Source organism: Camelus bactrianus, chromosome 3, assembly GCF_048773025.1.
Source record: "Camelus bactrianus isolate YW-2024 breed Bactrian camel chromosome 3, ASM4877302v1, whole genome shotgun sequence".
Taxonomy (NCBI): Eukaryota; Metazoa; Chordata; class Mammalia; order Artiodactyla; family Camelidae; genus Camelus; species Camelus bactrianus.
Genome location: NC_133541.1, coordinates 139,830,295 through 139,891,242, shown reverse-complemented (window position 1 = coordinate 139,891,242; position 60,948 = coordinate 139,830,295). Strand labels below are relative to the sequence as shown.

General features: G+C 39.2%; 1 long non-coding RNA gene across 1 annotated transcript; it reads left to right on the top strand.

Annotated features, from left to right (window-relative positions):
- The first annotated feature begins 289 nt into the window (after positions 1-289).
- LOC141575454 (uncharacterized) lies at positions 290-38,179 on the top strand. Its single transcript, XR_012503048.1, has 6 exons — positions 290-383; positions 4,122-4,194; positions 5,567-6,212; positions 9,412-9,483; positions 21,399-22,045; positions 37,271-38,179. It is a non-coding gene; the product is annotated as an uncharacterized LOC141575454 (long non-coding RNA).
- The last annotated feature ends 22,769 nt before the right edge of the window (positions 38,180-60,948 follow it).

The window sequence follows — 60,948 nt, the reverse complement described above, 5'->3', positions numbered from 1 at the left end:
GTGCACAGAATGTGAAGGAGGAGGAACTCTGATACTAGGAGGGGCTTGCTCAGCTCCTACTGGCTTCATTGCAACTCAAGTGCTGATTCTTTGAAATGGATACATGAGGGGAGGGGAGGGAAGAGCAAGTGCTTGGTACCAAGGGCCAACCCTGGGAAAAGGCATACCTGTGCTTCGTGCTTGGTCGTCTGAGTGGTTTATAAATGCCCCTTGGGACGTGTGGATTCTCACGACCTCTTCCAACAACATGAGCGCTTTTATCATCTCTGCCATCTCTTCTCTTTTAGATGTCAGGAATCTTGGACCCGTTCTTGGAGCAGAGAATTGAATAACTTTCTCAAGTGCACGTTGACACTCCATATGTTTCTGCCAGTTTCAGCGAGGTACAGTATGTCTCATGAATGTCTTTCGAGCCTGGTATTCTCAACAGAAGTCTCCATGCCAGTATTCTCCATTGTAGCAGAACAACTCTCATCAATGTGTTCGCATCTCACCTCAATTCATGCACCCAGCTATTCTGCCAGCTTCCTACATGTCTCCTATAAAGTCAAATTCTAAAGGACAGGGCAAGTCTGAAAGTACCTCGGAGCCTCACCAGTAAGCTGACGACAGGCAGATCTTCCACTCTCTGCCCTTTCAGTTTCTGGAAACTTACCCGTGAACTTAGGTCTTTGGGCAGCAGCAGTATCTCGAACTTACACAGCTTCCCGAACAAAAGACCTAAGCCAATCTCCACAAAGGGCGGCAGCCCCTCCATCACACTGATCCACCCACAGAATTCTGCCCAGTTACCTTGGATCCACCAGCCACAAGAATCCTGGTGGAACACACCGAGATTCCACCTGGAATCCAACCGGTAACTGCCATCCCCAATGGTTGCTGCATCTTGTCAGTGTTGAAGGAGGGGCTGCATCAGACGAGAGGTTCCAAAGGTAAATGTGATTCTCTCCATTAGCGTTCCATGATCCGTTTTTTCTTCCCTTTATCCTTTTGTACAGATCTGTATACACAGTACAAACGGAGGGAAGTGTGTCCATTTTTAGTTTATGGTTTCACACGTCTTTAAACTTTCTAACAGTTAACATTACACAAAGACCCACTATAAGAATCTTTGTTTGTGTAATATCCATTCACCCAGAATACATATCCGTCTGTTGCTTTTCTGCTGAAATACACACACTCTCAGAAAATGGATCCATTTGTTTCATGGGGGCTGAAATTCCTAGAAGTGAAACCAATCCCAATGTGAACTTTTCTGTCTGTCTCTTTTGCTCTTAGTACAGTTTTGCAGAGCTACTTGTCTTTGTTATAAGTGTATGCAATTTATTTTCTACGTAGGTTTGAATATGCCATTCATTGATCCTGTTGGAAGACCTGTAATACTATATCACGGACTATGACTGCATCTTATTCAAAATCGGCATTTGGGCTAGGTCACGATATGCTCTTTTGAATCAATATTTATGAATATTAATGCACGCATCTGTGTTCTGAATACAAGCGTGTTGAGTACATTTAAGCTGCGATACTGGGTCAATGCAGGCTGAATGATCCTTGACATGACGTTGAGTAATTTATTTTGAATTATCATGTTTCCTTTGGATAGATGTCAGCCAACCGTACACTTTTAGTCTTTATTTGTTTGATTGTTTGTTTGCTTGTTGTTGGTTTTGCAAACAACTTATGCCATGCATCTCTCCGTTTGCTTCAGAGAGTCATGTAAGATGATTTACTTAGTATAGTGTTGAAAATCACCTATGATTTCCTGCTCCCCACTCCCATCTTCAGGATTTTGATTTCCTAATTGCCTTCTTGTTTATTCTTTGCAACTCACTGCTCTTCTTGCATTTCCAAAAATGTCTTTCTTATTTACATTTCTACGTGCTACTTTTCGATTCAGGGTGGAATTCTCAATCTTTCTTTTAGGATAAGTTCCTAACTGCTGAATTCTTTTAGGATTTGCTGGTCTGTGAAATTATCTAGCTCGGCCTTTAATAGGAATAGCAGTCTTGTAGAATAGGCTACCCATAGATTGCAGCTTTTTCTCATTCGGGATATGGCCTATGTCCTGGCACTCCTCCCTGTTCTGCAATATTTCTGCCGAGATATGAGCTGAAACCCCTCTGGAGGTTCTTTTGTGACTAAATTGCTTTCCTGTACATGCATTTTAAATCACTGGGATGATCATGATCTTTGTTGATTTGAATTATACAGCTGCAAGTAGGTGTATTGGGATTCCACCTCCTTTGGACGCTTTGTAGTTCCTGAATTCGTATAGAAGATTCTTTCTTGTCTTTCAGCAAGATTCAGTCTGATTTTTCTACAAATATCTTTTCAGACTTTTTTTGTTAATCTTGCTTTTCCATCTGGGATTCTTACGAATCATACTCTTTCATGCTTTGTCTTACCCCAGGCTTCAACAGCAGTGTTTGCATTGGTTTGCACTTCTTTTTGTATGTCTTCTTCTGATCGAGGGATTTCTGTTCCCCTGTCTTCACAGTCTTTCACGAGTCCGTCTGCATTATCAAGTCTGCTTTGGACTGACTTTAGCCCTGGTATTATCTCATCCTTGAGTTTTCTGATATTATTTGCCTCGTTTTTAGAGTTTCTCTTCCCCTTTCCTGGTATATTGACTTTTGTGATTCTGAGACACTTTTGTACATCATGTTTTCCTCACCTCAGTTTTCAATACTAGCTCTGGTAGCATTTTGCAGTCTAGAGGGTTGAAAGCTTATTTTTTGGGCCTTCAAAGTCTTTGGAACTGAAAATGGTACTTCCTGTTCCTTTTTACTATACTTCTTTAACTCTACTGGTCAAGTAATATCAGGTATCTAATATAGATTTATAGGTCTTTGTTAAGTGAAAATTTTAGACCATTGGGTGTACAAAGTTCCATGATATTTCTGTGAGGACAATTTTCCCAAGGCATTGATGCCATGTCCTGTTCCTGTGTGTGTTGTCTGGTATATCTCTAATTGCTGGTGTTGCCTTTGTTGTGATGAACACACCATATTATTTCAATTAGTAAAACTTCGTTTTATTGCACTTACCTCACAATTCTGAAAGTGCAGAGTACACTTCCTCTTCTGGAAATGAAGCTTAAAGATTTTCAGCTCGGCATTCTGCTTTATGTCATATTGGAGTCTTTCCAAAACAGCAAACTGAGAGTGCACTTGTGCTTTCTATTGCCATGGGAATGTCCGAATGTTACCAGTTTTTCCCAGAGCTTCTCTGTCTACAGAAACACCAGTGGAAACATATGTATGGATGTCAAACATCAGGGCCTGCTGGAATGATCCCGCAGACTGATCTTTGTGTCCTCTGAGCAGTACCATTTCAGTGCCATCCAAAATGTAGCATCTGCATTTGGGAGATAATGCTGAAGGAAATGCTTCAGCTTCTCACGTTGTGGACTTTGACCACTCTTCCTTGATCACTCATCCTTGGGTCATGGGTGCACGAATGCAACCACAAAGCTGTACCGAATTCTCTTCCTCAAACCAATCCGTAATCCCTGTCCAGGTTATGACTGTAGCAAATCCTAAAGCTTTTAATACTGATTTCAAGCCCAAGGGACACTGAATCCCTCAGACCAGATGCACGACATCTCTGATTGAGCCCCACACGTGCTCTATTGGCAAAATGCCAAATTGATCCTGGGCCTGCAAGATGCAATGGATGTGGCCATGGCACATATCGAAAAACTCAACCTCACACGCCAATGTGGTTGCTTTCTTACTGGGGTAACAGGTCGGTTTGCTCTCTTGATAGAACCCACCACAACTCACAACACACTCCAGATCCCTGAGACTCAGCGTGTGCCATTATCTGTAGCTCTATACCTCATTTTCCGCTGCCTCTGCTAGCTCAAATTTGGCAGATCGGATCTTGGTCTCAGAATCAATTGTGGGGATATGTTGTGCTGATTTCTATGAGTTATGTCAGCCAAGCATCTGCTGTGCACTCTTCTAACACTCAGCGCATTACCTACAGTCCCATGTGCGCTGTCCACTTGAGAGTGTGCGTCCAAATAAAACAGAGTTTCACCTTTGCTGCTCCATCAGCAGAGGTCAGATCCTGCACAGATTTCCATTCTCTACTTTGCCTTCTCCTGCTTCCAGGTTTTCTGAGGCTGCATCCTGTCTTTGGAAGTAACACACCACTCTTCGGAATGTGTCCTGTGCCAAGGGCTGGGTGAGTGGAAGTTTACATTGCTGTGTACATGGGAGGGAGTGAGCGCAAGTTGCACTGGTTCTCTGCCAACTGGGCATCGATAAATCAACACTTTCCAGATATAATTCACAGAAATGTGATGTTTGTTTAGCTCTGTTTCCTATAAAGGCATGGTTGGAGGGATTGTCCGAAGACTCCAATTTTGACATTGTGTTGATAACACAGTTGCAGTTTTTAAGAAGGTTAATAGAATTGATTTACATGTTTTGGGATTTATATGAAAGTGAAGTTAGTGTTTGAAACATACTAAATTTACCTAGAAGTCAGACTTGTCAATTTTTGTAACATTATGTCAGCTCCAAGAAAAATATAGACAGATAGAAACTAAAATCACAGTCCAAAATGTTGAAGGAGACATGTCAACCCTTTACTGTTGAAGCCTCCAACACCAACAGGAACAATGAAGAAACTATTGAAACAATGAAATAACTGAGAATCTGGGTTTCCCTTGTGCATGAGTTGCCCTATAGTCCCGATGACACATACTGGCCAATGTTGGCATTTCAAGGGGTAACATTCCTCTCTAGGAAAGTACAAGAAAAACCAAAGAAAATATATACATTTAGGCTTGATTCCAAAAGCACATACAGGCATTTTAGTTATGAGAACCCTGATGCAGCTATGCTAGGCTATTGAAAAGCAGGTGTTCTTCTATCAGTGATGATAACGCTTAATCATCTGATCATGTTCAGTAAAGCAATTTAACACAACCAAGTCTGCACCCGCTATATATCGTGCACCCGGTGCTTGACTGAAGAGAAAGACGGTCCACAAAACCTGTGTCTTTAAATTCTTTCACGACTTTTACAGTTCAGGTCGCTTTCTGACATAATATTTACCTATATTGTCTTGAAAAACTGAGGCCTAGTACATATTCAAGTTCAGTCAAAGATTCCTCTCACTTACCACACTCCCTTCACCCCAGACAAGACATAAAGCCAGCATTTGTTGAATCTAGGGGAAGGTCATCATTTCTTTGTGTGAGCTAAGTATTCAATTCCTAACTATTTTAGTCGAGAGTATTTGACCTTTAAGGAGTTCACTGTTGTTCACAGAGTGTGAAGACGGAGGAACTCTGATTCTAGGAGGGGCTTGCTCTTCTCCTACTGGCTTCATTGCAGCTCAGTTTCTGATCCTTTAAAATGGATGCCTGAGTGGAGGGGAGGGAAGAGCAAGTGCTTGAAAGCAAGGCCCAAACCTGGGAAAAGGCTTACCTGGGCTTGGTGCATTTTGGTCTGAATGGATGTAAATGCCCCCTGGGGCCTGTGGATTCTCATGACCTCTTCCAAGAACATGAGCGCTTTTATCATCTCTGCCATCTCTTCTCTTTTAGACGTCAGGAATCTTGGACCCGTTCTTGGAGCAGAGAATTGAGTAACTTTCTCAAGTGCACGTTGACACTCCGAATGTTTCTGCCAGTATCAGCGAAGCTCAATATGTCTCATGAATGTCTTTCGAGCCTGGTATTCTCTAGAGATGTCTCCATGCCGGTATTCTCCATTGTAGCGGAACAACTCTCATCAATATGTTCGCATCTCTCCTCAATCCGTGCAGCCAGCTTTTCTGCCAGCTTCTCTTCGTGTCTCCCATAAGGTCGACTTCAACATGACTGGGCAAGTTGGAAAGTACCTCGGAGCCTCACCAGTAAGCTGACGACAGGCAGATCTTCCACTCTCTGCCCTTTCAGTTTCTGGAAACTTACCCGTGAACTTAGGTCTTTGGGCAGCAGCAGTATCTCGAACTTACACAGCTTCCCGGACAAAAGACCTAAGCCAATCTCCACAAAGGGCGGCAGCCCCTCCATCACACTGATCCACCCACAGAATTCTGCCCAGTTACCTTGGATCCACCAGCCACAAGAATCCTGGTGGAACACACCGAGATTCCACCTGGAATCCAACCGGTAACTGCCATCCCCAATGGTTGCTGCATCTTGTCAGTGTTGGAGGAGGGGCTGCATCAAACGAGAGGTTCCTAAGGTAAATGTGATTCTATCCACTAGCGTGCCATGGTCCTTTTTTCTTCCCTCTTTCCTTTGGTTCAGATCTGTATATACAGTACAAACGGAGGGAAGTGTGTCCATTTTTAGTTTATGGTTTCACACGTCTTGAAACTTTCTAACAGTTCATAGTGCACAGAGACCCACTAAAGGAAACTCATGTTTGTTTAATATCCATTCTCCCAGAATACATATCCGTCTGTTGCTTTCTGCTGAAACACCCACGCTCTCAGAAAATGGATCCATTTGTTTCATGGGGGCTGAAATTCCTAGAAATGAAACCAATCCCAACGTGCACTTTCGTGTCTGTGTCGTTTGCTCTTAATACAGTTTTGCAGAGCTACTTTTCTTTGTTGTAGGCTTATGCCATTTCTTCTCTACGTAGGGTAGAATATGGCATTCATTCTTGCTGTTGGAAGAATTGTAAGTCTTTATCACGGACTATGACCAAATCTTATTCAAAATCGGCATTTGGGTTAGGTCACGATATGCTCTTTTGAATCAATATTTATGAATATTAATGCACGCGTCTGTGTTCTGAATACAAGTGTGTTGAGTACATTTAAGCCGCGATACTGGGTTGATGCGTGCTGAATTATCCTTGACATCAATTTGAGTATTTTGTTTTGAATACTCATGGTTTCTTTGGTATATGTCAGCCAACCGTACCCTTTTGGTGTCTGTTTGTTTGTTTGATTGTTTGTTTGTTTGCTTGTTGTTGGTTGTGCAAACACATTAGGACATGCATCACTCCGTTTGCTTCAATCAGAGAGTCATATAAGTGAATCACTTAAGATAGTGCTTAGAATCACCTATGATTTCCTGCTACCCTCTCCCATCTTATGGCTTGGATGCCCTCCTTGCCTGCTTCTTGTTTCTTGTTTGCAACTCACGCTCTTCTTGCATTTCCAATAATGGTTTTTCTTATTTCTGTTTCATCTTGCTACTTTCCTATTCAGGGTAGAATTCTCAATCTTTCTTTTAGGATAAGTTTCGAACTGCTGAATTCTTTTAGGCTTTGCTGGTCTGTGAATATCCCTAGCTCTGCCGTTATTATAAATGGCAGTCATGTGGCATAGGCTACCCATGATCACAGCTTTTTCTCATTCAGGATATGGCCTATGTCCTTGCACTCCTCCCTGTTCTGCAGTATTTCTGCCGAGATATGAGCTGAAACCCCTCTGCAGGTTCTGTTGTGACTAAATTGTTTTCCTCTACATGCATTTTAAATCACTGGGATGATCATGATCTTTGTTGATTTGAATTATACAGCTGCAAGTAGGTCTATTGGGATTCCACCTACTTTGGACACTGTGTACTGCCTGAATTCGTATAGATGATACTTTCTTAGCTTTCAGCATGTTTCTTTGTGATTTTTCTTCAAATAGCTTTTCAGAATTTTTTATTTTATCTCTTGCTTTTCCATTTGGGACTCTTATGAATCCTATTCTTTCATGCTTTGTCTTACCCCAAGATTCAACAGCGATGTTTACGTTGGTTTGCACTTGCTTTTCTATGTCTTCTTCTGATCGAGGGATTTGTGTTCACCTGTCTTCACGGTCATTCACGAGTCCCTCTGCATTATCTAGTCTGCTTAGGACTGACTTTAGCCCAGTTATTATCTCATCCATTGAGTTTCCTGATATTATTTGTTCTTCTTTATAGTTTCTCTTCCCCTTTTCTGGTATTCTGCCTTTTGTGATTCTGAGACACTTTTGTTCTACAGTGGTTTCCTCACCTCCGATTTCAATGCTTGCTCTGGTAGCATTTTTCCGTCTAGTTGCTAAAAGCTTATTGTGTGGGCCTTCAATCTCTTTGGAACTTAAATGGTACTTCCTGTTTCTTTTACTATACTTCTTTTCCTCTGAGGGTCAAGTACTATCAGGTATCTAATATAGATTTATAAGGCTTGGTTAAGTGAAAACTTTAGACTCTTTGGTGTATGCAATTCCATGATATTTCTGTGAGGACAACTTTCCCTAGACATTGATGCCATGTCCTGTTCCTGCGTGTATTGTCTGTTATATCTCTAATTGCTGGTGTTGCATTTGTTGTGATGAAACCACCATACTATTTGAATTAGTATAACCTCACTTTTATTATGCTAATCTCACAATTCTGAAAGTGCACAGGGCCCTTCTCCTATTGGAAATGAAGCTTCTAAAGGTTTTCAGCTCTGCATTTTTCTGTATGTCATTTTGGACTGTTTCCAACACAGCCAACAGACAGTGCGCTTGTACTTTCTTTTGCCATGGGAATATCCCAATGTTACCAGTTCTTCTCAGAGCTTCTCTGTCTACAGAAACACCAGTGGAAACATATGTATGGATGTCATACTTCAGGGCCTGCTGGAATGATCCCGCAGACCGACCTATGTGTCCTCGGTGCATTACCATGTCAATGCCATCCAAAATGCAGCGTCTGCATTTGGGAGATAATGCTGAAGGAAATGCTTCAACTTCTCAAGCTGTGGACTTTGACCACTCTTCCTTGTTCTCTCATCCTTGTGTCATGTGTTCACAAAGGCAACCACAGAGCTGTTCTGCATCCTCTGCCTCAAAGCAGACCATAATTCCAGTCCAGGTTACGAATGTAGCATATCCAAAACTTTTAATACTGATTTCAAACCTGATGCACCCTGGAACGCTCAGACAAGGTGCATGATATCTCTGATTTAGCCCCACATGTGCTCTGCTGGCAAAATGCCAAACTGGTCCCTGGTACTGCAGATGCAGTGGATGTGGCCATAGGACATATCGATAAACTCAACCACACACGCCAGTGTGGTTGCTTTCTCACTGAGGTCACAGTTCTGTTTGCTCTCTTTATAAGACTCAACATATCTTACAACGCACTCTAGATCCCTGAGATCTGCGTGTGCCATCATCCGTAGCCCTATCCCTCTTTTTCCGCTGCCTCTGCTAGCTCAAATTTGGCAGCTTGGATCTTAGTCTCAGATTAAATTGTTGGGATATTTTCTGTGGTTTCTTTTAGTTCTGTCAGCCAAGCATCTGCTGTGCACTCTTCTAACACTCAGCACATCAACTTCAATCCCATGTGTGCTCCCCGCTTGAGAGTGTGCATCCAAGTTAGACCGAGTTTCACCTTTGATGCTCCATTACCAGAGGTCAGATCCTGCACTGGTTTCCATTCTCTACTTTGTCTTCTTCTACTTCCAGATATTCTGAGGCCTCGTCCTGTCTTTGGAATAACAGACCACTCTTCGGCATGTTTCCTGTGCCAAGGGCTGGGTGAGTGGATGTATACATTGCTATGTACATGGGAGGGAGGGAGCACAGGTTACACTGGTTCTCTGCCAACTGAGCATTGATAAATCAACACTTTCCAGATATAATTCACAGAAATATGAAGATTGTTTTGATTTATTTTCTATACAGCCATGGTGGGAGGGTTTGCCGTAGACTCCAGTTTTGACATTGTGTTGATAACTCAGTTGCAGTTTTTAAGAAGGTTAACAGAATTGATTTACATTTTTTGGTATTTATACGAAAATGAATTTAGTTTTTGAAACATACTAAATCCACCGAAATGCCAGCCTTGCCAATTTTGTAACATTATGTCACCTCTAAGAAAAATACATACAGTTAGAAAGTAAAATCGCTGTCCAATATTTTGAAGGGAATATGTCAACTCTTTACTGTTGAATCCTCCAACACCAACATGAACCATGAAACACCTATTGGAACCATGAAATAACCGAGAACCTGGGTTTCCATTGTGCATGTTGTTCCCTATACTCACAATGACACATACTGGCCAATGTTGGCATTTCAAGGTGTAACATTTCTCTTTAGGAACATACAAGAAAAACCAAACAAAATATATACATTTATGCTTGATTCCAAAAGCACGTAGAGGAATTTTTCTATGAGAAACCTGATGCAGCGATGCTAGGCAATTGTGAACTAGGTGTTCTCCTATCATTGATGAGAATGCTTAATCATCCTAACATATTGGGTAAAGCAATTTCACACAACCAAGTGTGCACCCCCATGATACCGTGCACCCGAGGCTTGACTGAAGGGAAAGTCGCTCCACATAACCAGTATCTTTAATGTCTTTCATGACTTTTAGAGTTAAGTTCACTATCTGACTTATAATATTTGACAATACTATCTTGAAAAACTGAGGCCTAATACATATTCAAGTTCAGTCAAAGATTCCCCTCACTTACCACACTCCCTTCACCCCAAAGAAGACATAATCCCAGCATTTGCTGAATCCAGGGGAAGGTCATCATTTCTTTGTGTGAGCTGAGTATTCAATTCCTATCTATTATAGTCGAGAGATTTTGACCTTTAAGGAGTTCACAGTTGTTCACAGAGTGTGAAGTTGGGGAAACTCTTATTCTTGGAGGGGATTTCTCTTCTCCTACTGGCTTCATTTCACTTCAGGTGCTGATCTTTAAAATGGATGCATGAGTGGAGTGGAGGGTAGAGCAGGGTCTTGATAGCTAGGGCGATAATGGGAAAAGCCTTACCTGGTCTTGGTGCACTTTGGTCTGAATTGTTTGTAAATGCCCAATTGGACGTGTGGATTCTAACGACCTCTTCCGAGAACACGAGCGCTTTTTTCATCTCTGCCATCTCTTCTCTTTTAGACGTCAGGAATCTTGGACCTGTTCTTGGAGCAGGGAATTGAGTAACTTTCTCTAGTGCACATTGAAACTCCGTATATTTCTACCAGCATCACCGATGTCCAGTAGGCCTCATGAAAGACTTTCGAGCCTGCTATTCTCTAGAGATGTCTCCATGCCAGTATTCTCCATTGTAGCAGAACAACTCTCATCCATATGTTCGCATCTCTGCTCAAACTGTGCAGCCAGCTTTTATGCCAGGTTCTCTTCTTGTCTCCCATAAAGTCGACTTCAACAGGACTGGGCAAATCTGAATGTACCTCGGAGCTTCACCAGTAAGCTGATGACAGGCAGATATTCCAGTGTCTGCCCTTTCAGATTTTGGAAACTTACCCATGAACTCAGGTCATTGGGTAGCAGCAGTAACTCGAACTTACACAGATTCCTCAGCAAAAGACAAAAGCCAATTTCCACAGAGGGCGACAGCCCTTCCATCACACTGATCCACCCTCAGAATTCTGCCCAGTTACCTTGGATGCACCAGCCACAACAAGCCTCGCGGTACACACCAACATTCCTTCTGGAATTCCATCCGGTAACAGCCATCCCCAATGTTTGCTGCATTTTCTCAACGTTGGGGTAGGAGCTGCATTATACTAGAGGTTCCTTAGTTAAATGTGATTCAATCCACTAGCGTCCCATGGTCCTTTTATCTTCCCTCTTTCCTTTGTTCCAGATCTGAATACACTGTAGAAACGGATGGAAGTGTGTCCATTTTTAGTTTATGGTTTCTCACGTCTTGAAATTTTCTAACACTTCGCAGTACACAGAGAGCCACTAAAGGAAACTCATGTTTGTGTAATATCCATTCACCCAGAATACATATCCGTCTGTTGCTTTCTGCTGAAACACCCACACTCTCAGAATAAGGATCCATTTGTTTCATGGGGGTGAAATTCCTAGAAGTGAATCCAATCCCTATGTGCTGATTCCTGTCTGTCTCTTTTGCTCTTAGTATAGTTTTGCAGAGCTGCTTGTCTTTGCTATAGTCTTATGCCGTTTCTTCACTACATCTGGTAGAATATGGCATTCGTACATCCTGTTGGAAGACTTGTAAGTCTATATCACGTTGTATGACCGAATATTTTTCAAAACCGTCATTTGGTTTGGGTCACGATATGCACTTATGAATCAATATTTATGAATATTAATGCACGCATCTGTTTTCTGAATACAAGTGTGTTGAGTACATGCTAGCCTCCATACTGGGTTGATGCGTGCTGAATGATCCTTGACATTACTTTGAGTATTTTGTATTGAATAAACATGTTTCTTTTTTATATGTCATCCAAGTTTAACCTTTTGGTGTTTGTTTGTTTGTTTGATTGTTTGTTTGTTTTGCAAACACATTAGGCCATGCATCTCTCCTTTTGCTTCAGACAGTCATATAAGCTGATTCACTTAAGATAGTGCTTAAAATCACCTATGATTTCCTGCTACCCACTCCCATCTTTAGGATTTTGAAGTCCTCCTTGCCTTCTTCTTGTTTCTTCTTTGCAACTCATGCTCTTCTTGCATTTCCAATAATGGTTTTCTTATTTCCATTTCATCTTGCTACTTTTCTCTTCAGGGAAGGATTCTCAACTTGTGTTTTAGGATCAGTTTCAAACTGCTGAATTCTTTTAAGATTTGCCGGTCAGTGAAATTCCCCAGCTCTTCCATTCTTAGAAATGGCGGTCATTTGGCATTGGCTACCCTAGATTGCAGCTTTTTCTCATTCAGGGTATGGTCTATGTCCTGACACTCCTCCCTGTCCTGCAATATTTCTGCAGAGATATGAGCTGAAACCCCTCTGGAGGTTCTGTTGTGACTAAGTTGTTTTCCTCGAGGTGCATTTTAGATCCCTGGGATGATCATGAACTTTGTTTATTTGAATTCTACAGCTGCTTGTAGGTCTATTGGGATTCCACCTCTTTGGACCCTGTGTACTCCTGAAATCGTATAGATGATTCTTTCTTGGATTTCAGAAAGTTTCACTCTGATTTTTCTAAAAATAATTTTTCAGACTTTTTTTTTTTTATCTCTTGCATTCCCATCTGGGACTCTTTTGAACCATAAACTTTCATGCTTTTTCTTACCCCGGGATTCAACAGCAATGTTTGCATTGGTTTACACTTGCTTTTCTATGTCTTCCTCTGATCGGGGGATTTCAGTTCCCCTGTTTACACAATAATTCAAGAGTCCCTCTGCATTATCTAGTCTGCTTAGGACTGACTTTAGCCCTGTTATTATCACATCCATTGAGTTTACTGATAGTATTTGTCTTGTCTTTAGAGTTTCTCTTCACCTTTTCTGGCATTCTGTCTTATGTGATTCTGAGACACTGTTGTTACTCAGTGTTTTCCTCACCTCCGTTTTGAATACTTGCTCTGGTTGCATTTTGCATTCTAGTTGTTTGGAAGCTTATTTTTTGGGCCTTCAATCACTTTGGAACTGAAAATGGTACTTCCTGTTTCTTTTCCTATGCTTCTTTATCTCTACTTTTCAAGTACTATCAGGTATCTATTTTAGACTTATAGGGCTTTGTTAAGTGAATATTATAGACTCTTGTGTGTACACAATTCCATGATATTTCTGTGAGGACAATTTTTCCTAGACATTGATGCCAAGTCCTGTTCCTGTGTGTGTTGTCTGGTATATCTCTAATTGCTGGTGTTTCCTTTGTTGTGATGAACACACTATAATATTTCGATTATTATATCCTCAGTTTTATTACGCTTATCTCAGAATTCTGGTAGTGCACAGGATACTTCCTCTTGTGGAAATGAAGCTTCTAAAGATTTTCAGCTCTGCATTTTGCTGTATGTCATTTTGGAGTGTTTCCAAAACAGGAAACTGACAGTGAGCTTGTGCTTTCTATTGCCATGGGAATGTCCCAATATTACCAGTTCTTCCCAGATCTTCTCTGTCTACAGAAACAACAGTGGAAACATATCTATGGATGTCATACAACATGGCCTGCTGAAATGATCCCACAGACTGACGTATGTGTTCTCGGTGCAGTAACATTTCAGTGCCATCGAAAATGTAGCATCTGCATTTGGGAAAATGCTCAATGAAATTCTTCATCTTCTCACCCTGTGGACTTTGACCACTCTTCCTTGTTCTCTCATCTTTGTGTCATGTGTGCACGAAGGGAAGAACTGAGCTGTTCTGCATCCTCTGCCTCAAACCAAACCGTAATCCCACTCCAGGTTATGAATGTAGCAGATCCTAATGCTTTTAATTCTGATTTCAAACCCGAGGCCCCCTGGATCCCTCTGGCCTGATGCACAGTATCTCTGATTGAGCCCCACATGTGCTCTCTTGGCAAATTCCAAATTGGTCCCTCGTCCTGCAGATGCAGTGGATGTTGCCATGGGACATATCGATAAACTCAAACTCGCACGCTAGTGTGGTTGCTTTCTCACTGGGGTCACAGGTCAGTTTGCTCTCTTGATAGGACCCACCACAACCCACAACGCAATCCAGATCCCTGAGACTCAGTGTGTGACATCATCCGTAGCCTTATCCCTCATTTTCTGCTGCCTCTGCTAGCTCAAATTTGGCAGCTCGGGTCTTGGTCTCAGAATCAATTGTGGGATATTTTGTGCTGATTTCTTTGAGTCCTGTCAGCCAAGCATCTGCTGTGCACTCTTCTAACACTCCACGCATCACCCTCAATCCCATGTGTGCTGTCTGCTAGAGAGTGTGCATCCAAGTAAAGCAGAGTTTCACCTTTGCTGCTCCTTTACCGGAGGTCAGATCCTGTAGTGGTTTCCATTCTCTACACTGCCTTCTCCTCCTTCCAGGTTTCTGAGGCCTCATCCTGTCTTTGGAATTAACAGACCACTCTTCTGCAAGTGTCCTTTGCCAAGGGTTTGTTGAGTGGATGTTTACATTGCTGTGTACATAGGAGCGAGTGAGCACATGTTACACTTGTTCTCTGCCAACTGGGCAGTGATAAATCAACACTTTCCAGATATAATTCACAGAAATATGATATTTACTTAGCTCTATTTTCTATACAGCCATGGTGGGAGGGTTTGTCCAAATACACCAGTTTTGACATTGTGTTGATAACTCAGTTGCAGTCTTTAAAAAGGTTAGAAGAATTGATTTACATGTTTGGAATTTATATGAATATGAAGTTAGTTTTCAAAACATACTAAATCTGCCTAGAAACCAGACTTGTCAATTTTTGTTACATTTTGTCAGCTCTAAGGAAAAAAGACAGATAGAATGTAAAATAGCAGTCCAAAATATTGAAGGGGCATGTCATCCCTTTAATGTTGAATCTTCCAACACTGACAGAAATAATGAAATGACTATTGAACCAAGAAATAACCCCCAACCTGGGATTCCTTTGTGCATGTGGTGCCCTTTCTTCCCAATGGCACATACTGGCCAATGTTTTCATTTCAAGGGGTATCATTCTTCTTGAGGAAAACACAAGAAAAACCAAACAAAATATGTACAATTGGGCTTCATTTCAAAAGTACCTAGAGGCATTATATCTATGAGATTCCTGCTGTAGCTATGCCAGGCTATTGAGAACCAGTTGTTCTTCTATCAGTGATGACAAAGATTAATCGTCTGATTATGTTGGGTAATGCAATTTAACATAACATTGTCTGCATCCCATGATATAGTGCACCCGGAGCTTGGCTGAAAGGAAAAGACGGTACACATAAATTTTGTCCTTTAATGTTCTTGGCGACTTTTACAGTTCAGTTCACTAACTGACATAATATTTACCTATACTGTCTGGAAAACCTGAGGCATAATACCTATTCAAGTTCAGTCAAAGATTCCCCTCACTTACCACACTCCCTTCACCCCAAAAAGACATAACCAGAGCATTTGCTGAATCTAGGGGAAGGTCATCATTTCTTTGAGTTAGCTAAATATTCAAATCCTAGCTATTTTAGATGAGAGTAGTTGACCTTTGAGAATTTCACTGTTGTTCACAGAGTGTGAAGTTGTAGGAACTCTGATTCTAGGAGGGGCTTGCTCTTCTCATACGGGTTCATTTCAGCTCAGGTGCTGATCCTTTAAAATGGATTACTGAGTGGAGGGGAGGGTAGAGCAACTGCTTGATAACTAGGCCCATACCTGGGAAAATTCTTACCTGGGCTTGGTGCATTTTGGCCTGAATGGTTTGTAAATGCCCCTTGGGACATGGGGATTCTCACAAATTATTCCACCAACATGAGCGATTTTATCATCTCTGCCATCTCTTCTCTTTAGACGTCAGGAATCTTTTATCCATTCCTGGAGCAGAGAACTAAGTAACTTCCTCAAGTGCATGTTGATCCTCCATAAGTTCTGCCAGTATCAACGAGGCTCAGTATGTCTCATGAATGTCTTTTGAGCCTGGTATTCTCTACAGAAGTATCCATGCCTGTGTCCTTCATTGTAGCAGAACAACTCTCATCAATGTGTTCACATCTCTCCTCAATCCGTGCAGCCAGCTTTTCTGCATGCTTCTCTTGGTGTCTCCCATAAAGTCGAATTCTACAGGACTGGGCAAGTCTGAAAGTTCCTTGGAACCTAACCAGTATGCTGATGACTGGCAGATGTTCCACTGTCAGCCCTTTCAGTTTCTGGAAACTGACCCGTGAACTCAGGCCTTTGGGCAGCAGCAGTATCTTGAACTTACCCAGCTTCCCGAACTAAAGACCTAAGACAACCTCCACAGAGGGCGGCAGCCCCTACATCACTCTGATCCACCCACAGAATTCTGCCCAGTTACCTTGGGCCCACCAGCCACAACAAGCTGCACGGTACACACCAACATTCCACCTGGATTCCAACAGGTACCTGCCATCCCCAATGGTTGCTGCAACTTGTCAGTGTTTGGGAGGGGCTGCATCAGACGAGAGGTTCCTAAGGTAAATGTGAATCTCTCCAGTAGCATCCCATGGTCCTTTTTTCTTCCTTCTTTCCTTTTGTTGTCATCCCTATACACAGTACAAATGGATGGAAGTGTGTCCATTTGTAGTTTATGGTTTCACACGTCTTTAAACTTTCTAACTGTTAACAGTACAAAAATACCCACTAAAGGAATCTTATGTTTTTGTAATATCCATTCACCCAGAATACATATTCATCTGTTGCTTTTCTGCTGAAACTCCCACACTCTCAGAACATGTATCCATTTGTTTCATGGGGGCTGAAATTCCTAGCAATGAAACAATCCCAATGTGCACTTTACTGTCTGACTCTTTTGCTCTTAGTACAGTTCTGCAGAGCTATTTTCCTTTGTTTTATGCTTATGCCATTTCTTCTGTATGTAGGGTAGTATATGCCATTCATTCATCATGTTGAAAGACTTCTAAATCTATACCATGGACTAGGAATCCACTTTAATCAAAATATAGATTTGGGTTAGGTCACAATGTGCTATTATGAATAAAAATTTATAAATATTAATGCACTCATCTGTTTTCTGAATACAAGTCTTTTGAGTACATTCATGCCACAACACTTGTTCGATGCGTACTGAATGATCCTTGACATTACTTTGAGTATTTTGATTTGATTTATCATGGTTCCTTTGGATAGATGTCTGCCAACCGTACTCTTTTGATGTTTGTTTCCTTGTTTGATTGTTTGTTTGCTTGTTCTTTGTTTTGCAAACTCATTAGGCCATGCATGTCTCCGTTTGCTTCAAATAGAGTCATATATGCTGATTAACTTAGTATAGTGCTGAAAATCACCTATGTTTTCCTGCTTCTCTCTCCCATCTTTAGGATTTTGATGTCCTCCTTGCCTTCTTCTTGTTTATTCTTTGAAATTCATTGCTCTAATTGCATTTCCAATAATGATATTCTTATATCCAATTCATCTTGCTACTTTTCTCTTCTGTTTAGAATTCTCATTCCTTATTTTAATATAAGTTTTGAACTGCTGTAGTCTTTTAAGTTTTGCTGGTCTGTGAAATTCTCTAGCTCTGCAGTTATTAGAAATGGTAGTCTTGTGGCATAGGCTACCCTAGATTGCAGTTTTTACTCATTCAGGATTTGGTCTAAGTCCTGGCACTCCTTCCTGTCCTGCAATATTTCTGTCCAGATATCAGCTAAAACCCATCTGGAATTTCTGTTGTGATTAAGTTGCTTTCCTCTAGGTGCATTTTAAATCAGTGGGTTGATCATGAACTTTGTTGATTTGAATTATACAGCTGCTTGTAGGTGTATTGGGATTCCACCTCCTTTGGATGCTTTTTAAAACGTGAATCTTATAGATGAATGTTTCTTGGCTTTCAGCAAGGTTCTGTCTAATTTTTCTACAAATAAGTTTTGAGACTTTTTTTTTTTAACACTTGTTTTTACATCTGGGACTCTCATGAATCCTACTCTTTCATGTTTGGCTTACCACGGGATTCACCATCAATGTTTGCATTTGTTTTCACTTGCATCTCTTTGTCATTCTCTGATTGAGGGATTTCAGTTTCCCTGTCTTCACAGTCATTCAGGAGTCCCTATGCAGTATCTAGTCTGTTTAGGACTGAGTTTAGCCCTGGTTCTATATCATCAATTGAGTTTTCTGATATTATTTGGCTAGTTTTGAGAGTTTCTCTTCCCCTTTTCTGGTATTTTGCCTTTTGTGATTCTGAGACACTGTTTTTCTTCAGTGTTTTCCTCACCTCAGTTTCCAACACCTACTCTGGTGGCGTTTTGCAGTCTAGTTCTCTGAAAGCTTATTTTTTGGGCCTTCAATCTCTTTGAAACTGAAAATTGTACTTCCTGTTTCTTTTACTCTACTTCTTTATCTCTATTGGACAGGTACTCTCAGGTATCAAATGTAGACTTATTGGGCTTTATTAAGTGAAATGTTTAGACACTTCTATGTACAAAACCATGATAATTCTGTGAGAACAATTTTTTATAGACTTTGATGCCATGTCCTTTTGCTGTGTGTGTTGTCTGGTATATCTCTAATTGCTGGTGTTGCCTTTGATGTTTTGAACACCACTTATTTTTTTCCATCAGTATAACCTCAGTTTTATTATGCTTAAATCAAAGTTCTGAAAGTGTACGGGTCACTTCCTCTTGTGGAAACGAGGCTTCTAAAGGTTTTCAGCTTTGCAGGCTGCTCTATGTCATTTTGGAGTGTTTCCAAAACAGCATAACGACAGTGTGCTTATGCTTTATATTGCCATGGGAATGTCCCAATATTACTAGTTCTTCCCAGAGCTTCTCTGTCTACAGAAACACATTGGAAAGATATCTAAGGATGTCATGCATCAGGGTCTGCTGTAATGATCCCACAGCCCCACCTATGTGTCCTCAGTGCCGTATCATGTCAGTGACTTCTAAAATGTAGCATCTGCATTTGGGAGATAATGAGGAAGGAAATGCTTCATCTTCTCATGCTGTAGGCTTTGATCAGTCTTCTTTGTTCTCTCATCCTTGTGGCAAGGGACCATGAAGGCAACGTCAGGGCTGTTTCACCTCCTCTGCCTCAAACCAAACCATAATCCCAGTGCAGTCTATCAATGTAGCAGATCTTAAAGCTTTTGATACTTATTTCAAACCCCAGACCCCCTGGATCACTCAGACCAGATGCATGATATTTCTGATTGAGCCCCACACGTGCTCTATTGGCAATATGCCAAATTGGTCCCTGGTCCTGCAGCTGCAGTGGATGTGGCCATGGGACATTTTGATAAACTAAACCTCGTGCGCCAGTCTGGTTGCATTCTCATTGGTGTCACAGGTCAGTTTGCTCTCTTGATAGGACCCAACAAAATCCACAGTGCACTCCAGATCCCTGAGACTCAGCGTGTGCCATCATCCATAGCCCTATCCCTCATATTCTGCAGCCTCTGCCAGCTCAAATTTGGCAGCTCAGGTCTTGGTCTCAGAATCAATTCTGGGAACATTTTGTGCTGATTTATTTGAGTTCTGTCAGCTAAGCATCTGCTGTGCACTCTTCTAACACTCAGCACATCACTTTCAATCCCATGTATCCTGTCCACTTGAGAGTGTGCATCCAAGGAAAACAGAATTTCACCTTTGCTGCTCCATTACCAGAGGTCAGGTCCTGCACTGATTTCCATTCTCTACTTTGCCTTCTCCTCCTTCCAGGTTTTCTGAGGCCTCAATCTGTCTTTGGAAGTAAGAGACCAAGCTTTGGCTTGTGTCCTGAGCCAAGGGCTTTGTGAGTGGATGTTTACCTTGCTGTGTACATGGGAGCGAACGAGCGTAGTTTGCACTGGTACCCTGCCAACTGGGCATCGATAAATCAAAATTTTCCAGAGATAACTCACAGAAATGTGATCCTTGTTTAGCTCTTTTTTCTATGCAGACATGGTGGGAGGGTATGTCCGAAGACTCCAATTTTGACATTGTGTTGATAACTCAGTGGCAGTCTTTCAAAGGTTAATAGAATTGATTTACATATTTTGGGATTTATGTGAAAATGAAGTTAGTTTTTGAAACATACAAAATCTACCTTGAAGCCAGACTTGTGAAATTCTTGTAACATTTTGTCATCCCTAAGGAAAAAATATACAGATAGAATGTAAAATAGCAGTCCAAAATGATTAAGGGGACATGTCAACTCTTTACTGTTGATGCCTCCAACACTAGGAGGAAACATGAAATAACTATTGAAAAAATGAAATAACCCCAAACCTGGGTTTCCCTGTTGCATGTGGTGCCCTTTCCTCCCAATGACACATACTGCCCAAAGTTGGCATTTCAAGGGGTAACATTCCTCTCTAGTAAAACACAAGACAAACCAAACAAAATATATACATGCATGCTTGGTTCCAAAAGAACCTAGAGGCATTATAGCTATGAGAAAACTGTTGCAGCTTTGCTAGGCTATTGGGAACTAGGTGTTCTTCTATCAGTGGTGAGAATGCTTAATTGTCCGATCATGTTGGGTAAAGCAATTATCAAAACCAAGTCTGCACCCCCATGATATAGTGCTTGACTGATGGGAAAAAACCGTTCACATAACGTCTGTCCTTTAATGTCTATGGCGAATTTTACAGTTCAGTTCACTAAATGACTTATAATATTTACCTATACGGTCTTGAAAATCTGAGGCCTAATACATTTCAAGTTCAGTCAAAGATTCCCCTCACTTACCACACTCCATCACCCCAAAGAAGACATAACCCAAGCATTTGCTGAATGTAGGGGAAGGTCATCATTCCTTCCTGTGAGCTAATTATTCAATTCCTACCTATTTTAGTCGAGAGTATTTGACCTTTGAGGAGTTCACTGTTGTGCACAGAGTGTGAATGTAGAGGAACTCTGATTCTGGGAGGGGCTTGCTCTTCTCCTACTGGCTTCATTGCAGCTCATGTGGTGATCCTTTGAAATGGATGCCTGAGTGGAGGGGAGGGAAGAGAAAGTGCTTCATAGCTAGGCCCAACCCTGGGAAAAGGCTTACCTGGGCTTGGTGCATTGTGGTCTGAATGGTTTGTAAATTCCCCTTGGGACATGTGGATTCTCACGACTTATTCCACCAACATGAGCGATTTTACCATCTCTGCCTTCTCTTCTCTTTTAGACGTCAGGAATCTTGGACCCGTTCTTGGAGCAGAGAATTGAGTACCTTCCTCAAGTGCACGTAAGTGTTCCACAGGTTTCTGCCATTATCAGCGAGGCTCAATATATCTCGTGATTGTCTTTCTTGCCTGGGATTCTCTGCAGAAGTCTCCATGCCAGTATTCTCCATTGTAGGAGAACAACCATCATCAATGTGTTCGCATCTCTCTTCAATCCGTGCAGCCAAATTTTCTGCCAGCTTCTCTTCATGTCTCCCATAAAGTCGACTTCTACAGGACTGGGCATGTCTAAAAGTACCTCGGAGCCTCACCAGTAAGCTGATGACAGGCAGATCTTCCACTGTCTGACTTTTCAATTTCTAGAAACTGACCCATGATCTCAGGCCACTGGGCAGCAACAGTATCTCGAACTTACAATGCTTCCTAAACAATAGACTTAAGCCAAGCTCCACAGAGTGTGGCAACCCCACCATGACACTGATCCACCTACCGAGCTCTGCCAAGTTACCTTGGATCCACCAGCTCATAACAAGCCTCATAGAACAAACCAACATTCCACCTGGAATCTAACCAGTAACTGTCATCCTCAATTGTTGCTGCATTTTTACAGTGTTGGTGAAGGGGCTGCATCAGACGACAGGTACTTAAGGTAAAAGTGATTCTCTCCATTAGCGTCCCATGATCCTTTTTTTCCTACCCTCTTTCCTTTAGTTCAGTTCTCTAAACACAGTACAAATGGAGGGAAGGGTGTCCATGATAAGTTTATGGTTTCATCCATCTTAAAACTTTCTAACAGTTAACAGTTCAAAAAGACCTACTAAAGGAAACATATGTTTGTGTAATATCCATTCACCCATAATATATATCCGTCTGTTGATTTTCTGCTGAAAGACCCACAGTCTCAGAACATGGATCCATTTATTTCATGGGGGCTGAATATCCAAGAAATGAAACCATTCCCAAAGTACATTTCACTGTCTGTCTGTCTTACTCTTAGAACAGTTTTGTAGAGCTGATTTTCTTTGTTATAGACGTATGCCATTTAATCTCTTCATAGTGTGGAATATGCCATTCATTCTTCATCTTGGAAGACTTTTAAGAATATATCACGGAGTATGAATCCATTATATTCAAAATAGGCATTTGGGTTAGGTCACTATGTGCTCTTATGAATCAATATTTATGAATATTAATGCACGCATCTGTTTTCTGAATACGGGTATGTTGAGTACATGCACGCACTGATACTGGGTCGATGCGTGCTGAATGATACTTGATATCACTTTGCATATTTTCTTTTGAATTATCACGGTTCCTGTGGATATTATCAGCCAACCATACTCTTTTGGTGTTTGTTTGTTTGTTTGATTGCTTGTTCTTAGATTTGCAAACACATTCTGCCTTGCATCTCTCTGTTTGCTTTAAACAGAGAGTCATATAAGATGATTCACTTATTATAGGGCTGAAAATCCCCTATGTTTTCCTGCTTCCCTCTCCCATCTTTAGGGTTTTGATATCCTCCTTGCCTTCTTCTTGTTAATTGTCTGCAACTCATGGCTCTTCTTGCATTTCCAATGATGGTTTTCTTATTTCCATTTCGTCTAGCTTCTTTTCTATTCAGGGTAGTATTCTGAATCTTTCTTTTAGGAAAAGTTTCAAACTGCCGAATTCTTTAAAGTTTCCAGGTATCTGAAATTCTCTAGCTCTGCCATTATTAGAAATGGCCGTCTTGTTGCATAAGCTACCCTAGATTGCAGCTGTTTCTCATTCACGATTTCATCTAAGTCCTGGCACTCCTTCTTATCCTGCAATATTTCTCCCGAGATATAAGCGGAAACCCCTCTGGAGGTTCTGTTGTGACTTAGTTGCTTCCTTCTAGGTGCATTGGTAATCACTGTGTTGATCATGAACTTTGTTGATTTGAATGATAATACAGCTGCTTGTAGGTCTATTGGGATTCCACATAATTTGGATGCTGTTTGCTTACTTTTTTTGTATAGATGATTGCTTCTTCATTTTCAGCAATTTTCTGTCTGATTTTTTTCCAAATATCTTTTCAGACTGAATAATCTTTTCTTGCTTTTAACTCTGGAACTCTTATGAATCCTATTCTTTCATGCTTTGTCTTAACCCAGGATTCAACAGCAATATTTGCGTTGGTTTTCCTTTGCTTTTCTATGTCATTTTCTGATCGAGGGATTTCAGTTCCCCTGTGTTCACAGTCATTCACGAGTCCCTCTGTATTATCTAGTCTGCTTAGGACTGACTTTAGCCCTGCTATTATCTCATCCATTGAGTTTGCTGATTTTATTTTGCTCGTCTTTAGAGGGTCTCTTCCCCTTTTCTGGAATTCTGACTTTTGTGATTCTGAGACACTGTTGTTCTTCAGTGTTTCTATCACCTCCATTTTAAATAAATGTCTGATAGTGTTTCACAGTCTAGTTGTTTGAAAGCTTTTTTTTGAGCCTTCAACCTCTTTGGAACTAAAAATGTTACTTCCTGTTTCTTTTACTATACTTCTTTATCTCTACTGGTCAGTTAATTTCAAGTATCTAATGTAGACTTGTAGGGTTTTTTAAGTGAAAGTTTAAGTCTCTTGTGTGTACAAAGTTCCATGATATTTGTGTGAGGACAATTTTTCCTACACATTGATGCCATGTCATTTTCCTATGTGTGTTGTCTTGTATATATCTAAATGCTGGTGATGCCTTTGCTGTGATGAACACAGCATACCCTTTTCGTTTCGTATAACCTCAATTTACTACGCTTATGTCACTGTACTGAAAGTTCACAGGAGTGTTTCTCTTGTGGAAATGAAGCATGTAAGGCTTTTCAGCTCTGCAAGCTGTTGAATGTCATTTTGGAGTGTTTCAAAAACAGCATCATGACTGTGAGCTTGTCCTTTCTATTTCTATGGGAATGTACCAATGTTATGAGTTCGTTCCAGAGCTTCTCTGTCTACAGAAAAACCTGTGGAAACATATCTAAAGATGTCATGCATCAGGACCTGCAGTCATTATCACAGTGCCCCAGCTAGGTATCATCCCTGAAGTACACTGTCAGTACCATTCAAAATGTAGCATTAACATTTGGTAGATAATGGTGAATGAAATGCTTCATCTTCTCACGTTGTGAACCTAGACCACTGTTCTTTGTTCTCTCATCCTTGTGGCTTTGGACCATGAAGGCAACCACAGTGCTGTCCCGCATCCTTTGCCTCATAACAAACCGTAATCCCAGTCCAGTCTATCAATGTAGCAGATCCTGAGGCTTTGGAAACTGATTTCTACACCAAGGCCCCCTGGATCCCTCAGACCTGATGCTTGATGTCTCTAATTAGACACCACACATGCTCTATTGGCAAAATTCCAAATTGGACCCTGGGCCTGCAGATGCAGTGGATGTGGCCATGGGACCTTTCGAGAAATTCAACCTCATGCACCTGGTTTGTTGCTTTTTCATTGAGGTCCCAGGTCTGTTTCCTCTCTGGATAAGGCCAACCACAATCCACAACACACTCCAGTTCCCTGATACTCAGCGTGTGCCATCACCCATAGCCCTATCCCTCATTGTTCGTAGCCAAACCGAGCCCAAATTTGGCAGCACTGATGTTGGTCTCAGAATCAATTGTGGGGATATTTTGTGCTGATTTCTTTGAGTTCTGTCAGCCAAGCATCTGCTGTGCACTCTACTAACACTCAGCGCATCTCTTTCAATCCCATGCATCCTGTCTGCTTGAGAGTGTGGGTCCAACTACAACAGGGTTTCACCTTTGCTGCTCCATCAGCAGAGGTCAGGTCCTGCACTGATTTCCATTCTCTACAAAGCCTTTTTCTCTTTCCAGGTTTTCTGAGGCCTCATTCTGTCTTTGGAAGTAAGAGACCACTCTTTGTCAAGTGTCCTGGACCACGGGGTGTGTGAGTGGATGTTTATCTTGCTGTGTACATGGGAGCGAGTGGGCGTTGTTTGCACAGGTACTCTGCCAATTGGCTATGAATAAATCAACACTTTCCATATATAACACACAGAAATGTGATTCTTGTTTATCTCTTTTTCTATAAAGCCATGGTGGGAGGGATTCTCCAAAGAATCCAGTTTTGACATTGTGTTGATACCTCAGTTGCGGTCTTTCAAAATGTTAATAGAATTGATGTACAAATTGGGGATTTATATGAAAATGAAGTTAGTTTTTGAAACATACTAAATCTACCTACAAGCCAGACTTGTCAAATTCAGGTAACATTTTGTCAACTCTAAGGGAAACATAGACAGATAGAATGTAAAATAGCAGTCCAAAATGATGAAGGTGTCATGTCAACTGTTTACTGTTGATGTCAGCAATACAAACAGGAACAATGAAATAAATATTGGAACCATGAAATAACCCCAACCCAGTGTTTCCATTTTGCATGTGGTGCCCTTTCTCCCAGTGACTCATACTGGCCCATGTTGTCATTTCAATGGGTAACATTTCTCTCTAGGAAGACACAAGGCAACCCAAACCACTTATTTAAATATAGGCTTAGTTCCAAAACACCTAGAGGCATTATAGCTATGAGAAAACTGCTGCAGCTTTGCTAGACTATTGAGAAACAGGTTCTCTTTTATCAACGATGAGAAAGGTAAATCATCTGATCGTGTTGGGTAAAGCAATTTAAGCCAACTAAGTGGGCACCCCCTGATATACTGCACCCGGGACTTGAACGAAGGGAAAAGATGGTCCACATAACTTCTGTCCTTATATGTATATGGCGACTTTTACACTTCTGTTCACTAACTGACTTATAATACTTACCTATACTGTCTTGAAAAGCTGAGGAGAAATACTTATTCAAGTTCGGTCAAATAATCCCCTTGCTTACCAAACTCTCTTCACCCAAATAAGACGTAACCCCAGCACTTGCTAAATCAAGGGGTAGATAATCATTTCTTTGTGTGAGCTATATATTGAAACCCTATCTATTTTGTTAGAGAGTATTTGACCTTTGAGGAGTTCAGTGTTGTGCACAGAGTGTGAAGTTGGAGGAACTCTGGTTCTAGGAGGGGCTTGCTATTCTCCTTCTGGCTGCATTGCAGCTCAGGGTCTGATCCTTTGAAATGGATGCCTGAGTGGAGGGGAGGGAAGAGCAATTGCTTGATAGCTAAGCCCAAACTTGGGGAAAGGTTTATCAGGGCTTCATGCTCTGTGGTCTATGAGATTTGTAAATGCCCCTTGGGATGTGTGGATTCTCATGACCTCTTCCAGGAACATGAACAGTTTTATCATCTTTGCCATCTCTTCTCTTTTAGACGTCAGGAGCCTTGGGCCACTTCTTAGAGCAGAGAATTTAGTACATTCCTCAAATACACGTTGACTCTCCACAGTTTTATGCTAGTATCAGCGAGTCTCAATATGTCTCATGAATGACTTTCGAGCCTGGTATTCTCTAAAGTAGTCTCCATGAGAGTATACTCAATTGTAGCAGAACAACTCTCATCAATGTGTTCGCATCTCTCCTCAATCCGTGCAGCCAGCCTTTCTGCCAGCTTCTCTTCGTGTCTCCCATAAAGTCGACTTCTACAGGACTGGGTAAGTCTGAAAGTACATCAGAGCCTCACCAGTAAGCTGATGACAAGCAGATCTTCCACTGCCTGCCTTTTAGTTTCTAGAAAATGACCCGTGATCTCAGGCCATTGGGCAGCATCAGTATCTCGAAATAACACATCTTCCTGAAGAATACACCTAAGCCAAGCTCCACAGAGGGTGGCAGCCCCTCCATGACACTGATTCACCCACAGAGCTCTGAACAGTTACCTTGGATCCACCAGCCTCAACAAGCCTTGTGGAACACACAACAATTCCACCTGGATTCAAACCGGTAACTGCCATCCACAATGGTTGCTGCATCTTATCAGTGTTGGTGGAGGGGCTGCATCAGATGAGAGGTTCCTAAAGTAAATGTGATTCTCTACATTAGCGTCCCATTGTCCTTTATTTCCTACCCTGTTTCCTTTAGTTCAGAACTCTAAACACAATACAAACGAAGGGAAGTTTGTCCATGATAAGTTTATGGTTTCACCCGTCTTTAAACTTTCTAACAGTTAACAGTACAAAAAGGCCCACTATAGGAAAAATATGTTTGTGTAATATCCATTCACCCATAATACATATCTGTCTGTTGATTTTCCGCTGAAAGACCCACAATCTCAGAACATGGATCCATTTGTTTCATGGGGGCTGAAATTCCTAGAAATGAAACCAATCCCAAACTGCACTTTACTGTCTGTCTCTCTTACTGTTACTACAGTTTTGTAGAGCTACTTTTCTTTGTTATAAGTGTATGCCATTTATTCTCTTCGTAGGGTTGAATATGCCATTCATTCATCCTTTTGGAAGACTTGTATGGCTGTATCACGGACTATGAATCAATTTTATTCAAAATATGCATTTGGGTTAGGTCACGATGTGCTCTTATGAATCAATATTTATGAATATTAATCCACGCATCTGTTTTCTGAATACAAGTGTGTTGAGTACATGCAAGCAGCGATATTTCGTCGATGCGTGCTGAATGAACCTTGACATCACTTTGCATATTTTCTTTTGAATTTTCATGACCCTGTGGATATATATCAGCCAACCGTACTCTTTTGGTGTTTGTTGTTTGTTTGATTATTTGTTTGTTTGCTTTTTCTTTGCTTTGCAAACACATTCGGTCATGCATCTCTCTGTTTGCTTCAAACAGAGAGTCATATAAGTTGATTTACTTAGTATTTTGCTGAAAATCCCCTATGTTTCCAGCTTCCCTCTCCCATCTTTAGGTTATTGATGTCCTCCTTGCCTTCTTCTAGTTAATTCTCTGCAACTTATTGCTCTTCTTGCATTTCCAATGATGGTTTTCTTATTTCCATTTATTCTTGCTTCTTTCCTCTACAGGGTAGAATTCACAATATTTCTTTAAGATAAGTATCGAAATGCTGAATTCTTTTAAGTTTTTCCGGTCTGTGAAATTCTCTAGTTCTGCCGTTATTAGAAATGGTGGTCTTGTGGCATAGGCTACCCTAGATTGCAGATTTTTATCTTTCAGGATTTCGTCCAAGTCCTGGCAGTCGTTCATGTCCTGCAAAATTTCTGCCGAGATATAAGCTGGAACCACTCTTACGGTTCTGCTGTGACTTAGTTGCTTTCCTCTAGGTGCAATGAAAATCACTGGGTTGATCATGAACTTTGATGATTAGAATGATAATACAGCTGCTTGTAAGTCTATGGGGATTCCACATAATTTGGACACTATTTGCTTCCTTTTTCTGTATGGATGATTGTTTCTTAGCTTTCAGCAAATTTCAGTCTGATTATTCTCCAAATATCTTTTCTGTCTTTTGTTTTATATGATGCTGTTCCCTCTGGGACTCTTATGAAACTTATTTTTTCATGCTTTGTCTTACCCCAGGATTCAACAGCAGTATATGCATTGGTTATGCCTTGCATTTCTATGTCATCTTCTGATAGAGGGATTTCAGTTCCCCTGTTTTCACAGTCATCCACGAGTCCCTCTGCATTATCTAGTCTGATTAGGACAGAATTTAGCCCTGGTAATATCTCATCCATTGAGATTTCTGATTTTATTTTCTTGTCCTTAGTGGTTCTCTTCCCCTTTTCTAGAGATCTGCCTTTTGTGATTCTGAGACACTCTTCTTCTTCAGTGTTTCTCTCCCCTCCATTTTCAATACCTGCTCTGATAGTGTTTCATGGTCTAGTTGTTTGAAAGCTTTTCTTTGGGCCTTCAGTCCCTTTGGAACTGAAAATGGTACTTCCTGTTTCTTTTACTATACTACTTTATCCCTATTGGTCAAGTAATATCAGATATATAATGTAGAATAATAGGGCTTTTTAAGTGTAAGTTTAGTCTGTTCTGTACGCAATTCCATGATATTTGTGTGAGGACAATTTTTCCTACACATTGATGCCATGTCGTGTTCCTGTGTGTGTTGTCATGTATATCTCTATTTCCTGGTGATGCCTTTGTTGTGATGAACAAAACATACTCTTCTCGTTTAGTATAACGTCATTTTTACTACACTTATGTCACTGATCTGAAAGTGCACAGGACCCTTCCTCCTGTGGAAATGAAGCATGTAAAGATTTTGAGCTTTGCAGGCTTTTTAATGTCATTTTTTTTGTGTTTCAAAAACAACGTCGTGAGAGTGAGCTTGTCCTTTCTATTTCCATGGGAATTTCCCAATGTAACGAGTTCTTTCCAGAGATTCTCTATCTTCAGAAAAAACTGTGGAAACATATCTAAGGATGTCATGCATCAGGGCCTGATGCCATTTTCACGCAGCCCCAGCTAGGTGTCCTCGGTGCCGTAACCTTTCAGTGCCATTCAAAATGTAGCATCTGCTTTTGGGAGATAATGATGAAGGAAATTCTTCATCTTCTCATGCTGTGTACCTAGACCAGTGTTCTTTGTTCTCTCATCCTTGTGGCTAGGGACCACGAAGGCAAACACAGAGCTTTCCTGCATAATCTGCCTCATACCAAACATAATCCCAGTCCAGGCTATAAATGTAGCAGATCCTAAGCCTTTGGAAAATGATTTCAACCACAAGGCCCCCTGGATCACTCAGACCATATGCATGATACCTCTGATTAAGCCCCACATGTGCTCTATTGGCAAAACACCAAATTGGTACCTAGGCTTGCAGATGCAGTGTATGTGGCCATGGGACTTTTCGAGAAACTCAACCTCATGCACCAGGATTGTAGCATTTTCATTGGGGTCCCAAGTTAGTTTCCATTCTGGATAGGGCCAACCACAATCCACAACACACTCTCAGATCCCTGAGTTTCAGCGTGTGCCATCATCCATTTCCCTATTCCTCATTGTTCGCAGCCACTGTGAACCCACATTTGGCAGCACCGATCTTGGTCTCAGAATCAATTGTGGCGATGTTTTTTGCTGATTTCTTTGAGTTCTGTCAGCCAAGCATCTGCTGTGCACTCTTCTAGCACTCAGCACATCACTTTCAATCCCATGCATTCTGTTCGCTTGAGAGTGTGCTTCCAAGTAAAACAGGGTTTCACCTTTGCTTCTCCATCAACAGAGATCAGGTCCTGCACTGATTTCCATTGTCTAATTTGACTTCTCCCACTTCCATGTATTCTGAGGCCTCATTCTGTCTTTGGATGTAAGAGATCACTCTTTGGCAAGTGTCCTGGACCATGGACTGGGTGAGTGGATGTTTATCTTGCTGTGTAGATGGGAGCAAGTGAGCGTATGTTGCACTGGTACCCTGACAACTGGGCATCGATAAATCAACACTTTCCATATATAACTCACAGAAATGTTATTCTTGTTATCTCTTTCTGCTATACGGCCATGGTGGGAGGGTTTGTCCGAAGACTCCAGTTTTGACAATGCGTTGATACCTCACTTGTGGTCTTTCAAAAATTTAGTAGAATTGATTTACATACTTGGGGAATTACATGAATATAAAGATAGATTTTGAAACATACTAAATCTGCCTACAAGTCAGACTTGTCAAGTTAAGGTATCATTTTTTCAGCTCTAAGGGAAAAGAAGACAGATAGAATGAAAAAAGCAGTCCAAAATAATGAAGGGGACAGGTCAATGGTTAAATTTTGATGCCTCCAACACAAACAGGAAGCATGAAATAAATTTTGGTCCCATGAAATAACCCCCACAAAATGTTTCCCATTTGCATGTATTGCCCTTTCCTCCCAGTGACTCACACTGGCCAATGTTGTCATTTCAAGTGGTAACATTTCTCTGTAGGAAGACAGAAGGTGACCCAAACCACATATTTATATATAGGCTTGGATCCAAAAGAACCTAGAGGCATTATAGCTATGAGAAAACTGCTGCAGCTTTGATAGGCTATTGAGAACCAGGTCCCCTATTATCAACGATGAGAATGCTTAAGCTTCCGATCATGTTGGGTAAAGTAATTAAACACAACCATGTCTGCACCCACGTGATATACTGCACCAGGGGCTTCAATGAAGGAAAAGACCGTCCACATATCATGTGTCCTTACATGTCTATGGCGACTTTTACACTTCAGTTCACAAACTGACTTATAATAATACATAAACTGTATTGAAAAACTGAGGACACATACATATACAAGTTCAGTCAAAGATTCCCCTCACTTACCACACTCACTTCACCAAAAAGAAGATGTAACCCCAACATTTGCTGAATCTAGGGGAAGGTCATCATTTCTTTGTGTGAGTTAATATTCAATTCCTATCTATTTTAGTCGGGAGTATTTGAACATTGAGGTGTACAGTGTTGTGCACAGAGAATAAAGTTGTAGGAACAGTGATTCTAGGAGGGGCTTGCTATACTCCTACTGGCTTCAAAGCAACTCAGGTGCTGATCCTTTGAAGTGGATGCCTGAGTGTAGGGGAGGGAAGAGCAAGTGCTTGATAGCTAGGCCCAACCCTGGGAAAAGGCTTACCAGGGATTCATGCTCTGAGGCCTGAGTGATTTGTAAATGCCCCTTGGGACGTATGGATTCTCATGACCTCTTAAAAGAACAAGAGGCGTTTTATCAACTCTGCCATCTCTTCTCTATTAGACATCAGGATTCTTGGACCAGTTCTTGTAGCAGAGAATTGAGTATCTTCCACAAGTGCACGTTGACCCTCCACAGGTTTCTGCCAGTATCAGCGAGGCTCAATATGTCTCATGAATGTCTTTCAAGCCTGGTATTCTCTACAGAAGTCTCCATGCCAATATTCTCCATTGTAGCAGAAGAACACTCATCAATGTGTTCACATCTCTCCTCAATCCGTGCACTAATCCTTCTGTCAGCTTTTCTTCGTGTCTCCCATAAAGTCGACTTCTGCAGGACTGGGCAAGTCTGAAAGTCCCTCGGAGCCTCACCAGTAAGCTGATGACAGGCAGATCTTCACTGTCTGCCGTTTCAGTTTCTAGAAACTGACCCGTGATCTCAGGTCATTGGGCAGCATCAGTATCTCGAAATTACAAAGCTTCCTGAAAAATAGACCTAAGCCAAGCTCCACATAGGGCGGCAGCCCCTCCATGACACTGATCCACCCACAGAGCTCTGCCCAGTTAACTTGGATCCAACAGCTACTCCAAGACTCGCGGAACACACTGACATTCCACCTGGAATCCAACAGGTAACTGCCATCCCCAAAGGTTGTTGCATCTTGTCAGTGTTGCGGGAGGGACTGCATCAGAAGAGAGTTTCCGAAGGTAAATGTGATTCTCTCCATTAGCAACCCATGGTCCCGTTTTTCCTACCCTCTTTCCTTTAGTTCAGATCTCTAAACACAGTACAAACGGAGAGAAGTGTGTCCATTGTAAGTATATTATTTCACCCGTCTTTAACCTTTCTAAAAGTTAACAGTTCACAAAGACCCCACTATAGGAATCTTAAGTTTGTGTAATAGCCATTCACCCAGAATACATATCTGTCTCTTGCTTTTTGGCTGAAACACCCACACTCTCAGATCATGGATTCATTTGATTTATGGGGGCTGAAATTCCTAGAAATGAAGCCCATCCTAATGTACACTTTAATGTTTGTCTCTTTTGTTCTTAGTACAGTTTTGTATAGCTACTTTTCTTTGTTATAGGCGTATGCCATTTATTCTTACGTAGGTTTGAATAGGCCATTCATTCATTCTGTTGGAAGTCTAGTAAATCTATATAATGGAATACGAATCAATGTTATTCAAAATAGGCATTTGGTTTAGGTCACGATATGCTCTAATGAATCAACATTTTTGAATATTAATGCACGCATCTGTTTTCTGAATACAAGTTTTTTGAGTACATGCCAGCAGCGATAATGTATCGATGCGTGCTGAATGATTCTTTACTCCCGTTTGAGTATTTTCTTTTGAATTATCTTGGTTTCTTTGGGTATATGTCAGCCAACCATAGTATTTGGTGTTTGTTTGTTTGTTTGACTTTTTGTTTGTTTGCTTGTTCTTTGTTTTGCAAACACATTAGGCCATGCATCTCTCCGTTTGCAGCAGAGAGTCATATAAGCTGATTAACTTTGTATAGTGCTGAAAATCACCTATGTTTACCTGCATCCCTCTCCCATCTTTAGGGTTTTAATGTCCTCCTTCCCTTCTTCTTGTTTATTCTCTGCAACTCTTTGCTCTTCTTGCATTTCCAATGATGGTTTTCTTATTTCAATTTCATTTGGCTACTTTTCTATTAAGGGTAGAATTCTCAATCTTTGTTTAATGATAAGGTTCGAGCTGCTGAATTCTTTTACGTTTTGCCGGTCTATGAAATTTTCTAGATCTGCCGTTATCAGAAATGGCAGTCTTGTGGCATAGGCTACCCTAGAATGCAGATTTTTCTCATTCAGGTTTTGGTCTATGTCCTGGCACTCCTTCCTGTCCTGCAATATTTCTGTCGAGGTATAAGCTGAAACCCCTCTGGTCTTTCTGTTGTAACTAAGTTGCTTTCCTCTAGGTGCATTTAAAATCACTGGGTTGATCATGAAATTTGATGATTTGAATAATACAGCTGCTTGTAGGTTTATAGGGATTCCACATAATTTGGATGCTGTTTGCTCCTGGTTTCGTATAGATGATTGTTTCTTGGCTTTCAGCAAATTTCAGTCAGATTTTTCTCCAAATATCTTTTCAGAGGTTTTTTTTTTTTTGTATACCCAGCTTTTCCTTCTGAGACTCTTATGAATCCTAGTCTTTCATGCTTTGTCTTACCCCAGGATTCAACAGCAATATTTGCATTGGTTTACACTAGCTTTTCTGTGTCATCTTCTGATAGAGGGATTTCTGTTCCCCTTTGTTCACAGACATTCACGAGTCGCTCTGCATTATCTAGACTGCTCAGGACTGACTTTTAACCTGCTATTATCTTATACATTGAGTTTACTTATTTTATTTGGCTCATCTTAGAGGTTCTCTTCCCCTTTTCTGATATTCTGCCTTCTGTGATTCTGAGACACTGTTGTTCTTTATTGTTTCTCTCACCTCCGTTTTCAATAATTTCTCTAGTAATGTTTCAAATATAGTTGTTTCAAAGCTTTTTTTTGGCCTTCAATCTCTTTGGAACTGAAATTGTTACTTCCTGTTTCTTTTACTATACCTTTATCTCTATTGGTCAAGTACTATCAGGTATCAAATGCAGACTTGTAAGGCTTGGTTAAGTGAAAATTTTAGTCTATTTGGTGTACCCAATCCCATGATATTTCCCTGAAGACAAATTTTCCTTGACATTGAAGCCATTTAGTCTTCCTGTTTGTGTTGTCTGGTATACCTCTATTTACTGGTGATACCTTTGTTATGATGAACACACCATACGCGCATCATTTAGAATAATCTCCTTTTATTATGCTTATGTCACTTTTCTGAAAGTGCACAGGACCCTTCCTCTTGTGGAAATGGAGCATCTAAATGTTTTCAGCTTTGTAGGCTGTTGTATGTCATTTTGGAGTGTTTTCAAAACAGAATATTGTTAGTGAACTTGTCCTTTCTAGTTCTATGGGAATTTCCCAATTTTACCAGTTCTTCCCAGAGCTTCTCTGTCTACAGAAAAACCTGTGTAAACATATCTAAGGATGTCATGCATCAGGGCCTGCTGCCATTATCCCACAGCCCCACCAAGTTGTCCTTGGTGCCGTACAATTTCAGTACTATCCAAAATGTAGCATCTGCATTTGGGAGGTAATGGTGAATGAAATGCTTCATCTTCTCATGCTGCGGACCTAGACAACTAACCTTTGTTCTCTCATCCTTGTGGCTTGGGACCACAAAGGCAAACACAGCAATGTCCCGCATCCTCTGCCTCATACCAAAACTTAATCCCAGTCCAGGCTAGGAAACTAGCTGATCCTAACACTTTGCAATCTGATTTCAACCCCAAGGACCCCTGGATCCCTCAGACCAGATGCATGTTTTCTCTAATTGAGCCCCACTCGTGCTCTATTGGCAAAATGTCAAATTGTTCCCTTGGCCTGCAGATGCAGTGAATGTGGCCATAGGACTTTTCGATAAACTCAAATTTGCGCACAGGGTGGTTGCTTTCACATTGGGGTCTAAGGTCAGTTTCCTCTCTTGGTAGGGCAAACCACAATCCACAACACACTCCGGATCCCTGAGACACAGGGTGTGACATCATCCATAGCCTTATACCTCATTTTCCACAGCCAATGCTAGCTCAAATTTGGCAGCTCGGATCTTGGTCTCAGAATCAATTGTGAGGATATTTTGTGCTGATTTCCTTGAGTTCTGTCAGCCAAGTATTTTCTGTGCATGCTTCTAACACTCAGTGCATCGCTTTCAATCCCATGTGTCCTTTCCACTTGAGATTGTGTGTCCAAGTAAAACAGAGTTTCACCTTTGCTGTTCCATCACCAGACGTCAGGTACTGCACTGATTTCCATTCTCTACTTTGCCTTCTCCTCCTCCCAGGTTTTCTGAGGCCTCATTCTCTTTTGGAACTAAGGGACCACTCTTCAGCATGTGTCCTGAACCAAGGGCTTCATGAGTGGATGTTTATCTTGCTGTGTACATGGGAACGAGTGAGCATAGTTGGCACTAATACCCTGCCAACTGGGCATCGAGAAATCAACACATTCTATATATAACTCACAGAAATGTGATTCTTGCTTATCTCTGTTTTCTATGCAGCCATGGTGGGAGGGTTTGTCCGAAGACTACAGTTTTGACATTGTGTTAATACCTCAGTTGCAGTCTTTCAAAAGGTTAATAGAATTGATTTACATATTTTGGGATTTATATGAAAATGAAGTTAGATTTTGAAACATACTAAATCTAATTACAAGCCAGACTTGTGAAGTTCTTTTACAATTTTGTCAGGTCTAAGGGAAAAATAGACAGATAGAATGTACAGTAGCAGTCCAAAATGATGAAGGGGACAGGTCAAATCTTTACTGTTGATACCTACAACACCAACAGGAACCATGAAATAACTATTGGAACCATGAAATAACCCCCATCCTGGGTTTCCCTTCTGCATGTGCTGCACTTTACTCCCAATGACACATACTGGCCAATGTTGTCATTTCAAGGGGGAACATTTCTCTCTAGGGAAACCCAATTAAACTAAAACACCATATTTATGTGTATTCTTGGTTCCAAAACTCCTAGAGGCGTTATAGCTATGAGAAAACTGCTGCAGTTTTGCTCTGCTATTGAGAACCAAGTGCTCTTCTATCAACCATGAGAACAAACGGTTGATCATTTTGGGTAAAGCAGTTTAACCCAACAAATTATGCACCAACATGATATACTGCACCTGGGGCTTCAATGAAGTGAAAAGATGGTCCACATATCATGTGTCCTTACATGTCTATGGTGACTTTTACAGTTCACTTCACTAACTGACTTATAACTGTTACCTATACTGTCTAGAAAAACTGAGGCCTAATATATATCAAGTTCATTCAAAGATTCCCCTCACTTACCACACTCCCTTCACCCCAAGGTAGACGTAACCCCAGCATTTGCTGAAACTAGGCTAAGTTCATCATTTCTTTGTGTGAGCTATGTATTCTATTCCTATCTATTATAGTCGACAGTATTTGATCTTTGAGGATTTAAGTGTTGTGCACAAAGTGTGAAGTTGGAAGAACACTGTACGTAGGAGTGGCTTGCTTTTCTCCTACTGGCTTCATTGCAGCTCAAGTGCTGATCCTTTGAAATGGATGCCCGAGTGGAGGGGAGGAAAGAGCAATTTCTTGATATCTAGGCCCAACCCCGGGGAAAGCTTACCAGGGCCTCATGCTCTGTGGTCTGTGTGATTTTTAAATGCCCCTTGGGATATGTGGATTCTCACAAACCCTTCCAAGAACATGAGCGGTTTTATCATCCCTGCCATTTCTTCTCTTTTAGACGTCAGGAATCTTGGACCACTTCTTGGAGCAGAGAATTGAGTACCTTCCTCAAGTAAACGTTGACCCTCCACAGGTTTCTGCTAGTATCAGTGAGGCTCAACATGACTCATGAAAGTCTTTCAAGCCTGGTATTCTCTAAAGAAGTCTTCATGCCAGTATTCTCCATTGTAGCAGAACAACTCTCATCAATGTGTTCGCACGTCTCCTCAATCTGTGCAGCCAGGTTTTCTGCCAGCTTCTCTTCGTCTCTCCATTAAAGTCGACTTCTACAGCACTGGGCAAGTCTGAAAGTACCTCACAGCCTCACCGGTATGCTGATGATGGGCAGATCTTCCACAGTCTGTCTTTTCAATTTCTTGAAACTGACCCGTGATCTCAGGCCATTGGGAAGCAGCAGTATCTCTAACTTACAAATATTTCCGAAATTAGACCTAAGCCAAGCTCCACAGAGGGTGGCAGTCCCTTCGTGACACTGATCCACCCACAGAGCTCTGTCCAGTTAACTTGGATCCACCAGTCACAACAAGCCTGGTTGAACACACCAATATTCCATCTGGAATGCAACCGGTAACTGCCATCTCCAATATTTGCTGCATCTTTCCAGTGTTGGGGGAGGGGCTGCATCAGACGAGAGATTCCTAAGATAAAAGTGATTCTCTCCAATAGCGTCCCATGGTCCTTTTTTTCCTACCCTCTTTCCTTTAGTTCAGAACTCTATACACAGTACAAAATAGGGAAGTGTGTTCATGTTAATTTTATGGTTCCACACATCTTTAACTTTTCTCACAGTTAAAAGTACAAAAAGACCCCACTATAGGAATCTTATGTTTGTGTAATAGCCTTTCACCCAGAATACACATCCGTCTGTTGCTTTTCGGCTGAAACACCCACACTCCCAGAAAATGGATCCATTTGATTCATGGCGGCTGAAATTCCTAGAAATTAATCCAATCACAATGTACACTTTACTGTCTGTCTCTTTTGCTCTTAGTGCAGTTTTGTAGAGCTACTTGTCTTTGTTAAAGACATATGCCATTTATTCTCTATGTAGGGTCGAATAGGCCATTCATTCTTCCTATTGGAAGACTAGTAAATCTATATCATGGAATACGAATCGATTTTATTCAAAATAGGCATTTGGTTTAGGTCACGATGTCCTCTTATGAATCAGTATTTTTGAATATTATTGCACGCATCTGTTTTCTGAATACAAGTCTGTTGAGTACATGCAAGCAGCAATACTGCGTCGATGCGTGCTGAAAGCTCTTTGACATCCCTTTGAGTATTTTCTTTTGAATTATCATGGTTCTTTGGATATATATCATCCAACCGTACTGTTTTGGTGTTTGTTTGTTTGATTGTCTGTTTGCTTGTTCTTTGTTTTGCAAACACATTAGGCCATGCATCTCTCCGTTTGCTTCAAACAGAGGGTCATATAAGCTGATTCACTTAGTATAGTGCTGAATCTCACCAATGTTTTCCTGCTACCCTATCCCATCTTTAGGGTTTTGATGTCCTCCTTGCCTTCTTTTTGTTTATTCTCTGCAAGTCATAGCTCTTCTTGCATTTCCAATGACGGTTTTCTTATTTCCATTTCGTCTTGCTTCTTTTCTATTCAGGGTAGAAATCTCAATCTTTCTTTTAGGATAAGGTTAGAACTGCTGAATTGTTTTAAGTTTTGCTGGTCTGTGAATTTCTCTACTTCTGCCATTATTTTAAAGCGTGGTCTTGTGGCATAGGCTACGCTAGTTTGCAGCTTTTTCTCATTCAGGATTTGGTCTATTTCTTGGCACTCCTTCCTGTCCTTCAATATTTCTGTCGGGATATCAGCTGAAACCCCTCTGGAGGTTCTGTTGTGACTAAGTTGCTTTACTCTAGGTGTATTTAAAATCATTGGGTTGATCATGAACTTTGATGATTTCAATGATAATACAGCTGTTTGTAAGTCTATTGGGATTCCGCCTGCTTTGGAAGCTGTTTGCTTCCTGATTTCGTATAGATGATTGTTTCTTGGCTTTCAGCAAATTTCAGTCTGATATTTTTCGAATACATTTTCAGCCCTTTTTTTTGTTTTTTTTTTCTTATTCTTTTATAATCTTTCTTTTTCATCTGGGATTCCTATATGTCCTAACCTTGCATTCTTTGTCTTTTCCCATGTTTCAACAGCAATGTTTGCATTGGTTTATGTTTGAATTTATATGTCATCTTTTTACTGACAATTTTGTGTCCTCATGTCTTCTCAAAAACTTTTAAGTCCCTCTTCATTATCTAGTCTGCCAATTCCTGTCTTTAGCTATGCTATTATCCCATCCACTAAATTTTCTTTTTGTTTTTAACTGTTTATTGATTCATAATCATTTTACAATTTTGTTTCAAATTCCAGTGTAGAGCACCATTTTTCTCTTATGCATGTGCATATATACATTCATTGACATTACTCTTCTTTGTTAGCCAACACAAAATCTTGTATATATTTCCCTGTGCTACACAGTACAGTCTTGTGTATATTTTCTACATTTTGATATCCCAGTCCTTTCCCACCCCCATTCCCCTTTGATCAGAAATTTTTATTCTATGTCTATGAGTCTGTCTCTGTTATATATATATATATACATATATTTCCACATATAAGTGATCTCATATGGTATTTTTCTTTTTCTTTCTGGCTTAATCCTCTCAGAATAGTATTCTCCAGTAACATCCATGTTGCTTCAATTGGTATTATTTTGTCAGATTTTATGTCTGAATAGTTTTCCATTTTATAAATATACCACATCTGCTTTATCCAGTCATCTGATGATGGACGTTTAGGCTCTTCCTGTGTCTTGGCTATTGTAAATAGTTCTGCTATGAACATTGGGGTGCAAGTGTCATTTTGAAGTAGGGTTCCTTCTGTATATATGCCCAAGTGTGGTACCCTGGGTCATATGTTGTCTAATCCTAATCTTTTTAGGAATCTCCATACTGTTTTCCACAGTGGCTGCAACAAACTGCATTCTCTCCAGCAGTGTAGGAGGGTTCCCTTTTATCCACAGCCTTTCCAGCATTTGTCATTTGTGAACTTTTGAATGATGGCCATTCCGACTTGTTTGGGGTGATACCTCATTTTAGTTTTGATTTGCATTTCTCTGATAATTTGTGATATTGAGCTTTTTTTCATGTGCCTATTGATCATTTGCATGCCTTCCTTGGAGAATTGCTTATTTGGGTCTCCTATCCATTTTGGATTGGGTTGTTTGTTTTTATTCTTATTAAATTGTGTGAGATGCTTATATATTCTGGAGATCAAGCATTTGTCAATTTCATTTGCAAAATTTTTTTCCCATTCACTAGGTTGTCATTTTGTTTTACTTATGGTTTCTTTTGCTGTGCAGAAGCTTGTAAATTTTATTAGGTCCCATTTGTTTATTCTTTCATTTATGCCTATTGCTTGGGTTGACTGTTCTAGGAGAATATTTTTGAGCTGTATGTCAGATAATGTTTTGCCTATATTTTCCTCTAGGAGGTTTATTGTATCATGTCATATGTTTAAGTCTTTGATTCATTTTGAGTTTATTTTTTTGTATGATGTAAGGGAGTGTTCTAGCTTCATTGCTTTACATGCTGCTGTCCAGTTTTAACAACCCCATTTGCTGAAGAGACTCTCTTGACTCCACTGAATATTCTTGCCTCCTTTGTTGAAGATTAGTAGACCAAAATTTTGTGGGTTCATTTCAGGGCTCTCTATTCTGTTCCAATATTCCATATGTCTGTTTTTGTACCAATACCATAATATCTTGATTAGTGTAGCTCTGTAGTATTGTCTGAAGCCTCAGAGAGTTATTCCTCCAGCCTCTTTTCTTTTTCTTCAGCAATTCTTTGGCAATTCTAGGTCTTTTATGGTTCCATATAATTTCTTATTTGAATTTAATAGATGCAGAAAAAGCATTTGATAAAATTCAATGCCAATTTATGATAAAAATTCTCACCAAAGTGGGCTTATAGGGAGCTTATCTCAACATGATAAAAGCTATTTATGACAGACCTACAGCCAGCATAGAACTCAATTGTGAAATGCTGAAAACCTTCCTACTAAAATCTGGGAAAAGGCAAAGTTGTCCACTCTCCCCATTTCTATTCAACTTAATCTTGGAAGGCCTAGCCACTGCACTCAGGCAAGAAAAAGAAATAAAAGAGATCCAAATTGGAAAAGAAGCAGAAGGAGCTAAAGATCCCTGTGCTATACGGAAGAAATTTGTTTTTTTCAATCCAGTTTTTATATATTGTGGCCCACATTTGCAAATCACAAACTCCCAAATTTATCCCTTCCCACTCGCTTTCCCCCAGTAACCATAAGAATATTTACTTTGCTTGCAAGTCTGTTTCTACTTTGTAGATGTGTTCATTACTGTGTTCCTTTTCTTTCATTTCTTAGATTTCACATATAAGTGATACCATATATATTCTTTCTCTTTCTGGCTTCCTTCACTTAAGAATGATGATCTCTATATCCATCCATGTTATTATATTATTCTTTTTTATGGCTGAATAGTATTCCATTGTATAAATATAACACTGCTTCTTTATAGTGTCATATGTCAATGGACATTTAGGATGTTTCCACATCTTGGCTATTGTATATTGTGCTGCTATGGACATTGGGGTGCATATATCTTTTCAATTTAGAGTTCCCTCTTGATATATACCCAGGAGTGGGATTGCTAGATCATATGCTTGGTACAGCCATTATGGAAAACATTATGGATATGTCTCAAAAAACTAAAAATAGACTTACCGCATGATCCACTCCTGGGCATATCTATTTCTGAATGATCTGAGTATAATTTATAGAAATCGTGTCTCAAATTCAGTGACTATTTTTTAAGATATAGATTTCTCTTATGCAATCACAATATATTTATCAAAATCAGGATACTTAATACTGATTCAGTATTATTATGTATGCCACAGTTCATATTCAAATTGTACCAGCTGTTCTAATCATGTTCTTCTTAATAATTTTTTTTTTTTTTGGTCCAACTGCAATCCAGATATTTGTGGGAGAGTTTTCAGTTTTTTACCATTGAGTATTGTGCTGGCTGTAGGTTTGTCAAAAATAGCTTTTATTAAACAACGTTATGTAAATTTTATTATGATTTGTTCTACTTCTGTGAAATATGTCCTGGGTAAATTGATAAGGATCACCTTAAATCTGTAGATTGCCTTGGGCATATGACCATTTCAACAATATTGATTCTTCCAATCCAGGAGCATGGGATATCTTTCCATTTTTTTTTGTCTTATTTAATTTCCTCCATCAGTATTTTATAGTTTTCTGGGTAGAAGTCTTTCACTGCCTTGGTTAGATTTACTCCTAGGTATTTTATTACTTTGGGGGCTATTTTAAAGGGGATTGATTCTTTACATTCTTTTTCTGTTGATTCATCATTAGTGTAAAGAAATGAAATTTATTTTTGAATGCTAATCTTGTAACCTGCTACCTTGCTGAATTCTGCGATAATTTCTAGTAGTTTTTGGGTTTTCTATATATAATATCATGTCATCTGCATATAGTGACAATTTTACCTCTTCTTTTGCAATTTGGATCCCTTTTATTTCTCTCTCTTGCCTGATTGCTGTGGCTAGGACTTTCAAGACTATGTTGAATAGGAGTGGTGATAGTGGGTAACCATGTCTTGTTCCAGATTTTAGTGGGAAGATTTTGAGTTTTTCACCATTGAGTACTATGCTGGCTGTAGGATGTGTAGACGTATTTTTGATTTAGCATTCCCTTTGTACAATTGCCCAGGAGTGGGATTGTTGCATCATAAGTTATTTGCATTTTTAGTCTTTTTAGGAATCTCCATACTGTTTTCCACAGTGGCTGCACCAAACTGCATTGACACCGACAGTGTATTAGGGTGCCCTTTCTCCACACCGCCTCCAGCATTTTTCATTTGTAGACTTTAGAATGATGGCCATTCTGACTAGTGTGAGATAATATCTCATTGTAGTTTTGATTTACATTTCTCTGATAATTAGTTATTTTAAGCATTTTTTCATGAGCCTATTGGGCATTTATATGTCTTCATTGGAGAATTGCTTGTTTAGGTCTTCTGCTCATTTTGGGATTGAGTTGTTTGTTTTTCTTATTAAGTCATATGAGCTGTTTATATATTCTGGAGACCAAGCCATTCAGTTTCACCTTTTGCAAATATTTTCTCCCATTCCATAGGTTGCCGATTTGTTTTGTTTATGGTTTTCTTTGCTGTGCAAAAGCTTGTAAGTTTAATTATATCCCACTTGCTTAGTTTTGCTTTTATTTCTATTGTTTGGGTAGACTGCCCTAGTAGAACATTGTTGAGATGCATGTGAGATAATGTTTTGCCTATGATTACTTCTAGGAAATTTACTGTGTCTTGTCTTATGTTTTAGTCTTTAATCCATTTTGCATTTATTATTGTGTATGGTGTAAGGGAGTATTCTAACTTCATTGATTTACATGCTGCTCTCCAGTTTCTCCAACACCATTTGCTGAAGAGACTCTGTTTATTCCATGGTATGTTCTTGCCACCTTTGTTGAAGATTAATTGACCAAAATTTTCTGGGTTTATTTCTAGGCTTTCTATCCTGTTCCATTGATCCATATTTCTGTTTTTGTACTAATACTATGCTGTTTTGATTACTGTAGCTTGTAGTCTTTTCTGAAACCTGGGAGGGTTATTTCTCCAGCCTTATTCTTTTTCTTCAGCTATGCTTTGGCAATTTTGTGTCTTTTGTGATTCCATATAAAATTTAATATTATTTGTTCTATTTCTGTGCAGAATGTCGTAGTTAATTTAATACAGGTTGCATTAAATCTGTAAATTGCCTTGGGCAGTATGAGCATTTTAACAATATTTTTCTTCCAATCCAGGTGCATGGGATATCTTTCCATTTTTTTCAGGTTTTCTTTAATCTCCTTAATCAAAGTTTCATTGTCCTTCATTTATAAAACTTTCACCTCCTTGATTAAATTAATTATTAGATATTTTATTACTTTGGGTGCTATTTTAAAAGGGAGTGTTTCTTTAAATTCTTTTCTTGATGATTCATTATTAGTATAAAGAAATGCAACCAATTCTTGTCCATTAACATTGTATCTGTTACCTTGCCAAATTCTTTTATTAGTTTTAGAAGTTTTGTGTGAAACTTTCAAATTTTTCTGTATACAGTATCATGTCATCTGCATATAGTTACAATTTTACATCTTCCTTTTCCTATTTGGATCCCTTTTATTTCTTTCTTCTTACCTGATTGCTGTGGCTAGGGCTTCCAAGACTATATTGAATACAAGTGGTGAGAGTGACAACCTTGTCCTTTATGAAGATTATACTATATAGCACAGGAAAATATATACAAGATCTTGTGGAAGCTCACAGTAAAAAACAATGTGACAATGAATATATGTATGTTCATGTACAACTGAAAAATTGTGCTCTAAACTGGAATGTGACACAACATTGTAAAATGACTATAACAATTTTAAAAAGTTTTAAAAAAGCTTTTATTATGTTGAGATGTGTTCCCTCTATAACCACTTTGGTAATGTGTTTTATCATAAATTAGTGTTGAATTTTATCAAATGATTTTTCTGCATCTATTGAGATGATTGTGTGTGTGTTTTTTTTTTCTTTCTCTTGTTGAGATGCATTACATTGATTGATTCATGTATGTTGCAGCATCCTTGTGTTCCTGGGATGAATCCAAATTGATCATGGTGTATGATCTATTTTATGTGCTGTTGGACTCTGCTAATATTTTGTTGAGGAGTTTTGCATCTATGATCACCAGTGATATTAGTACATAATGTTTTTTGGTAGTACCTTTGTTTTTGGTATCAGGCTAATGGTGGTTTCATAGAATGAGTTTGGGGGTACTCTCTCTTTTTCAGTCTACTGCAAGTGTTCAAGAAGGACTGTTATGAGTTCTGTGTATGTTTGGTCAAATTCCTCAGTGAAGCCTTCTGTTCCTGGACTTTTGTTTCTAGGTAAGCCTTATTTCTAATTCAATTTGATTTCTCCTGATTGTTTTGTTCAAGTGGTCAATTTCTTCTTCATTCAGTCTTGGTGGACACTATGTTTCCAGAAACTTGTCCACTTCTTCTAGGTTATCCATTTTATTTCCTCATATTTGTTCATAGTATTCTCATATGACATTTTGTATTTTGTGGTATTTGTAATTTCTCCATTTTCCTCTCTTATTTTGTTTATTTCTGCTCCCTCTTTTCTCTTCTTCATGAGCTTGGCCAGAGATGTGTCAATTTTGTTTACTCTTTCAGAAAACCAGCTCTTGGTATATTGATTTTTTCCATTGTTTTTTAATCTTTATTTATTTCCTCCATGATCTTTCTTATTTTCTTTCTTCTGCTGACTTGCTTTTGTTTGCTCTTAGTTTTTCTGATTCTTTTAGCTAGTAGGTTAGAATGTTTATTTGAGATTGTTTTTCTTTTTTGAGGAAGTCCTGTATTACTATGAGCTTCCCTCCTAGGACTGCTTTTCCTGCAAAGCATATATTCTCTGTGGTTATGACTAGTAAAACTTTAAATAGATGTTTTCCAAGAGCAGTTTTACATTCACATCAAAACTGAGAGGAAGGTACAGAGATTGTCCATATGCCCTGTCCCCATACTTGCACAACCTTCCCTATTAGGCCACTCTGGTGGGGGACTTTTCTATCTGTTACTGTTGATGAACCAATAATGACACATCTTTATCACCTGAAGCTCATGGTTTTTATTAAGTTTCACTCTTGGTGTGCATTCTGTGGATTTGGACAAATGTGTAATGACATACATGCATTATTATAGTATCAAATGGTGTATTTTCACCAGCTTCAAAATCTTCATTGCTTGCCGATTCAGCTCTCCCATCCAAAATCCCTGGCAACCATCAGTCTTTTTACTGTCCATATGGTTTTGCCTTTTCTAAGATATCACATAGTTGAAATCATACAATATGTAGCCTTTTCCAATTGGCTTCTTTCACTTAGTAATAGCCATTCAAAAAAAAAAAAAAGGCATTCAAATTTCTTCCATGTCTTTTCATACCTTGATGGCTCATCTGTTTTTAGCATAGAATATTGTTCTGTTGTCCAGCTGTACCACAGTTTGTTTACCCATTACCTAATGAAGAGCATCTTGGTTGCTTCCAAGATTTGGATATGATGGATAAAGCTGCTCTAAACATCTATATATTGTTTTTTGTGTGGACATAAGTTTTCAACTCCTTCTGGTAAATACCAAGGAGTGCAACTGCTGGATTATATTGTGCATGAGTGTTTAGCTTTTTAAGAAGATGCCAAACTGTCTTCCACAGATTCCCTACCATCTTGCATTCCCATCAGCAGTGAATAAGAATTGCTATAGATCCACATCCTCACCAGGATTTGGTGCTGTCAGTGTCCTGAATTTCGGGTGTTCTAATAGGTTTGTTTCCATTTGCCTAATGACACATGATGCGGAACATTTTTTGATATGTTTATTTGCCTTCTGTGTATTTTCTTTGTTGAGATGTCTGTTAATTACTTTTGGCTACATTTAATCAGGTATTTTTGTTTCACTGTTGAGTTTTAAGTGTTTTGTGTATATTGAAGATAACAGTCCTTTATCATATGTGCCTTTTGAAAAGATTTTCTCCAAATGTCTTCTCTGTCATTCTCTTGACATTATCATTTCTCTGGCAAATTTTTAAATTCAGTTATACTTTTCAACTTCAGGTTTTCCATTCCTTTTTTTTTTAAAGTAAATTCTTTCTTATTATTTTCTATTGGATGAGACATTTGCATATCTTCCTTTAAAATTTTAATGATGACTTTTTGTTCTTATAGGAGTTATAATGTCTAATATTATATCTATAATATCTAATATCTGTGCTCAGATATTGAAAAATAGTATTCATTTGATTTGTACTTTTATTCTCCTTTAGTATGGAACAATTTTCTGCATTTCTTTTCTTTCATGATCTTATGATTTTTGAAGAACACATGTCATTAATTTTATAGTGTCCATTTTATAGTTTTTGGTATTGCCTCATTACTAGTTCCATGTCATGTATTGTTAGCAGGAGCACAACAGGCATCAGTGATGCTATGTTCTTCCCAAAGTGTTACTTTAGATGGCACAAGATGTCAGTTTTTCCACTTATGGGTGATGCTAAGTTCATCACTGCATTAGGTGGTGTCTACTAGGTTTCTTCCCTATAAAGTTCTTTCTTCTTTTCTGACTAACCAGTAACTTGAGATTATGTAAATATTCTGTTCTTCATCAAAATTTCACCCACTATTTTTAAGCATCTATTAATTTGAGATTATGTAAATATTCTGAGTTTATGTAAATATTCTGTTCTTTTTTTAATACTTATTCAATTTCATTTCTAGTGATCGGTTTGTTCTAGTGGTCAATTTCTTCTTGATTCAGTCATGTGGACTGTATGTTTCCAGAAACTTGTCCATTTCTTCAAGGTTATTCATTTATTTTCCATAAAGTTGTTCACAGTATTCTCATATGATATTTTGAATTTCTGTGGTATTGGTTGTAATTTCTCCATTTTCCTTTCTTATTTTGATAATTTGTGCTCCGTCTTTTCTCTTCTTTGTGAGCTAAGCCTGAGGTTTGTCAATTTTATTTACTCTTTCAAAAAACCATCTCTTCGTTTGATTGACTTTTTCTATTTTTTTAAATCTCTATTTTATTTATTTCCTCCCTGATCTTTATTGTTTTCTTCCTTCTGCTGACTTTAGGTTTTTTTTGCTCTTCTTTTTCTAATTCTTTTAGTTGGTTGGTTAGGTTGCTTATTTCAGATTGTTTATCTTTTTTGAAGAAGGCCTTTATTGCAATGAACTTTCTTCTTAGGACTGCTTTTGCTGCATCCCATAGATTTTGTGTGGTTGTGATTTTTGTCATTTGTCTCAAAGTATTTTTTAATTTCTTCTTTGATTTTATCATTGACCTATTGGTTTCTTAGTATCATGTTGTTTAATCATCATGCTGTTGTTTTTTTCTCCTTTGTTTTGCTGTAGTTGATTTCTAGTTTCATGGCATTGTGTTCAGAAAAAAATGCTTAAAATAATTACTATCTTCTTAAAATTGTTGAGTCTTATTTTGTGCCCAAGTGCATGGTCCATCCTAGAAAGTGTTCCATGTGCACTGGAAAGAATGTATATTGTAATTTGGGGGGATGTAATATTCTGAAAATATCAACCAAGTCTAATTGTTCCATTGTATCATTTAGTTGCTGTGTTGCCTTTATCTTTCTGTCAGAAGAACCTGTCAAGTGATGTGAATGGGGTGTTATAATCTCCTACCATGATTGTGTTCCCATAGATTTCTCTCTTTATATTTGTTAGTATTCACTTTATGTATTTAGGTTCTCTTATGTTTTGTTCTTGTATGTTAACATGTATACTATCCTCATCTTGCATTTTGCCTTCAATCATTATATACTGCCCTGTTTATCTTTATTTATGGCTTTAGTTTTTAAGTTATTTTGTCTATAATCAGTATTGCTACATCTACCTTTTTTTCTTTTTTTTTCCATTTGCATGGAATATCATTTTCAATCCTCTCATTCTCACTCTATGTCTCTTCTTCTCCCTAAAGTGTGTCTCTTGTATACAGCATATGGTATGCTGTTGTTTTATTTTCCAATATACCACTCTGTCTTTTTATTGGAGCATTTATTCCATTGACATTTACAGTAATCATTGATAGACTTCTATTTATTGCCATTTTGAACTTGGTTTTGCAGTTGATTTGGTATTTCCTCTTTGTTTCTTTCTTTTTTCTTTTTGTGGTTTGATAATTTTCCTTGTATTATCTCTGTTTTCTTTTGTGTGTGTCTCCGTTGAAAGTTTTTGTCATGTGGTTACTCTGGTTTTTACATATACTAACCCATTACTATGTCTGTTTGTTTTAAACAGATAGTGATATAAGTTCAAACCATCCTGCCAAAAAGAAAAAGAAAAAGAAAAAAAGAAAAATACTCTTAATTTACTTGCTTCCCTCTCCCATTCTTAATGATTTAGACGTCTCTCTTACAATTTCATGTTTATCCTATTGTTATTCATTGTAGTTATCACCTTTCCAATTACTTTTTTTTTCCTTTCAGTAGAAAACTGGTCATCCTGATTATAATATGTCTTGGTGTGGTTATGTTTGGTTTCTTCTTGTTTTGGACCCTCTGTGCTTCCTGTACTTGGATATCTGATTGCTTCTTTAGGTTTGGGGAGTTTTCAGTTATTTTTTCTTTAAATGCCTTTTCAATCCCTTTTGCTCTTTCTTCTCCTTCTGGGACCCCAATTATGCATAGATTGACACACTTTATATTATACCATAGGTCACTTATATCGTTTACATTGTTTTTTTCTCTCTCTCTGCTGTTCTGATTAGGTGATTTTGTTTTCCTGTCTTCTAAGTCACTTATTTGTTCCTCTGCATTATCTAGCCCACTAGCTCTCATTTCAATAAATGGGTTTTCCAATTTTATGTGGCTCTTTTTTATAGTGTTAATTTATTTTTTTTGACCTATTCTCTATCTCTATGCACAATTTGTTTTAGTTCCTTCAGTACTGTGATCAGTCATTTTTTGAAATAATGATGTAGCAGACTATCAAAGTCTGTTTTATTGATTATTCTTTCAGGGAATTTCTCTTGTTCTTTTAATTGGGAGTGATTCTTTGGTTCTTTATCTTGCTCATCTTTCTTTGGCACTATGGATTATGAAGTATCAGTTATCTACTCTGGCCCTGAAAGGTTTTATTTATTCATTTATTTATCTGAAGTGGATGCAAAAATAAAACTATGAAAAAGAAATGCAAAATAAAAAAAATTGAAAACTGTATAATCAATAACAGAAGAACAAAACAAATAAAATCAAATTGAAATCAATTTTAAAAATTAATAAAAATATTTTAAAGAAAAATTTTGTTAATGAATAAAATATAAAAAAATTAAAGTAAAAATTAAAGAAAATATGGATATATTTCTCAATAGACTGTGTGCCCTTATAATTTTGTTGAGAGTTCTTTCTTACTTACGGGTAGTTGCCAAGTCTTCCTTCATTCCCTTTTGCCTGTTATTACTTTGGTTGGGGGTGTGGCCAGCGTTCTGGTGGCAAGAGCATGCCCTGGCTATTTAGTGGGGCCTCCTTTTTGTTCTGTTGTTGTCACCGACCCTATCCTCACCCTGCTGCCTGAATTCCACTCACTGGTTCTAGAGGCCCACCAGTCATGTCCCTGGATCAGGGAAAATGGCCTCACTAGCCGTTGCCCCTGCTCTGTGCCAAATTTCTGCTTCTTATTCATTTCTCTTAGAAGCATGAGTCCACAGAAGCACCTTTGCAGAAAGTTTCCCTCTGTCTGGGGCTGTAAACAAATCTCACTCTCACCTATGAGGTTGCCGAACCCTAGGTATAGCTTCAGGTTTCAACCCCACTTTCACTTGGGAGCTGCAAACTGGAGAATATGGTGGTTGTCATTAAGCCCTGCCTCTCTTCTCCCAAGGATACACCAATAATGGTGCCATGGGTCTGCAGAGACAAATGCTACAGTGCCCCTCTCCCTAGGGCACTGTTGTGTTGCTTTGTGTGTGTGTGTGTGTGTGCAGTGTTGCTTTGTGTGTGTGTGTGTGTGTGTGTGTATTTTATGAGGGACCCAGGCTTTTCTGATATGTATATCCCCCTAGCTATGGGACATAGCTCACTGAAGTCCCGCAAGCTTGCCTCTGTAGAGTTGGCCCATGTCCTTTTCCTGGCTCGGGCAGCCTGTCCTGTCCCAACCCTGCTGGTTGATGTCTATGCCTGGGGATTACAGGGATCCTTTGTGCCCACTTAACTTAGTTCTGTCAGTCAAAGGCCATTCCATCCAGATCCAAACCTTGGAAGTTCCCCCTCCCTCCCACTGACCTCTCCTTTGGAGTGAAGGAGACCTAGCAAATGAATGCTATTTCTCTTTTGTCACTCTCTCCCTGCAGGACCGGTTCCCCACTATTTTACTTTCTCTTCCTTTTTTTTTCTTTTCTCCTACTCAATTTGCAATGTATTTTGTCTTTTGAAGAAGGCAATGTTCTGTCAAAGTTCAGCAATTGTTCTGATTGGATGGGTGGGTTCATGGATATCAGTCTTGGTGTATTTGTGGGAGATGGTGAGCTACAAGTGTCCTTCTACTCCACCATCTTTGCCCTTCTCCTCTGCTTATTTTCTATTTAGAGTAAATCTTTCATTATTTCCTTTAGCATAGGTTTAGTATTGCTGAATTCTTTTAGTTTTTGCTTATCTGTGAAATTCTTTCTCTTTCTATTCTAAAGTACAGCCTTACTGCATAAATTTTCCTAGGTTGCAGCTTTCTCTCATTCAGAATTTTTAATATATATTGCCACTCCCTTCTGGCTGGCAGTGTTGGTGAAGAGAAACCAACAGATTGCCTTATGGGGTTTTCCTTATAACTAACAATTCATTTTTCTCTTGCTGCCTTTAGTATAATTTCTTTATCTTTAAACTTCACCATCTTAATTTTAATATGTCTTGGTGTAGGTCTATTTGGGTTCTTCTTCTTGAGTACTCTCTGTGCTTCCTGTACTTGGATATTTGATTGCTTCTTTAGGTTTGGGATATTTTCAGTCATGATTTCTTCAAATACCTTTTCAATCCCTTTTGCTTTTTATTCTCCTTCTGTGACCCCTATTATGCATAGATTGGAATGTAATATATTATCCCATAGATCCCTTATATTGCTTTCATTGTTTTTTTTTTTCTTCTTTTTTTCTCTTGCTTTTCTGTCTGCTGTTCTGATTGGGTGAATTCTCTTATCATGTCTTCTAAGTCACTTATTCATTCTTCTGCATTGTCTAGTCTGTTTTTGACTCTCTATCGCTTGGCTCTTTTCATAGCCATTGAGTATTATGTTTTTAATTATCTCCTCTTTATAGTTTCAATTTCCTTTTCATAATGTTCTCTCTCTCTATTTATAGTCTCTTTTATTTCTTTCAGTGCTTTCATCACTCCAGTTTTGAAGTAATGATCTAGTAGACTATTGATATGTATTTCATTGACTGTTCTTTCTGGGGATTTCTATTGTTCTTTTAATTGAGAATCATTCCCCTCCTTCTTCATTTTACTTATATCTCTCTGGCACTATGGATTATGAAGTATCAGTTATCTTCTCTGGCCTTCAAGGGATTTTTGTTTTGAAGACGATGTGTTCCTGTGTAGACTGTGCACACCTAATAATTTTTTCGCTATGTCTGTTTTTAGTATGGATGGTAGCCACGTTTTTCTTCTATGTGTGTTATCTGTTATCCTTTTGATTAGGGATGTGGCTGGTGTTGTAGTGACCAGAGCCTTCTCTGGTTTTTTAGTGTGGTCTCATTTTTGTTCTGTGGTTGTCACAGCTCTGTCAGGGACTGGGTCTGTTTCCTTTTTGTTGGGAGTGAGGCTTCCAGACCTGATTCTGAGCTCTGGTGCATAGTAGGTGGGGTTGGAGCAGTTTAAGTACTTTTTCTTGACTCTGCCCTTGTCCTAGCTTTATTTACAGGAATGCCAGTGTCACACACTTGGTTGGTGATACACTATCAGGTCAGTGACATCACCAGAAGCAAACACTGCACCTGCACTTGCCCTGATACACAAACTCTGCTCAACTGTCTTAGATGCCTACACCAGTAGGGCTTCCAGCACTCAGTGACTGCATTCATGCTACCAGATCAGCACCATGCCAAGTGCCAAATGCTGCCCCTTCAATCACCCCACTTTGCAAATTCTGCTCACTCTTCCCAGAGGCCCACAGGCCATTCTACTTGGTCAGAACTACTCTCAGTGCTGCATCCACTCAGGGTAGGTGGGCTCACAGAAAATGGCCACACCAGCACTCACCCTCACTCTGTGCCAGAACTCTAGTCCTTGCCCATTTGTCTTAGAGGTGTCGGTCCACAAAGGCACCTGCATAGCAAAATGGTCCCTTTTGCTTGGTGTTGTAAACAAATTTCAGTCCAGCCTGTGAAGTTGTGCACCCTCTGGGTATGAATTCGTGTTTCAAATCCACCTCTGCCTGGGAGCTGAACACTAAGGGATATGGTGGTTGTGCTGGAGCCCTGCCTCTCTTCTAAGAACACATCAGCAATGGTGCCACAGGCCTGTGTAGACAAAGGCTATGGCCCAGCTGCATTGTGCTCCTCCCTACAATGCACACCAGCAGTATTGTTTTCTTTTTTTAATTTTATGGAGGACTCAGGCTGTTCTGTTCTCTATATCCTCCCAGACATAGTTCATAGCATACTCCAGCCCCCTGAGGTTGCCTCTGTGCAGTTGGCCCCAGTCCACCATGTGGCTTTGGCAGCCATCCCCAGCCCACCCCCTGCTGGTTTGTGTCTAGGGCTGAGGTCACAGGGAAATTTAGTGTTCATTTTACTTATTGTTTTGTGGGTCAAGGGCTACTTTGCACAGATAAAAGACTTGGAGTCCTCCCTCCCCCCCAGTTTAAGAGTGTGAATCCTTATTTGTCACTCCCACACTGTGGAATCCATCCCATGCTATTTTCCTTCTACTTTTTTCCTACCAGATTTGTGGTGAATTTTGTATTTTGAAGAAGGTGATGTTCTGTCAATGTTCAGTAGGTGTTCTGAGTGAATGGGTGGGTCCTGGGGTGTTTCTCTTGGTGTATTTGTGGGAAAGGGTGAGCTACTAATGTCTTTCTACTCCACCATCTTGGCTGCTCCTGACTCCTCTTTCTTAGATTTGATACTGAAATTACTAATAATTGGCCAGAATTCTCAAACAATGTTTCCATGATCTATTCAGACAGATATTGTATACCTGTCTGAAAATTAACATGACATTTCTTATTTTTAAAAAAAAATTGACAGCACATTCTGCAGGGAAGAAGTAAATATAAGTGTAATCCTATGAATTTTCAATAAAAGGATTAACTAATGGAAAGTCTGGTAGCCATGTACAGTCAATATCAGTTATCTTTGTTCTACCTTCCTTGATAATGCCTTTTTCTGTGGTACTAATTTCTTCTCTTCCCTCTACTGATCAAAACTTCTCCATTCAAAGCCATTGGTGGTATAGTGGTGAGCATAGCTGCCTTTCAAAATTTCTCCACTCTCCACTGTGAACAAAAATTAAAACTAAAATGTCTTAGCCAGACATCCAAAGTCCAACATAGTTTTATCTTAAATCCATTCCCCCACAATCCGTATAATTCTAGGAAATAAAGGTGAACATGTCAGTCTAATACTGGAAGACACTGCACTTCTTTTGAATGTCTATTGGTGGATGTCTAATATCAGTTTTAGATTTTTTTCTTCTTGGGCAAAATCTAATTTCCCAAAAGTAATTATTTAAGTATTTTCTCTGCTGGGTTTAAGTCTTACAAGTTATTTATTAATTATAGACTAGAATCATCCTTATATTATGAGATAATGAAATACAAAATACATTTCAAATTGCTTCTCCACTCATTTCTCCTCTTTCTTTTAGAGAATAAAAGTTTATGGTTGAATTTTAATGCATAATTAAAATATATCTATATATATTTATTTATATTTATTTATTGAAGTATAGTCAATTTACAATGTTATGTCAATTTCTGGTGTACAGGATAATGCTTCAGTCATACATTTACATACATATATTCTTTTTTATATTCCTTTTCACCATAAGTTACCATAAGATATTGAATATATTTCTCTGTGTTATACAATATGGAATTGTTTTTTATATATTATATATATATTATTATCTGCAAATCTCAAGCTCTCAATTTAGCCCTTCCCACTCTCTTCTCCCTCTGGAACCCATAAGTTTGTTTTCTATGTCTGTGAGTCTTTTTTTTTTAAATAATTTCATCTATTTTTTAGATACTACATATAAGTGATATCATATGGCATTTTTCTTTCTCTTTCTGAGTTCACTTAGAATGATATTTCCCAGGTCCATTCATGTTGCTTTAAATGGCATTATTTTATTATTTTTTTATGGATGTGCATTATTCCATTGTATAAATATACAACTTCTTTATCCAGTCATCTGTCCTCTTGTTAATCTTACTGGAGAGGCCAAATCTTACTGGAGAGAGCAATGCTCACTGCCTAGGTCACAAGTGGATTAGTCAATTTGTTTTGGCTTGCTTTGAACTGAAAATTGTTGTGTTAGAGGATTTCATTTCCTATGATGATACCTTTTTCCACACCATAATATTCCCACTGTTTATTCATACCTTTCCTGAATCTCCCTACATGGACAGAAATGTCAAGCTTCACCATGAGAGAAACAAGCTCGTAGACTTTATACTTCCAGAATGATACAAGAATTGGATGTAAGACTTAGGTTAGAATCAGTGCATTAAGTTGTTCAAAAAATAAATTACACAGACTTAGTATATGCCAAACTCAGACACTGGCTGCAAGTGGATTCAGGGTATTCACAAACCAGAAAGCATCACTGAGTTTGAAGTCCAGAGGTTTTACTTGGGCTTTATAATTTATTAAATCATTGGACACATGACTAATCTCCATCTCCAGCACCATCTACTCCCATCTTCCCAGAGTCCAGCATGTCCCTAATTTTCAACCCTCTAATTATGTGGCTGGTCTTTCTGGGATTAGTGCTCATGCTGAAGTTAACTTGGGGCCCACTACCATGAGTCACCTCATTAGCATAATAGACGGTCTTCTCACTCAAGTAATTCCAAGAGTTTTGAAGTTCTGTGTATGGTACCAGAAATAAAGTACAGACAATTTATTTATTATACCACTGATAATAACTCTAAAAATTTGATATGCATGAGAACTACAAAGGAGATTGCTTAAAATTTTACCCTTTGTAGAACTGAATTGAGGCTCAGAACTTCCTAACTTTCAGGAGCACATAAAGAATGCTACATTGCTGATGAGCATGTAAATTGGTACACTCACCTGAGAAGCAAATATCTGTCAGTATCCACTTTAACCTGAACATATAGATAAATCTATTCCAGCAAATCTGCTTCTAGTTAAATACCTAATAAAAGTGGCCACTGTCAGGAAAAACTGAAACATTTTGAAACACACACTCAACCACACGAAAGATTACTTGGTGTCTGTCTAGCTCACCCTTTGCGTATTTCAAATTTAATGTTACTGACCTATTTTCTAACTCTGTAGGTAGTAGGAAACATACTCTACTATAAATTATTATTTTTCTTTAGAAATGCTAATGTACTTAATCTTGTGGAATGCAACTGCTGGGTACCATTGCCTCAGTGTGCTGTTGTTTGCCTAGATTTCTTCTTTAAAGGAACCCTTCATCTCCTCTCTAATTCACCATTTCTAAGAGGGTCAACACATATTGGTGTGAAAGACAAGACTTATAAAATATGATAGCACATCTTAATTTGACCTTCAAGGCCTTTTACATTCTGGCCTCAAGCATCATTTCCAAATTCAACTTTTTATTTCCCTTTCTCAACTCATATTCCAAAAACTGTTACTGACACTTCAACCATCTTGCATGATGTCTTCATCCATTACCCAATTCCTTTCCCAGCATGCATGCTCACACACACAAACACACACAAACAGGACCACTTCCACCTGCCTTCCTTTCCTCTTTGAACTTTTTGAGCACTACTCTGAGCCACTCATTTAAATTTCAATTATTCATCATCTTACATATTTACCTTTGTGCATACCAATCTCTCCTTTTGCTTGGCAAGTTCTGAAGGCTTATCCTTCCTGTTATTAACTGATTTGTTATCTGGTCCTGGGGTGAAGTATTTTATGCATATGAGTTGAAAGAGAAGCAGTCAAGGGAATGGTTGATGAAGAAGTATAAAAATTGCCATTTCGGAAAATCTAGGACAGCAAAAAGAAACAAACAAACAAAAATAATTGGTCATGCAGAGAAACTGTGAAACCAATGATCTTTATGCTTTAAGTCCAGGATTACCTCCCTGCCTAGTTCATTGGAATTCAAACCTAGGAATTTGCCCATGTGGTCCCACACAAGCTCCACTTTCTGCTTCTGCTATTCATTCTTGTGGAATTGTCTGTATGACATTTGCCTTCAGCTTGCCTTTGTCTTCTTGTTTCTGATCATGTCCTTTCATCCCAGTTCTTAGTGACTTGTCAGATGTCACTGAGATCACATCCACGAAGTTCCTTATACCATGTCTGGTGCAGGGTAGGTGCTCAGTGAGGATTTTCCTTCTTCTTAAAGTAGCTCAGATTTGTTATTATGCTTCCCATGGTAGTGAACAAAAGGCTTTTATTAAATTAGGAAATAAAAGCAACCTGTATTGTTTCTTGATCAAAGATGTCAGCCTGAGGCAGAATTCCAAGTTGGATGCTTGGAGAGTCAGTGGGAGCACCACAGGGCCCTCTCCCTCCTTGTCTCTCTAGAAGGACTCACTTGCTCATTGTCCTTTAGGGGCTTAAGCAGCAAGTCTGAACTCACAGCTCCTTGTTCACATCAGAGGCTTCCATCCAACCACCATTGCCCTGACTCCACCCTCTCCTCCAGCAGCACCAGCTCAACTCCAGAGTAGAAACTGAGAGCAGTGTCTGTAGATCAGAGTCCAGACAGCTAGCCCTTCCTGCATAAAGTAGGGTGCCCCTGAACTGACCTTTGTTGAAAGGCAGCAAGCATCCACTTTTTAGCAGGTAGGACTTCTCCACTCTCTCCCTTTTACACTCCCTTCTCCACTCTCTCACCCTTTGTGTCTCTTCCCCCTCTCCCCTTCCTCCCCTCCATCCTTCTCTAAAACACCCTTGAATGGATGATGCTGGCTTGCAGCTGTTAACTTAGTTCTTTTTTATAAACCCAGTAGTTTATTTCAAAGTAGAGATTTCAGGCTTACTGAACAAAATCCCACTACAATTGACACTTATACAGACACTAGACTACTGTACACTTAAAAAAAGAAAAAATCAAGAAGGACCAAAGTGGTAGAGTAGAACAACACTCTTAGCTCACCCTCTCCCACAAATGCACCAAGACTGACATCCACTTACCCACATATCCAATCAGAAAGTCTGATGAACTTTGACAGAACTTCACCTTCATCAAAAGACAAAACACGCCATTAATCTGGTAGGAGAAAAGGAAAATAAAAGGAAGAAAAAGGGAAATAGTGCAGTCTAGTCCCATGGGGAGGGAGCAGCAAAGGTGGTTTAGTGCTCATTTGTTGGGTCTCTCCCACTCCAATGAAGATGTCAGCTGAATGGAGGGGGAACCTCTGAGGCTTGAAATTGTGTAGAATAGCCCTTGACTGACAGAACAAAGTTAAGTGGAATAAGGGTCCTCATGATCCCCAAGCTTAGACACGAACCAGCAGGTGTGTGATGAAACAGACTGCCTGAGCCTGATGTAGGACTTGGGCCAACTGTACAGAGGCAACCTCAGGAGATTTCAATGTGCTGTGTGCCATCGCTGGGAAGGTATACAGAGCAAAACATCATGAGTCACACTTATAATATGAAAAAATAAAGGCAAAGCAACACTGCTGGTGTGCCCTGGGAGGAGGGGTGCCATAGCTTTTGTCTTTGAAGTCTTGTGGCATCATTTCTGGTGCCTTTTCTGGAGAAGAGAGGTGGGACTCCACCACACCCACCATATACTCTAATGTGCACCTAGGTGGAGGCAGGGTTGAAATCTCAATCCCTACCTAGGGGCTCTGCAACCTCATAGAGGGGACTCACATTTGTTTGCAGCCCCAGGAAAATAGGAAAGTTCTGCTGCAGTACCTCTGTGAACTAATGCTTCTAAGACAAATGAACAAGGAGCAGATTTCTGTCACAGAGCAGGGGTGATGGCTGGTATGACCATTTTATCCAAGTCCACCTAGAGAGCATGGAACTGAAGTGAAGTTGAGAGAGGCACTGAAAGACAGAGTGACCCAACCACCTATCATTCACAAGTGCACCACCACAATGAAGCATTTGGAGGAGACATGACACATGGCACTAGGAGAAGCACACATCAGGAGCACAACTGGAGGGCCTCTGGAACCAGTGACTGGAGTTCATGTAGCAGGGTGAGAACAGGAGCAGCAACAACCACAAAATAAAAAGGAGATCTCATTTAATAGCCAGGGAAGACTCTTACTACCAGATCACAGGCCAAATCCCCAACAAAAAGGATAACAGGCAAAAGACAGGAAGACATAGTAACCACCCATACTTCAGACAGAGCTATCGACAAAATTATTAAGAGCACATAGTGCCCACAAGAACACATCCACATATTTTCACTTTTTTCTTTTAATTTTTAAATTTTTACTTTTAAAGGATTTTTTATGTTTCTGTTTACCCTTTTAAAATTGGACATTAAAATATTTTAAGTTGTTTTTAGTTTGTCTCAATTTCATTTTTATTTCTCTTTGCTTTAATCTTCTATTATTGATTAGACTCTGTTCTCAAATTTTTTTCTTTTTTAAGATTTTTAATTTCTCACAATTTGCTGTTTATCTCTTTGTTTTGTTCTCTTATTTATTATAATCAGTTTTCAGATATTATTTTCTAATTTTAAGGCTTTTAAAATTTGTCTCAACTCAATTTTTATTTCTCTTTGACTTGTTTTATTGTTCATAATCTGTTTTCAAATCTTATTCTTTTCTTTTAAATTTATTTTTTAGCTTTATTTCTGCATCTGTTTTAGGTAAATAAGTAAAAAGAAAACCTTTAGAAACAGAAAAGATAACTGATGCTCCATAATCAATAGTGCAGGACAGATATAAGTAAAATAAAGAAGTAGAGGAACAACTACCATTTAAAAGAGCAGGTAAAATCCCCTGAAAGAGAGACCAATGAAATAGACCTTGGTAATCTATTAAATCATGATTTCAAAGAAGGAGAGATAAAAGTACTAAAGACACAAAAGGTGATTGTGTATAGAGGCAAAGGCTATGTCAAATAGGAAATTGAAACTTTATAAAGAAGTGTGAATTAAAATAGGAAAACACATTTGCTGAGATAAGACCTGAGTTAAAAGTTGTAAAAAAAAAAAGTAGGCTACTTAATGCAGAGGAATTAATAAGTGGTTTAGAATACAGGACAACAGAAATCAACTAATCAGAACAGAAGAGAGGAAAACAAAACCAATGAAAGAACAAAATTCAATGAAAACAATTATCCTATGGGATAATATAAAACTTGCCAAAACCTATGCATAACAGGGGTCTCAGAAGGAGAAGAAAAAGCAAAAGGGATTGAAAAGGTATTTGAAGAAATCTTAATTAAGAACTTCTGAAACATAAAGAAGCAATCAGATATACCAATACAGGAAGTACGAAGGGACCCAAACAAGAAGAAACCAAACAGACACATACTGAGATATATTATAATCAGCATGGCCTGGGTTAAAGATAAAGAAATGATTCTAAAGCCATAAGGAGAAAAACAGAGTTAGTTACAAAGGAAACCTCATAAGGCTTTCAGCTGATTTCTCTACAGAAACACAAACACTACAAGCCAGAAGGTAGTGGCAAGATATATTCAAAGTCCTGAATGAAAAACAAACAAACAAAAAAGATTCAGCCTAGGATAATTTATCCTGCAAGTCTATTCTTTAGAATAGAAAGAGAAATAAATATCTTCACAGACAAGCAAAAATAAAAGAATTTAGCAACACTAAATCTATGCTAAAAGAAATATTGAATGGTATACTCTAAATCAAAAAGAAGTAG